The sequence below is a fragment of the Lactuca serriola genome, chromosome 4 (assembly GCF_051521515.1).
Source record: "Lactuca serriola cultivar US96UC23 chromosome 4, Lser_US96UC23_V15, whole genome shotgun sequence".
Lineage (NCBI taxonomy): Eukaryota > Viridiplantae > Streptophyta > Magnoliopsida > Asterales > Asteraceae > Lactuca > Lactuca serriola.
The window spans coordinates 190,360,963-190,433,051 of NC_136411.1; the positions used below are offsets into that span (position 1 = coordinate 190,360,963).

A 72,089-nucleotide genomic window follows, 5' to 3' on the forward strand; every position below is an offset into this window, starting at 1 on the left:
AAGGGCCAGCCTTGGTGCCTTAGACCCTGTCGATATAGTGAGGGTAACTCACCTCGCGAATGCCGATACTCTGAACTGAAGAAGCAGACTCTCGAATTACCAACTCACCGTAAATCCCGAACTAACCATCATAACAAAAATAAACATTAGGTCAATCATACTTCCACATATCGGACCAAGACCAAAGTCCAAATCTCATACAAAGTCCAACATTGGCCCAATTTACCAAATTGGGCCCATTTCACCAAATGGGCCTAGAACCAATGTCCATAACAATAATCGGGCCCAAAACACTCTATCCATAAATTCCCAGACTTGGCCCAATAACCAACTGTCCACCAACGGCCCAAACTCAAAGCCCAAAAATGAAAGTCCAACAGGAGGAGTACGCTGGGCATACCCTCCTTGGTACGCTGGGCGTACTGCAATGAAACGCGAATGAGGATCGGGGCTTTGGCCCGCTACGCGGGGAGTAATCAAGGGTTACGCGGGGCGTAACTGCGATACTCAATAAGTCCTTCTAACCTCTTAATGGCTTAAGCTCTTAAGCCCAAACTTCAGATCCCTAGGCCAAATATGATTAGAATTCATAAAGTCTCAGACTTTATCACTTGGGACGTCCATAAGCTCTTAATCCAAGGTCTTAATCCATTAAGACCTATATATCTCACACATGGAACAACTACAACCCTTGGGACCTCATTTTTCTCACTCAAGACCTCTCCAAAGGTCTAAAAGGACAGATAATCTTGACCAATTCGATACATGCAACAAGGTGAGGACTTTTGGGACAAGAATGGTGACAAAGCTTCAAGATGCATAGATCTACACAATATGAAGGTCAAGCAAGAAGCTTTATACCTCAAACAAGCTCTAAAGGATGGTATCTCTTCAGATCTACAAGCTCCACACGTTCTTCTTCTTCTTTGACAACTTCTCTTTTCTCCTTCAAGCCTTTCTTTTGCCAAAATAAGCTTTCCAAGGTCAAACACACCCAATAATGGAGAGAACACGAGATCTAGGGTTTCTCTGAGGTTGAGGATGAGCATAAGGAGGCTAAGGGGTGAACCAAAATGTTCTTTATATAGTGGCTGACCCTAAATTAGGGTTTGGAGTTTCTGAGAGTACGCTGGGCGTACTCACCCGACCACCCGCAAACTTCTCGCCCCTTTACGCTGGGCGTATGTCCAACTTACGCTGGGCGTACCCAGCCAGACTTCACCAATAATTGCATGCATGCCATGCATGCATGGGACCCTTTTTCCACTTATACCACAACGAGCTATAAACAATGATCAACTTCAAAACACCGCAACTCCTTTAATCTAAACCCGCTCCCAAATAACTTTACATTCATACGGGGTGACGAGAAGCCCAATGCTTCTAACACATACGCCAGCCCGAAACCTTCTCGGATGAAACTCATTTCTCGTAAAAGGACCAGAATTAACCTTCCTCTTAAATCTCAGGGACTCATAATTAAACACTTAAAGAACGGGGTGTTACAATTCTCCCCCACTTAAATTAGGCTTCGTCCTCGAAGCCTGTGACAACTCTACTCCGAAACTGTCCATGCAATGCACCGCCTGGCATTCACCGAACCAGGCTAACCAAGACTCAACCATCGAAATCCGAAACCCAACTTTATCTTTCTTGCTGACAGGATGACACAAGCTTCATCCCTAGAGCAACTCCCATGAGTTCTCCACCGCAATCTCATAACCGCACCGAATTGGTTCTAGGGTCCTCGGGTTAGGAAAACCCCGATACACTACTGACACTTCCAAACATCCTTCTGGATGCATTTTCACCACATAAACAAATCTATCTGGAATTCTGAAATTCCATCCATGCATTCCTGCCGAGCCTCAACAACCATCCAACCCGGATGTGCTCCCATACCACTGCCGCAATCTCGCTGCTCAATGACCATAATTGGACCACTCCCATCATAATCCCTGCGCTGCTACTTCCACTTCCGTGGATTTACATTCCCTTAGCATGACCGCTACCCATGCAACACACATGTCCTGAACCTGCTCGCAAGGACTCTCGAGTCCATGCACCATCTCCACTAATCATAATCAATACCCAGGGCTAGACCTTCTAATGCTAACACATCACCACATACCCAACCCATTTCCTCGAACCGATCCAATAATACCTGCAGAGTCTTCAGCATGACTGGTCCGCCTTACCAGGCCTTCAGCCAATCTGGGCCACTCTCAAACCTTCAGCCAATCTGGACCGCCCTTCAGGACCTTCAGTCTGGCTGGACCATCCCTCGAGCCTTTGGCCTGACTGGTACGCCTACCGGCCTTCAGTCTATCCGTACCGCTCGACTAGCATCCAACATTCCGAGTTATCTCTCCGGAAATCCTCCCATGCATACTATTCTAGCCCTCTAGGGGTTCCGAACCCTATATCCATCATACATACTCGATCCCAGCCTGATCCCCGACCTTCCACAATCAATGCCATAGGTCTGTATCCTGCCCCGCACGCCTGCTACTCAGCCACACCAACCTGCTCTCGGCTGACAGTAATACCACTGAATCCCAAGCAGGTAAACAATCTCTCAAGCCTATCGACCATCCGGAGAATTTCCAATTCTCCCCAACTTAGGGCACTAACTATCAATCACCAGTCGCTATCACCGACCTCCCAAAACAACCTTGCACAAAACCCAACACTTACACGCGGACTGATTCCCACTAGCTCTAGCAACCTTCGCAAAAATACATTCCCACACTAATTATCCCGCTCGAAAGAAACTCAATCTTCAACCATCCCCTCCTCAGACTGCAGATGCTATTCTACATTCAAACCAACGCCATTATTCCAATAATAAACCTCACAAATGATAGCCAACGAAAACCCAAAACACAAACCCATAACCATACCAAACCCTCAAGGAACAACGGATACCAAAACGAAAAACCCACACAACGAGACTAGCAGATAATAATACTTCCAAAATAATCACAAGATAACAAGATATCAAGAAAGGAACGTACCCGCAGCTGCATCCGGCACTGCTCTGACCTCCTCTGCTGAAAGCTGAAAATCACGACCCTGAGCCCTTGGGGGCTCCGCTCCACCCTGACCTCCACCTGTGATCCTCAAAGTGGCCGGTGCTGGAGCCTGCACCGGTCCTGCAACAAGCTGTGGGCAGTTGACCCTCAAGTGCCTAACTTGATGACAATGATAACAAATTCTCAAATCCCGAACCAACACTAACTGCCGACAATCCCTCGCATAGTGCCCCTCCCTTCCGCACTTGCGGCATGCACCACCGGACCGACAAACTCCAGTGTGACCCCTCCCACACTTTCCACAAACGTGGCTGCCCTAATCTCCCGTCCTGGAATCAACGGTCTTAGACCGTTTTGTCGCCGACTGCGACTGCACCGGAGCTTGCCTCAGCCCACGCAACTGCAACTCAATCTCTAACTCACGCCGCCTGGCGGCCTCCTGCAACTCCAACAAAGTCTCGCACCTCTGCGCGGACACAAACTGTCTGATATCTCTCTTCAGCATACTCAGATATCGGGACATCTGAGCCTACTCCGAAGCGAACTCAGGGCAAAACATCACCCTCTCAGTAAACATCCTGGTGATTTCCGTCACCGACTCCGAATCCTGCTTAAGCTCAAGGAACTCCTGAGCCAACCTCTCCCTCTCGACCTGCGGAACATAACGAGTGCTGAACATCTCTCTGAACTGATCCCATGAAACCGCAGCCCTCTGCGCATCCGAGTATGACCCCGTGGTCAATTTCCACCAATCCTTTGCCCCGGGCCTTAACAGGTTCAGAGCACACCTCATCCTCTGATCAGCAGGGCATGAACACGTGAAGAAACACCCCTCCACGTCTGATAACCATCTCATAGCAACGATCGGATCCTGAACTCCATCAAAGGTGGGAGGCTTCGTATTATCGAAGTTCCGATACTAAAAACCTCTACTAGCTCCTCCCTTTGCCGCTGCTACAACCGCTGTAGCCGCCGCGGCAGCCGTCTCAGTGAGAGCCGCATAGCGCTCATCAAAATACTCCACCATGGCGGTCTTGATAGACCCAAACAGTTCCGGCAGCTCGGCCCGGAACAATGCAGCAACCTCATCATGCAGGATCTCACGAATCCTCGCATCCAACTCGCGCGTACTCATCTGACCAATAACCTCGGGCGGCACAGACACGCCTTGAAATCCCTCTCCTGCTCCCGATCCTGACCCAGATCCACTCCCAGCATGCCTCGGAATCTCCATATTGAAAAACACCACAAAATCTCAGACACTTCCCACAACCCGGGAACCAACTCTCAACCCAACCCTAGAGGTCATGGTTTCCCTGATACGCATATGGGTCCTGTGCTTTCAATAGTACGGGCCCATACTACCTTCCACACCTACCCATATTTGTATGAAGTACTACCACAATGCCCTAGAGAAAACAAACAAACAAACGCTCAACCCTCACCACTAGAGGAACACTGGAAATCTCCCACAAGGAAACCCTAGGCTACAGGCATCACAAATCAGACAACATTATCATGAAATCCTGAAGATCCCTAGCCTAGCACTAGCATGTTGTTCTAACAAAGCTCAAAAACAAATATCATGTATGGTATTTTGGGGTTACTTACTGGCTTCGGCTGATCATACCTCCGCGTCCTCCTTTACTCATTTTGAAAACCATTTTAAATTCTCTTTAAAAAAAAAACTCTCCTCGATTTGAGACTAGAGTCACACGAGTGTTCCTCCAATTCACTCAAACCAAGGCTCTGATACCAACTTGCAACGACCAAAAATTTCAGCACAATTTAAACTTTTCAAAAACAAACCATTTTAATAATGTTATTACAAAAAGGTTTTCAATACATTTATTATCAGAGTATTCCCAGAACCATGTCATAAACATAAACACGAGGAGCGGTACGATCATGCCTTCGCCTTGCCACGGTCTCCTGAAGAACCTGAAAAACATTTAAACCGCAACTGTAAGCCCGAAAGCTTAGTGAGATACCCCCAAAATACCAACCATATATACGCCCTTCCAGGCTACGACCTTCCGGTCCAGAACATATTGCCTTCCGGCCCATAACATAAATAGCACACATAACATAACAGAACATAGAACAACCATGCATATCGGGTCTACTGTGTGACTGGCCTGCCGTATCGGCCTTCAGTCCACCCTTCGTGTCTAGTCATGTCCTTCGAGTCTGCAGTGTGGTTGGTCCGCCCGCACCGGGCCTTCAACCCACCTGGTCTACTCTCTGAGTCTACAGTATGACTGCGTGTAACCTCGGCGGATATCAACTCCCTCATTCGTTCCTCGAGCTGCTCGGCCCCTGAACCCGAGCCTGATCCCTCTCTGGCGCCTGATCCGCCCGCTGGTCTCTCTCGCAACGTCACCATGCTAAAAATATACCACAACCACTATCAGAATACTGATCACTGATGCAAGACCAAACACACCCTAACAGGTTCCCGGTCTTGTCTCGGCCTTTCCCGAATCGAGTACGGATCCTCTGCTTTCAGTAGTACGGGCCCATACTACCTTCCACATCTATCCGTACTTTCCTCAGGAATTGCTTCGACTCCACCAGGTCCCTTATCCACTACTAATGCTCCCATCACTATCTCATCCTAGGCTTACCCTAGGGAAACCTCTGACTCAAACCAAACCAGCCCTCAGCTGCTGAAGGTCTCCTTGTGATGCCAATTAGCCATCACGTGGATACCATCACATGTGACGAGGTTCAGATAATCCTTCAAGTTAAAGACTCGTCCCTACAACGGTTGGACTCAAACAAGAGCTGTGCAATAGGACCAAATCCAGCACTCTGAGATTATTCAACCCTGATCACATGTGACGTGTCGTATCCACCTAATGTCTAACTCCCATCACTCAGAATCCCACAATGCACAAAGCAAGCAACATTCAGACAAGGGAAAATCTAACCATAACATACTCAAGCAATCATATCCACATAGCAAGAATCTGAACTAGCATGCAACACAAACTCATAAACTCACACAAACTCATAAACTCAGGCATAACCTAACCAGGCTATCCTACTACTGTCTAATCAGCACTATCATGCAGCTCAAAAAACATATAGTAGGCACATAAGGCATCATCCCTAGATCCTTAGTCCTAATCTAGCATGTTGTTCTATTACCTGATAATCATAACATAAACTTGTATGGGTATTTTGGGGTACTTACTTGAGCTCGGCTGATTGCATGCACCACACCCTTGTCTCTTACCAAAATTCTTTTCTTTCTGAATTCTTTTCGCTTTTTGAAAAACTGTTTCATTTCTAAAACTCTTTTTACAAAACTTGTCTTTTCATTTTGAAAACTTTTATCCCAATCCCTTAGTTTGAGTTCAGACACACCCGAGGGTATGTGCGAATCCCTCAAACCAAGGCTCTGATACCAACTTGTAACGTCCCAAAATTCAAGACTAAAAATTTCTTTTAATAAAACATTACTTTAAGCAAATTCATCATTCCAAAACATAAACAGAGTATTAATTTCCAAAACACATGTTCGTTATCAGAGTAAACATTCCCAGACTGTCTAATCTCTGGTGTGTGCCATGCGATCACACCGAGCTCTTCCCTCCGCTACCGGAAGTACCTGAAACCAAAACTGAAAACTGTAAGCACGAAGCTTAGTGAGTTCCCCACCCTACCACATACCATGCATGACCACATACTGCACATACTGGGCTACGCCCGCTAACCTAGGCCTCGCCCCTACCTCGGGCCTTGCCCGCTACCTCGGGCCTCGCCCGATACAACGGCCCCACCGCTCCAGGCCCCGCCTAGCTTCGAGCCCCGCTCGGATACAAACCTGTTTCACTTAGGCCTCGCCTGTCACAGGGCCTGGCCCGCTAACGCATAAAAGCACATAAACATATCACATCACATAAGCTAAACACATACCAACGAATCTTGTCCTAAGGCCTTGCCTGTCTTTGGGCCTCGCTCTTGCCCTGCTACTGATGAGTCATGGAACCCCGTCCATACTCCTGCTGATAGTGAGGTACGGGCCCATCCCACTCTCACTCCTTCCCTAACTTGGGCCTCGCCCCTGATCTGCTGCTAATGAGATGTGGAACACCATCCACACTCTGCTATTGGTGAGTTACGGGTCCTTGCCCACACTCACCTCCCTACCAGGCACATACAAGTATCACACAGACAACAAGTATTAACGATCACATAAACCATTCCTTGGGCACCCGCCCGCTATCATTGGACCTCGTCCTGAATATCATACTAGCATACTATGCCTAGGGCTAACCCGCGGGTCTTCTACTCATAACTACATGGGCCGACATTGTGGCCTTAGACCCATTCACACAAAAGGGAAACTCACCTGCACTGGCTGAACTTGCTGATGATCCCACCAGCCGCTGCCCGGCAACCCTCTGAACTCCTGTTCCACTTGCTCCCCGAGCTACCAATATCAATGCAACACTGAGTCTAACTGACCCCCGAAAGACAACCAAGTTAACTCTGGTCAAAGTCAAAGTCCTGGTCAAAGTCAACCTTCCAGGTCAACCCTACTCATAACTCTCTATGCCCAAAATTAGAACAGCCCCCTTGTTTCATTCACACACGCTTAGTCATCAATCATCGGTCTCTCTCTATCGATCTATCAAAGATTCTCCCCTGGCGACTTCCACACCTCCCACTCCTGGCAAATCTTCTTCCTCTCTCTACAGATCCTCATGTTAGTTGCCGAAGACCACCGGCGATTAGCTTCAACACCAACGATTCTTACTACCGACTTCCTTTTCACCTCCGGCTAAGAATTTTAACGATTACAAGCCCCACTCCAACGACATAGGTTACTAATTCTTGGTTAGAAACTGGAATTGGTGTTTATGTTAGTAATTATGTGTTTGAAACTGGAATTGTGATTTTCTATGGTTTCATAGCTTCTCGTTTTGAAGATGGAATATTGATAAATTGTAGCTGCATCAATGATCTTTCTATGGAATTTCCTTCTAAAAACTGCACCTGGAATCGGAAAGAAGCTATTTTTATTTTTCTACTCTCATAAAAATCATCGACGGAGATGAATGTCGAACACCGTCGTGAATGGCCTTGCCGGAGCTGGCGGAGGTATCATTGCTCAAATCATCACTTATCCTCTCCAATCGGTACTTATTCCTTCCCTTTTACTCTCTCTCTCTCTCTCTCTCTCTCTCTCTCTCTCTCTCTACTTCCTATTCGATAGACACTAGTAACCAATAATCACAGCTTGTAATTTCGAGGTCAACATGCGCCAACAAACAGAGAGAGTCGCATCAGAAATCGTCAGGTGGTACACTTATTCAAATGCCTCATGTTTATCTTCTGCTTTTCATCATAAACCTGTTTTGCCTTCTATGATCACAATCCAATAATGAAGTAATTTTCATTTGTAATCTTCTTATCTCCTTATGCAGCTCCCCAATTACTATCAGAGTAGCCTAGAAATTCAATTTTTTTCTTTCCTTGAATACAAAATTTCATAAGATGTTCAAGTGATTTCTGAAAGGATCCTCTTTGTTGCTATGAAGTGTTGTTTACTTAAACAATTGCATGAACTTTAATACAAGACCAACTATATATGCCTCCTTTACATTCACACTTATCCATCACAACAACCTTGAATTCAGAGATAAGTTGTATTGATTATGTAGATCTGGATCATGTCCTCTACATTCAAACTTATTAACATAATAGTTTCAATCCCTTGTTTTTTCACATAAATGTTGGCTCATCAGGGCTTCTTTTAAACCCATTCAAATGAAAAAAAGTTGTTTTCTCTTTCTCCAAAGACTTCAAAAGATTCTAGTTTTTTTACATAAACCTCTGCCCCTAACTTTGAATTGTTGAATTGACTTATTCTTCAACAACAACGATGATTGTATGACAACTATTTTATAAGAAGTGAAGGTCTTGGAGGACTATAGAGTGCCCTTCAGCCTTCTCTTCTTGGAACTGCTACATCACAGGTTACACTTAATTCATTTGGCATGGATTCAAATACGATTCAATTCATTTTATTTAAAAAACCCATAAACTACTTAGCAAGTGTTTAATACTTGTGATTTCTCATGAATGCCACTTGTTATATGAACATAACAATCTTCTTTTGTTTCTTTGCAGGGGATGTATTATTATTAGCATGTTGTTCTTGCTTGTTGTGGTAGTATTAGCAGGTTAATTACACCAAATCATTTTACAAAATCATTTTATACAAATGCTATATCAGTGTTTGGTATTTTGTTTAACTTTAAAGTTGTTTATGTGCAGCTGATTTTAGTTTGTATGATAACAAATTCCTTTTATTTTAGGGCATTAAATGTATTGTTTACAAACCCAATATGGGTTCTTGTGACACGTACGCATGTACTTGTTCAAAACAACAACTTACTCAAATGTTATAGTTTAGAATTTATTGAGATTATACATTAATTCCTATTAAGAATCAATACACAGCTAACCTTTCAATGTAAAGAAATAAGCTTATCATTGCATGATAAGTTCCGCAAACTTGATTCTGTGAAGCCTAATCTTAACATATCCGTGTTTAATGTCTTTAACATCATGTCTTTTTAAGTCAAGGTTGGAATTTCTTCCATTTCTAGGCATATGAGGTTTATAACGAAGCTGAGATAAGAGGATTTTGGAAAGGCATCATCTCGACTTTAGTCATGGTTAGGTTAATTAATCATTAAATAAATCCTCAAAGTTTCTGCTCTCTAGGTAAAACAACAATCTTATTTAATTAATTGATTATACTAATTAATATTGTTTCAAATTATTCTATTTTGGTGTGTGAACATGTATTTTTAGTAGGTGCGCAATTGTGAAACTTGGAGCAACTGTGACAACATACCCCTTGGTAGCTGTCAAGGTAATACCATATTTTTTTTTATTTAACTTATGATTTAATATTTTAGAGGATGGAAAGGAGGATTTGGTGATTCCAACTATTATTCTTGAATATTTTCAGTCAAGGCTTCAAGCAAAATTGAAGATGAGTATAAGAAAACGTTGGAGGAGGTTGGTGGTAATGAATCAAACGTCAAACAGTTAGAATGCTTGGCTAGTGTAATTTTAAACATTTTCAGACAGCTAGAATGTTTTCGTTAACTTGTATAACACTTTAAATGTTATGTGATTGTAACATATTTTAATGTTTCGCAATTAAATTTACTGTTTTAGTTTTTTTTTTTGTAAATTTACTACTTTAGAAATTTTATGACGTTAAAACCGGGAAATTATACATAAAAAATAGCACTATGGGCATACCTATAGAGATGACATGTCATTACTATAGGTGCATCTATAGAGACGACATGTCATCTCTACATGTACATCCACCACGACGATACATTGTTGTTTTGGGATGAAATGTATTTACTATATATCTCTATCAACGGAGACGACATTTTGTCTTTATAACTGTATTTATGGAGACGACTTGTTGTGTCTATAGACACACCTATAGAGACGACATGTCATCTCTATAGCTTTATCTATGAAGACTAATATCGTATAGCGCCGAACCAAAAAAGGACGACATGTCGTCTCTAAAGACTACCTATTGCGATGGTATTTATAGCAACCACAAAAAGATCTATTGCGAAGGGGCTATGGTGACGAGAGCTATAAGAACGACATGTCGTTCCAGAAACCTATAGGGACGACTTTTGAACCTATAGAGACAACATTTGTCGTCCCTATAGGTCCCGTTTCTTGTAGTAAGCAATAAAGAATTAAATATCGTTCACTCATAGTCCTCTTTTACTTCTTTTAAATGCATCACATTATATGCTTCCGTTTAACGCGATATTATTAGCGAGTTTTGTAGACTAAGATGCTGAGCCATACAACTACCTTCTGAAACCCGATATCATTAAATGTCACATTTTCATGTATAGTCGTATGGAATCAAACAAAATTATTATAACAATTATTGAATTATATTACAATTAGAATTATTGAACTTGCAACAATTTCCATATTTTCGAAGTACATCTTGAAATGAAAGGTACTGTAAATGGAAACCACCTATGTTTAAAGGAGTTTTCATAGTAGAGAACATGTTTCCTGGGCAGAAAGAGGTACCTAGAACCATATGTCGACTGAAATACGTCTTTCAACAAAGGAAATTGCAATGTAGCAAATAAAAGAACCGGCATTGTAGCAAAGAGGGTGATAAGAATCGGTATCCATTTCAGATCTTTATGGTATAGCACAAAAAAGCTAACACTAAAAGCAACCATCATGGTTGTTATCGAGAGGAAAAGTGTTGCTAGACCTAACATTAGCTTTTTGGGTAATGACTCCAAGAAATCACGTTCCGCATAACGAGAAGTAAGGATAGATAAGAACATGAGTATTGATGTTGATGCTGAGAACAAAGATAGAGCATCTGCCAACACGAAAAGTATAAATGTTCTTTTTCGATAGAAGAAAGGGATACCTTCGTCTTGATTGTATCCACCTGGAACTGTAAAAGCTGCCGCGAATACAATGGTGGCAATAAGCGTCGCAACCACCATACACTGACTAGCCGTTCTTTTCATCCATTCCTCACCTTGTTTGACTAAATCTTTGTGTTCCTTAGTAAATAAATCGTGTGGTGTTAGACCATCTTTGTTCTTCATTTCCCAATAAGAAGGAGGGATCATCTCTTCTACTTCCTACAACATAAAACCGAGTAGATCGATTTAAGTCAACTATGCAATTCAATTATAAAGAACACGTATTTATTTAAGTTTTCACTGGTCTCAGTCCTAGCAAATGCACACCAGATGTTATCATGTCATGCATAACAAATTTGGGATTTACATACTATGAGAAGCTCAGTAAACTGTGGACACATGAAAGTTTCATTGATACAAAACAAAAAAAGTAAAATTATACATAAAAAAGAAGAAATTTCATAGGGGCATCCCCCCTCCGCTTAGTCTATAGATATAGATCCGCACATGGTTGCATAAACATAAGTGGGTTGCATTTTAAATAGTTAACAATGTATATTACACAAATATTAGATATTCAAGGATGAAAATGAGGCGTTAAAGAAAAAGGAAGATAGCGTAGGGAGAATTAGTACATACTTTGAACCACAATAGTTCGCGTTGCATCTGCAATGCAACTCCAGATACATCCTCAAGTTGCTTTTTCTTAGCTATCTTCCCAACTAAATGCAACATATTGTTGTCATTTTTATCCTTGAGAGGAGTTATCAGATCCTTCATTGAGCCTATCTCATATAATATATTGTAGATCCCCTCGTGATGATGTTTGACAGCAATGTGAAATATACTTTGGCCATCATCGTTTAGTTTCCATATCAGATCAGGATATTTACGGATGAGCTCAACCAGAAATCTAGTATTACCCATCTCTGCAGCAACAAATAATATTCGAGAAGAGTATTTTGTTTTTACATTATGCTCCGATACTGCATTCAGACCTTCTGAAGCTGTAGCAACAGGTTCTTTGTTTTTCTGCATTTTGACGACATTATCAGCAATGAGTTTTAGTAGTTGCAGAGTTTGATTGTCCTTGTCAGCAGCTGGCTTATCATCTTGATTGATGGGATTATCAGGCGGCCCTCTAAGTATGCCATCAATTTCCACCTTAGGCTTCTCCGCAATATTTTGCCAAACGATTTTTAGTAATTCTAATGCTTTCGCTTTATTTTCCTTCTCAGAAACTCCCATCTTTGGATGCATGACCCTAAAAACTAAAAGCAACAGCCAGAAAAGAAGCCACATTCATAATATATACTAGATATTTACAAGGATGACATTAATTTGAAAAATACTAGGTTTGGATCTTCAAAAATCAAGGAGTAGAGAAGCTTACGCCAATTGATGGTTCTCATGATGATATTAGATTCCGTTTCAGCAAATGCATCGGTCTTTCGAGCCAAAACTTGAAGCACACTTCCAGTACTACCAAGTTCCTGGCGATCTTTTACTATCTGTAGTGCGATATCTAAAGAAAAATATTCGACAATCTCTTTGTGAGGGGAAAATTAATCTATTTGACAAAAGCAACAAAAACCAACAATGAAGGAGCAGAGAAAAATACAACAATGAAGGAGTATGACCCAGGGTATTTCCTGTAATTATCTTTTATAAAAGGCAAATTCGTAATAACATATTGTAACTAGTTACAACATTTTATTACTAATTTACCCTTTGTAAAGGATAATTACAGAAATACCCTTGATAGATCAATAACTAAAAGCTAAATCGCTTACCGAACATATTACTCTCGGCACATTTGTGAAGAAGCCACTTACGATTTTGAGGTGTCCAACAAGTATGACCCAACTTGTGCGAACTTTCATACAAATACTTGGCCACATCATGATGTCCAAACAGGACAGCCATATACAGTGGTGTCATTCCGTTACCACAAATCATTCCCACCAAAGCCCTATTTTTTTTCACCATAATTTCAACTATTTTAAGGTTTCCAGCTGCAGCTGCTAAACAGAGAGCAGTGTTGGAACTGTTATTTCGAAGTTCGAGGTCTTTTCCATCCATGTATGTGAGTAGATGTTCCACAAACTCTTCCACCTGTTTGCTTCTTTTTGCGGATGCCGCAACATGAAGTGCAGTTTCATCATTTTCAGTGATACTATACCTTACCAACTCTCGCCTTTCATCAAGAATGGCTTTAGCAGCTTTCCAATCACCTTTAATCGATGCTTCATATAGAGGGACGGCAGTTTTGATGTAATCTTTTCTACTTCCTATGAAGTATAGTTACAATGCAAAATTAGTACCACATTCATCCGGGACGATTGAAATATATATTCTTTAAACTCTTTACCAACATTAAACATTAATACTAGTCCATACATCATATTGAATAATATGATCATAGAGGATGAAGGAAAAGCAATTTGTCACTGTAATGAAACTAAGAATTTAACAATATTTGAAAGAGTAGTTATTGGTACACCATAATATTGACTTGGCAACACAATTACTCTTCTCCTCTCATTCTTCGTGTCATACATGCATATGCAAAGCATGCCTCTAGCAGTTTATGTTTACTTTCCTTTGTTTGAATAAGTCTTTGCCTAGTTGACAGTGGTTTCCTATTTTTCCTAGCTTAGTGGTTAATTATTTTCCTTGCAGTTTATGCTCTCGCTTGTAAGCCTATATGGCAGATTATCTTCTCTATTTTTATGCATCAATATACACAAGTTAGGTTGTGTTTGTTTTTAAAAAAAAGCTCTTCTAACCTCTTAGTGCTGCGTGGCGCAGCACACGCGCAACACTTTTAAGTTCGCGGCAGTTTGTTTTTCCGTAGACTTCGGGCTCAAAAACCTCTTCCCGTCCTCTTCCCCACACAACATTAGGCTTGGCTCTTTTAACCACTTATAACCTCATCTAAAAAAACACGCTACACAAAAAAACGCCGCTCCAGCCCTCTTCTTCTTCTTCGTTCTCAGCTCCAAGATTGGTCGCCACTGCCCCTCCCTCGCCGGTCGCCAATGCTGCTGCCAAGTGCAATTTCTTAGCACCCTTTGCATCAGGTTAGGGTTTTTTTTTTTTTTTTTTTTTTTTTTTTTTTTGATTTCTTATAGGGTACCAATTCTATGGTAATTGATATTCTATAGGGTGAAAATGGTAATTGATATTCTATTTGGTGAAAATGGTGAAATTGGACGATTTGGTCTGCCTATTATCATCTTTCCACTTTGTTATGCAAGAATGGAATGAATCATCACAAGGCAATGAAAAAGCATATTCGTTTGTTTCAAAGCTAGCTTCTATGATGACGTAATGACTAATGATGGGCTGAATTGAATGAACCATCTTTGATTTAATGAAAACATGTCTGTTTACCATGTATAAATATGAAAGATTTTTTAAGAAATTATTATTTGCTATTTGATTGATTTAATTTCTTAATTCAATACAGTTTTCATTCTTTCATCAGAAAAAATTTGTTGATGAGATTAGAATAATCATTGGTAAAATCTTTGTTGAAATGGATTTTTTTTAACTTATTTGCTCAATTGTTATCACCTGTATTTGTTGAATGGAAATCAAGTTTATGCTTATATGAAAGTTTGTGCTTAAATATGTTGAATATGCTAAAGTTTTTGGGAATAAGACTTATTAAGGTAATATTTTTTGGTATGTTTGCATCTGGGAAACTATCTTTTTTTTTGTACACATCTAGGTAACAAATTTGTTGGAAGTGTTCACATATGACCATTATGACCTACTATAGCATGTTAAATCCTAGATGTGAACGCTTTCAACAAGTTCGTTACCTAGATGTGTACAAAAAAATAGTTACCCAAATATGAACAAAACAAAAAGTAAAAATTAAATTACACGAATGGTCCCTATGGTTTGGGGGAATTTGTGTTTTTAGTCCCTAACTTATTTTTTTAACTTGGATGGTCTCTACTGTTTATTTTTGTTGTGCGTTTGGTCCCTGTCTTACCTAAAAAGACTATTGTGCCCTTATTAATTTATTTTTTAATTAATTTTCTTATTTATGTATTTAATTTTTACATATTTAAAAAAATTAATAGACCACACAAATCTGTGTGGTCTATTAATTTTTTTTAAATATGTAAAAAATAAATACATAAATAAGAAAATTAATTAAAAAATAAATTAATAAGGGCACAATAGTATTTTTAGGTGACAAAGGACCAAACACGCAACAAAAATAAACAGTAGGGACCATCCAAGTTAAAAAAATAAGTTAGGGACCAAAAAAAAAAGAATTTCCCCAAACCACAGGGACCATTCGTGTAATTTAATTTTTACTTTTCGTTTTGTTCATATTTGGGTAACTATTTTTTTTGTACACATCTAGGTAATGAACTTGTTGAAAGGGTTCACATCTAGGATTTAACCTGCTATAGCAGGTCATAATGGTCATATGTGAACACTTCCAACAAGTTTGTTACCTAGATGTGTACAAAAAAAAGATAATTACCCAGATGTGAACATACCGAAAAGTTAATTACCTTAATAAGTCATATTTCCAAACTTTTTTGTTGATTGTGCTGTATAATCTTTGGTTATATGGTTTTTTTTATTCGTTCATGATGCATTGTTGTTGAATATGTTAAACTTATTTGTTGATTATGTTGAAATATGATTAATCTTTGTTGCTAAAGTATGTATTATATATATATATATATATGTTATTAGCAATGGAATATAAATTTACATGGACCAATGAGCAAACAAAATGCTTATTGCTCACTTGTATTGAAGAAGTACAAACCTTGGTTAGAAAAGGTTTGAGTTTTCACAAACAATCATGACACAAGTTAGGAACAACCATTAAGGAGAAGTATGGCATGGATTTGAATCAACGACAATTAAAAAACGCCTATGATAACGTTAAAGCCAAATACACAGGATGGTTATACTTAAAAAGCAAAACTGAAACCATTTACAATCCACAAACAAATACTTTTAACTTAACAAATGAGGAATGGGAGGACTTTAAAAAAGTATATATATATATATATATATATATATATATATATATATATATATATATAGACACACACACACACACACACATTTTTATATGTATATTGTTTATATAGTTTCCATTAATTCTTATATTACTTTTGTTATATTGATTTGATTTAGGCACATCCGAAAATCGCTTCTTTGAAAACCGTCCCATTGTTGTTTCCATAGCTTTGTGCAGAACTCTATGATGGAAACAGTGCATCTGGTAATCTCAGTTATGCCACATCCCAAACACCATCGGGACAGGGATCATCTTCTTTCCATGTCGCACCACTAAAGATTATGGACGCCCCTTCCATTAACATAGATGAAGGTGATTATTTTTCCAATCATACTACTGAGCATTTTACTCAGCAACCACCTTTTGTTGTTTCTCCTTCTGCTGATTCACCTTCTGGTAACCCTAACAAAAGAGCTAAACCCTCAACTCCTAGACCTCGAGCTCATAGTGCCTCACCTGATCCACCTTTGTGTGCCTCACCTAAAGCTTCTATTACTGTTGATGATTTAGAGAAGCTTGAGTTGCTCGAGTTAGGCCCAGTAGACCCTCTACGATTTGTTGTGTATCACATTTTTGGAGGGACCATGAATATAAAAGAGATATGGGTAATTTGCCCAATGATCCAAAAATACTAAGATGATGGATCGAGATCACAACTACAAGTTTAGGAGTTCTAAAGGATGGAAAGATTGTTCGTTAAGTTTATGTGTTTGAGTTGTTTAGGTTTTATTTGCTTTTTTTGGAACTATATGGTTATGTTTTTTGGTTATTTGCTACTTGGATGTTATTTGTAGTATTTGGTACTTGAATTTTATGTTTTTTGGTACTTGAATCATATGTTATTTGGTACTTGAATCTTATGTTATTTGATATTTGAGTTTTATGTTATGTTTTTGGTATTGGAGATTTATGTTTTTTTTTTGGTACTTGAATCTTATGTTATGTTATGTTTTGTTGATTAATAGGTTCGTAATGGATCACGATAAAAAGATGCTACTCATAATTCTAATGTACTTATACGTCCGCTACTTTTGGAAGTGGGGTGTCAAACGAGTGCGGGATAACGATTCGGAAATGACGGGACATGAATTTACGTTAGAGTTACTTCACCGTAATCCTCTATAATGTCTTGAAGTTCTACGCATGTCACGTGAATCATTTGTCCGGCTATGTGCTCATTTTAGAGTAAACTACGCGTTAAAGGATAGCAAACAGGTGTCGGTTGAGGAGAAGATGGCTATGTTTTATGACGATCGGTCATAACCAACATTATGTGATTATCAAGCGGAGATTTCACCACTCAAAGCAAATAATTCATAAGTTTTTTCATGATGCGTTGGACAAAATGTTGCTTTTCGCACATACATTATAGTACCAACTTCTTTTAATCCAAATCCAAACATTCCGGGACATAATAGAGGCTACGACGGGTGTTCAAGGGAACAGTTGGTGCACTTGAGGACACTTTGATACATGTTGTTGTCCCTGCAAACAAATGAGAGTTATATAGAAGTAGGGGAAAAGGCAATTATTACCAAAATGTATTGGCAATATGTGACTTCAACATGATGTTTACATTTGTTGTGGCCAGTTCGGAAGGGATAACACACGATTCTAGAATTTTATCATAAGCATTAGCAAATCCACATGCACCATTCCCGCTTCCACCATCAGGTACATTTATGGTTATTTAAATAGTTTTATCTTAGTTTGAAAAATAAATGACTTTTTTTTGTTTTTTTTTTTACAGAAAATATCATCTTTGTGATGCTGCCTATGCAAACATTCGAGGTTTTATGGAACCGTACCGTAATGTAAGGTATTGGATTGGAGATTTCCGTCGAAGACATGCATTAACAAATGAAGAAAAATTTAACCATGCACACGCAAAACTTCAGAATGTCATTGAACGTGCTTTTGGTGTCTTGAAAGCACGATTCCCTGTATTAAAGAGGATGACACCATTCTCGTTGGTTACACAACAAAACATTACCCTAGCATGGTTTGCGCTTCATAATTTTATAAGAAGAGAGGGACTACGTGATGAGTATTTTGCACGATATGATGAAGCAAATGTCTCGGTTCGGAATAACAATGCAGTCGTTGATAATGATGAAGATGAGATTCCAACAAATGGTACTGCAGTGGACCGTGAATATATGACCCAATTACGTACATAATGAAATTGCCGAACAATTGATGCAAAATATGGAATGAGAATTATTAAAGTTTGGTTGTATGATTTTTATTTAAAAATGTTATTGTAAGACTAACTTGGTTGTTTGAACTTTATTTCAATGTTTTAAGACTACAATTATTAAATTTTTGATATTAAAAAAAACTATTTTCGGTTTATTAAATTACTTTATTTTAAATTTTTTAATATCTGCAGCAGTCTGCAGACGTTAAAAAAACAAACATGTTTCTCATTACAGTCTACAGCACTTTGGTCCACCTTTTCTGCTGCAGATGGCTGCAGAGGTGGTCCGCAGATTTCAGATAGTTTCACTTCGGAAAAACAAACAATACCTTAGTGTTGTGTAATTATCTCTCTTCTACATATAATTTTGTGTCTCTTGTTGTGTACAAGATACATAGCTTATCTTTAAGTTAAAAAACTAGTATTAAAGCCAATCTATTGTTGAACTCTAAGTTGTTGGTGGTGTGAAGAGACTCAATAATCAAAATTACAATACGCAGTCTACTTGCATCCAAGGTTCTAAATGGCGTGAGGCGTGGCGTGGCGGCAAGGCCAAGCCTCAAGCTTAACGAGCCATGGCAAGCTACGACGTTTTTCAAGGCGTGATGTAAGGCGGCGATTTTGTATTAATTTAAAATTATATTACCACATAAATATAAATTTATATTAAATATAACTACTTTTTAGAAATGTTAAATCAATAACTAATAACAAAAAGTTAACAAAAACCACAATACTTGTATCTCCGGTTTGAAAAAACATAACAAAGAGAAAAAAACTGTGTCTCAAACGAAAAAACACGCGCCATAACACGCCATAACGCGCCATATCTCGCCTTGCCACGCGTTACGCCTAACAACAACGTTATGAAGCTTTTCGTAACGGCGAAGCCACGCCTCACGCCATGGCGCGCCTTTTAGAACACTGCTTGCATCACATCGTATTTGCAAGGTCAAGATCTGTGGGAGGTTGAAAAAGGTGCTGAGACAATTCAACATAAAGTGGAAGACAACAATGATGTTTTTACAGAAATGGAAGATCAAGGCGGGCAAAGTTATGTTCATTTTGAAGACAACGGTAGAAGAAGATTTGATCGAACATATCAGAGATGTGGTGAACCCAAAGGAAGCAAGGGATACATTGTTTGTATTATTCTCAAAGAAGAATGACACTAAACCCAAACTTCTAGAGAACGAACTTCTTTTGGTATCACAGCATGACATGACTATTCCATAAATTTTCCACAAAGTCAAAACTATATGCATAGAAATTATGAAACTTGATTAGAGGCACGAATTGGTGAAACAAGGATTAAACGTATCCTAATTCATGGCCTAAAACTAGAATTTAGAAGTTTTATTGTAACGATCTGTAACGCCCGTAGATCCGGGCTAATCAATTTAGAGATAATAGGGGTCGAAAACGACTTTTCGACAAAATATTATTTACAATAAATAATCTTAACAAAGATGTAGAATATTTCTCAAGGATTCTGTACATATAAAGAATGCCAAAATCCGAGTTATAATGAAGAAGTTATGGCTCGTCGAAGTTTAACGACAAAACCGACACGGCACCGGGAGACATAAATAGTGAATTTACGATAGAGGACTTTTTGGACTTAGTAATCTAAACAAAAGTAGTAGAATATGTTAACCTGAGAGTGTCTATAAAAAGAACGCCCAAATCTGACTTCGTATGAGGAAGTTATGAATTTTCTAAGATTTGGCTTAGCAGTGCACATCTCGAAACTCGAATTTTAGATCGAACGGTTTTTGGCCTACGCGACCTAAATGAGAATTGTAGATCTTGTTAATAGGAACTCAACGGTAAAAAGATGGACGAAAACAGAGTCCGTATGTAGAAGTTATGAATTTTACGCGGACATTTAACAGTATAATCTCCTCGTACTGTTAAATTTAAGATCGGTCGAGAATTAGCCGACAAAGTCAAAATGAAAGTTGTAGATATTATTTTTACCTACATGTAGATATAAAGAACGTCAAAAATGGAGGTCGTATGTGAAAGTTACGAATTTTAGAAGACGGAAGTGTGCTATGCGAAAATGTGTGATGTGGCACAATCTTGGCCATTGTTTTCTCCCCAAGTCTTGCCACTAGATGGTGACATGTGGCACCAAGTTCAGCCATTTTCACCCTATAAAATAGAACCTCTCCCACCCACATATTCTTCACACCTTTCCCATTCTTTCTTCTTTTTACTCTCTATCTAGAACCTCTCTCTAGCCCCGAAACCCCCCGAAAAGCCTAGGGAACCTCCCTAGCACGAGGTGGAAGCCCCGGAGTGCTCAACGGCTCCGAGAAGAAGAGCTTTTCCGCACGGGAATGCTGCTCCAAGCAAAGCTTGGTTTTCTATAAAACCCTGTAACACCCTAAAGTTTGGAAAGCCAAGAAAAGAAAGAAAACCTCAAGTTTAGGGGAGACTCGGCGAGTCCATGGAGGGACTCGGCGAGTCCGAGCGGGATCCGGGTTGTGGTGGAAGCGACCGACTCGGCGAGTCGGCCAAGGAGACTCGACGAGTTGGGTCTGATCGAGGAAAACCCTAAATCCGGGACTTGGAGCCTATTTAAGCGTCTCATTCTCTTTCCTAAGGTTCCTTTACTACCTCTCTACCCCAGAACACCAAACCCTAGCCGCCATATCCGTTTTTGAGCTAGATCTTGCCTTGAAGAATGCACTAAAGCTTGGAGGAGGGAGAAAGACATTGGAGGTGCAAGAAGGGACTGTAGATCTGGGATTGTGGAGTCATTTCAGACCAATTGGAGGTAATAAGCTGTTTCTTGGACTCCCTTTGCATCTAGATCTATTCTTATGTGTGAGTTTTGGTCATTGTTGGTATGATATGTAACCAATTGGAGTTGGAGGTTCAGATCTGAGGTTGCTACCTCAGATCCATGTTGGTTTTGGTCTTGAATTCCCCTAAAGTATCAGCCCTTGGTATGTAGAAGAAGCATGTTTGCCATAAACCCTAGTTTAGTGTGTTTTGAGCATAGATCTCTCAATCTACACGTAAAGTTTGCCACTTTACGTGGGGAATAGGCCCTAGAAGTATGGATCTATGAGTTGGAAGTTCTGTTTGGCTCGAAAAGCCACTGCATGGTTTGAGGACTGGATAGACTCGGCGAGTCCTTCGAGTGGACTCGGCGAGTAGCTTGAAGATGAGGAGGAACTCGACGAGTAGGATGAACAGCTCGTCGAGTCGGATGAAGTTAGGCATGGACTCGGCGAGTTGGATGAACAACTCAACGAGTTGGTTGAAGATTGTCTAGGACTCGGCGAGTCTCTTCTTGGACTCGGCGAGTCAGATCGCGAAACCCTAAACCCTTTGAGTTGAGACTCGAATCAGTGAGTTGGGTGGTGACTCAGCGAGTTGGACAGGACATGACTTGGAACTAGTTGGACTCGGCGAGTCATGGACTGACTCGGCGAGTCGGGTCGCGAATAAGAAAGACCCTGAGCTTATGAAATCGGCGAGTCTTTAGGAAGACTCGGCGAGTAGGGTTGACCTGGAAGGTTGACTTTGACCAGAGTTGACTTAGTTGACTGTCAGACTAAGTGTTATATGTATATTGATAGCTCGGAGAGCTAGAGGAGTAGCGGTTCAGGGGATTGTCGAGTAGCAGCCAGAGGTTTATCAGCAGGGCTCAGCAGTTCAGGTGAGTTTCCTTCCAGTAGGAACGGGTCTAAGGCCACAATGCCGGCCCGTTTAGCTAGCAGTAGTTTCGGATGTTGACCTGATACAGTAGTTAGTAGGTTTGATGCCTTCGTGGCTCAAACAGGATTTATGTGTTATGTGTTCCGGGCTACGGCCCGATGTAGTATGCAGTATATGTGAGTTTATGCCAGTTGATATGTTATGATATGCTGTGTTCAGTTAGCTTCGGACTTCGGTCCGATGGAGGGGACAAGGTCCCAGACAGTTAGCTTTGGACTGCGGTCCGATGTCAGCTTCGGACTTCGGTCCAATGGAGGGGACAAGGTCCCAGACAGTTAGCTTCGGACTTGGGTCCGTTGTCAGCTTCGGACTTCGGTCCGATGGAGGGGACAAGGTCCCAGACAGCCAACTTCGGACTTCGGTCTAATGGAGGGGGCAAGGCCCCAGTCAGTTAGCTTCGGACTTCGGTCCGATGTCAGCTTCGGACTTCGGTCCGATGTAGGGGGCAAGGCCCCGTTAGTCCGGACTTCGGTCCGATGCAGTGGGCAAGGCCCAATATGTGCTTTATATGTTTTTTTTTGTGCGATATGGGGTAGATTGGGGGAGCTTACTAAGCTTCGTGCTTACGGTTTTCAGTTTTGGTTTCAGGTACTCGGTTTTCAAAAGAGGAGCTCGGGAAGATTGCAGAGCACCCACCATAGTCAGTTAGCCTGGGAATGTTTGACTCTGATAATGCTATTATGTTTTGAATTTAATACTCAAAAGTTATGTTTGACTTATGACACGTTGTTTATAAATCCATTTTTAGTAATGTTTTAAAAGAAATTTTTAGTCGTGATTTTTGGGTCGTTTCAAGTTGGTATCAGAGCCTTGGTTTGAGGGATTCGGGCGCACTCCTGAGTGTGTCTGAACTCAAACTAAGGAAGTGGTATTTAGTTTTCAAAAGAAAAATCGTAGTTACAAAAGAATTTTGAGAAAAGGAAACAATTTTTAGAAAAAGCAAAAAGAATTTTGAAAAGAGAAAAGGGTGTGGTGCATGCAATCAGCCGAGCTCAAGTAAGTACTCCCAATTTACCCATACAAGTTATATTATGATTATCAGTATCAGTTTCAGTATCAGTTTCAGTTTCAGTTTTGGTTCAAGCTTCAGTAGAACAGCATGCTAGAATAGGACTAAGGATCTAGGATGATGCCTTATGTGCCTGCTTTATGTGTTCAGCTTTATGAGAATTGCATGCTAGTATTGAGTAGACAGCAGTAGGATAGCCTGTTTAGGTTATGCCTGGTAGCGCGAGCTTAGCATTGTATGCTAGTGTAGTTTCTCGTTATGAGAATAGTTTTGCCTGAGTATGTTTCCTTTATCCGAATGTTGCTTGCTTTGTGCTTTGTGGGACTCTGAGTGGTGGGAGTTAGCCATTAGGTGAATACGTCACATCACATGTGAGCAGGGTTGAATAATCTCAGAGTGCTGGATTTGGCCCTACTGCGCAGCTCTCGTTTGAGTCCAACCGTTGTAGGGATGAGACTTTTACTCAAAGGATTATCCGAGCCTCATTACATGTGATGGTATTCAGGTGGTGGCTAATTGGCATTACAATGAGGCCTTCAGCAGCTGAGGACTGGTTTGAGTAGAGTCAGAAGTTCCCTAGGGCAAGCCTAGGATGAGAGCAGCAGAGATTAGTAGTAGAGGAAAGGGGATTTGGTGGAGTTGAGGTAACTCTTGAGGAAAGTACGGATAGATGTGGAAGGTAGTAGGGGCCCATACTACTGAAAGCAGAGGATCCGTACTCGATTCAAGAGGGGCCGAGGCAAAACCAAGGAACTAGTAGAGTATGTGAGAGATCCCTCAGCAGTAGTGTGTAAATTGATCAGGAATTGTTATATTTTCAGCATGGTGACGTTGCGCGAGATACCAGTTAGCAGTTCAGGTGTCAAGGAGGGGTCTGGCTCGGGCTTCAGAGCCGGGCAGCTTGATGATCAGATGAGGGATTTCATTTCCGCAGAGATTATGCGCAACATCATTGATCAGACTCCAGTGATTTTCGGTTCAGTTAGAGAGGCCATTGTGGAGCTCATGGACAGTCATCTTGAGGCCTTTAAGGCCGGGTTAGTTTCAGGACAGATTGGGGCTCGTCTAGGTCCCGAATCTTATGGAGTTCAGGGATCCATCAGAGGGGGGGGGGGGGGAGATCCCATTTCTAGTTACTGCCATCAGGGGGCAGGGGTGATTGGGGCATTCTGTCTCCAAGAGAGACCATTGCATGATTGGATAGTTGAGGAAGTTTCGCGAGCCATTCGCGAGGATCTGCCCGACATGGTCGTGAGGATTACTGATAGATTGATAGCGAGGCTTCAGGATCAGACAGCTGTTGTTCAGTCGGCAGGCGTTGTCGTTGGGGTAATGCAGGAGCGAGAATCGGGCAGGGAGTCGGAAAGGAAGAGGAAAATGGATGAGACTCAGGTAGCCACAGGTTCGGATAAGAGGCTCAAGGGTTCGAATTTGAGGACGAGGAACTATCAGAGCCGCAGTCGATGCGGGAAGTGCGGAAGGACGCACATGGATGTGTGTAGGCGTAGAAGTGGTGGCGATGCTGGATGTTTCAGGTGCGGCCAGATTGGCCATTTTAGCAGGGATTGCATTATTACCATCGCCCAGGGACTTGATCCGATATGTTTCCATTGCAGTCAGAGGGGCCACAAGAAGGCCCACTGTCCGAGTTTATATTCAGCAGGGCAGGCGCCAACTCCTGCCCTTGGGACTTCAAGTACCGCCAGCAGTTGTCGAGGCCGGGCAAGGGTGCCTACGGCTCAGAGACGAGTTTTCCGGTAGATTTCAGCAGGGATTCGAGCAGCACTGAGTAATGAAGGTGCGTAACTTTTGTTTTCTGTCAGCTTATGTCATGATTATATTGTTATGGTTCTGCATCAATTTGTGGTATAGTGTTGTGTTATAGTGTGGCTTGCTTGTGAGTATGTTATATGCCATTTGCATACCTCGGATAATTGGTTGGTAGTTAGGGGATGTGCTCTTAGGGAGAAGGTTTCGGAGGATGCAGTAACTGTAGCATGGTTGGGAGAGATTTGGTTCATTTCGCTAGTTCGGAGTGGTTGGTGATTTGGATGGATTGGTCAAATTCCTACCGGGCGGGCTTGGGTTCCCCAGTAGATGTTTTGGAATGGTAGTGAAGATCAGGATCTCTTTTGAGTGTGAAGCAGCAAGGGGTAAGCAGGATCGAAGTGGGGGAGAACCCTCCGGGTATACATGGATAAGAGTCACGTAGACCCAGAATGAGTGCGCAGCCTCTGAGAAGAAATGGTAGTAGCACAGTGATGGATGGATTGAGAAGTTCAGAATTGGGAGTTTGAGAACTTTTCCCAGCAGTTAGTTTATGTAATTGAGATGGTTAGAAGCTGGTTGGGAATCCAGGATTGGAGGACCACCTGTCGGACGCATGAGAGTCGGAATGAAGATCCTGAGAACGGGTAACAAGAGATGTTTTCGTATTAGTAGCCAGTGTCTGAGGCAGCATGCAGGTTGCGTAGATTCAGGAGTTGGGAGGTTGGAAACTTCCCAACAATAGCTTCTTGTATCCGGATTAGTAGACGGTTGGTTTGGGAACCAAGCCGAAGAATTCCTCGACGAAGCGCTAAGTATATCAAGGATATAAGATGTCGAGGATGATGCAGAATTCAAAGACTGAGGGCTGGTTTGAGAAATCGGGATGAGGAATCACTAGCGGGACTAGGGATAGTCAGGATGTTCTCGAGATAGCAGTAGTAGTGTTGTAAGTCTGCGGGGGTAGCCGTAGCATTCACTAGCAGTCAGATAGCAGTAGTAGTGTTGTAAGTCTGCGGGGGTAGCCATAGCATTCACTAGCAGTCAGATAGCAGTAGTGGTGTTGTAAGTCTGCGGGGGTAGCCGTAGCATTCACTAGCAGTCAGATAGCAGTAGTGGTGTTGTAAGTCTGCGGGGGTAGCCGTAGCATTCACTAGCAGCCAGATAGCGTTAGAAGGTTGTAAGTCCGCGAGTGTAGTCGCAGCCTTTTATCAGATTGGGAGGTAGCATGAGCGCGTGTTAGACGCGGGAAAGCAGTTGTACCCACCAGTTCGGGTGCAGCAGTGAGGATATGGGAATCCACGGGTTAGATTTCGGATTTCCCAAATGGATCAGTTATGGCTAAGTCAGCAATTTGGGTTATAGATCGTCACATCAGTTATGAGATCAGAGTAGCAGTGGACCGTTGGGGTTCGGGTATGTTGCGGGCTACCGTCAGTCTGGGAGCCATCATGTTGTTAGTCGTGGAATTGACGATGTCAGGATGTGACGTATGGACCCGATCGGTTGGATCGGAAGGTTGCTAGAGCCACAGTGACAGGATAACTAGTGGAAACTAGTCCTAGAGGAAGATTTCGTTCAGAAGTCGTGGAAGCGACTAAGTGAGGAGTCCCTTGACTCCATAGTTGGGTTGGAGTTCAGTGTTTCAGCCAGTTCAGTGCTTCAGGCAGCTCTGTGTTTCAGCCAGTTCAGTGTTTCAGGCAGCTCAGTGTTTCAGCCAGTTCAGTGTTTCAGGCAGCTCAGTGTTTCAGCCAGTTCAGTGTGTCAGGCAGTTCAGTGTTTCAAGCAGCTCAGTGTTTCAGCCAGTTCAGTGTGTCAGGCAGCTCAGTGTTTCAGGCAGCTCAATGTTTCAGTCAGTTCAGTGTTCCAGGCAGCTCAGTGTTTCAGCCAGTTCAGTGTTTCAGGCCGTTCAGCGTTTCAGTCGGTTCAGCGTTTCAGGCAGTTTAGTGTTTCAGGCATGTTCAGTATTGCAGGCAGTTCAGTGTTTGGAAGGTTTCAGGGTTTTGGGTCGGTATTGTATTTACGTTGGAATGCAAGTGCTGACGATATAGTTGGTTGATTTGGAAATGGCAAGTCCCTCTCAGCAGGATCAGTTGAGCCTTTTGCCGAGTATAAGTGATCTGTAAGGATAGCTAGGTAGGTAGCTTTTCGTTCAGGAGGGAAGACTCGAGTTAGTAGAAGACGAGTAATCAGGTGGGATAAAAGCAAGATGGTTCCAGCAGCATCGTTTCAGTATGAGCGGCAGAATGGATAGAACAGTTATAGATAGTCGAAGTATCTTCAGGAGTCGCTGGAAGAGACTAGGAGTTTGCGATGGAGTGTAATGACCGGTGGGAGTCCGGTAACTCCGATATCGGGAGATAGGTTAGACCAGAGTAGTCTCAGTGCATCCGGTAGGCGGACGGGAGGCAGCAGGATTTTCAGTCGGAGGAAGTAACGTTGAGGAAATTATGGAAAAGAGAAGGATTCAGTATGTTCCAACGGTAACGATCGGCGTGGTGAGTGGCTGGAGTGACGGACAAAAGGGTGTTAGATTTTCCAGACAGAGAATTGGAGGCAGTTCGCAGGCAATTGATCATAGCAAACTTCGAGGACGAAGTTTAGTTTAAGTGGGGGAGAGTTGTAACACCCCAAAGTTTGGAAAGCCAAGAAAAGAAAGAAAACCTCAAGTTTAGGGGAGACTCGGCGAGTCCATGGAGGGACTCGGCGAGTCCGAGCGGGATCCGGGTTGTGGTGGAAGCGACCGACTCGGCGAGTCGGCCAAGGAGACTCGACGAGTTGGGTCTGATCGAGGAAAACCCTAAATCCGGGACTTGGAGCCTATTTAAGCATCTCATTCTCTTTCCTAAGGTTCCTTTACTGCCTCTCTACCCCAGAACACCAAACCCTAGCCGCCATATCCGTTTTTGAGCTAGATCTTGCCTTGAAGAATGCACTAAAGCTTGGAGGAGGGAGAAAGACATTGGAGGTGCAAGAAGGGACTGTAGATCTGGGATTGTGGAGTCATTTCAGACCAATTGGAGGTAATAAGCTGTTGCTTGGACTCCCTTTGCATCTAGATCTATTCTTATGTGTGAGTTTTGGTCATTGTTGGTATGATATGTAACCAATTCGAGTTGGAGGTTCAGATCTGAGGTTGCTACCTCAGATCCATGTTGGTTTTGGTCTTGAATCCCCCTAAAGTATCAGCCCTTGGTATGTAGAAGAAGCATGTTTGCCATAAACCCTAGTTTAGTGTGTTTTGAGCATAGATCTCTCAATCTACACGTAAAGTTTGCCACTTTACGTGGGGAATAGGCCCTAGAAGTATGGATCTATGAGTTGGAAGTTCTGTTTGGCTCGAAAAGCCACTGCATGGTTTGAGGACTGGATAGACTCGGCGAGTCCTTCGAGTGGACTCGGCGAGTAGCTTGAAGATGAGGAGGAACTCGACGAGTAGGATGAACAGCTCGTCGAGTCGGATGAAGTTAGGCATGGACTCGGCGAGTTGGATGAACAACTCAACGAGTTGGTTGAAGATTGTCTAGGACTCGGCGAGTCTCTTCTTGGACTCGGCGAGTCAGATCGCGAAACCCTAAACCCTTTGAGTTGAGACTCGAATCAGTGAGTTGGGTGGTGACTCAGCGAGTTGGACAGGACAGGACTTGGAACAAGTTGGACTCGGCGAGTCATGGACTGACTCGGCGAGTCGGGTCGCGAATAAGAAAGACCCTGAGCTTATGAACTCGGCGAGTCTTTAGGAAGATTCGGCGAGTAGGGTTGACCTAGAAGGTTGACTTTGACCAGAGTTGACTTAGTTGACTGTCAGACTAAGTGTTATATGTATATTGATAGCTCGGAGAGCTAGAGGAGTAGCGGTTCAGGGGATTGTCGAGTAGCAGCCAGAGGTTTATCAGCAGGGCTCAGCAGTTCAGGTGAGTTTCCTTCCAGTAGGAACGGGTCTAAGGCCACAATGCCGGCCCGTTTAGCTAGCAGTAGTTTCGGATGTTGACCTGATACAGTAGTTAGTAGGTTTGATGCCTTCGTGGCTCAAACAGGATATGAAGTATTTTATATAAATTATGTGTTACTTTCAGCTTACACATAGATATGAAGTATTTTATATAAATTATGTGTTGTGTGTGCATATTATCTGTGTACTTGCTATCTATGCTGAATGAACGATTTTATAAATTTTTTTTAAAATGATATAAACTGTATATGTATTTTATATCTACAAAATGTGTTGGGTAAAACATGGGTAGATGTAATACTTGCTGTGTGACAAAATAAAATAATGAGAGACCTCGTTATAGATGTTATTGATGATCCAATCATCTAGTGGAGTATAGATGACAACCACAAACTATTCTAGACAGTCCAGTGGAACGCTAGCAGGCTCGCAACCTGTAGGTGTTTATTTGAACTGTGTGCTCACCAGGTGTACTCCATCCCCCACATGGTTGCCTTAAGGACATTTATTGCTGAGGAATCCCCTTAGCAGTAGTGTCCATCCCGATGAAAGTCCTTAGACTAGGTCCCTTGTGTTAGATGTTTTAGGGACGTAAAGAGAGGATAACGGGAACGGGTAATCGGGTTTGTTTGGTTTGATAAATTTAATAAACTTATTTATTGTGGGTTGAAAACCCTATATACTCACCAGGTTTCTCAACCTGACCCACTCAGTTTATTTATATCACAGGTGTTGATATGAAGTCACATTACACTGAGAGATTAAGAAAATATAAATCACTAGTGATAATGAATGTAAGTTCTGTTTATGCTTATGTTTCTGTATTGACGATGACATCCCAAATGTTTTAAAATGAATAAAAATACTTTTCTTCGGATATGTTTTGAAAACGTATTTATCATGTTTTACTGGGAAGAAATTCCGCAACATTTTTATTAAAAGAGGTACTTTGATTTTTATAAAGCATAAACAAAACCGGTCTTTTTCTAGCCGTGAAAATGGGGATGTCACACGATCCAAGGATGGCCAACACAACCATCTCTTACTGAGTTCGAGAATCTGTTAGCAGGACAAGAAGCTTTAGCGAAAGAAATGCACGTTGTATAATTGTATTTGTAAAAATAGAAGAAAAAGCCTTGTATGTGGAAAGAGGGAAGAGGAAAGGTGTTGGATTAGTGTCTAAGTCCATAACCATTTTGGTATGTACTTGACCCGATTATGAGCATGGTCCTTTTGGGTTGCCTTCACCATAGAAATATGTAGGATGAATTAAGGAGAGAAATGTTTATTTATGATTTATTAATATATTATGAGAATAATATATTAAAGGAGAAATCATATTGTTTAATTAATATTAGCCAAGAATTAATTGATAATTAATTTTGTGGCTAAAAGAGATTAATTAAACTTAGGGGACTGGATTTATAATTATAAGATAATTGCAATTGGGCTATGGATTACCTAAATAATATAGGTTGGACAAATTCTATGGGAAGCCCATTAAGAATTCGTCCAAGGGATATGTTAAAGGAGTCCATGGGCTGCTTAGGGCTTAAGCAGGCAGATTAGGATTTCTTAGTTGTAAACCCTAATAGCCTACATGTATATAAAGGACCCTGTGCACCAAAAACGTGGTGAACTGAATCCTTAGGGTTTCTAGACGTTTTTGGGCAGCCTCCTCTCTTCTCCTTCTTCATCTAGTTGCTTAGTGGTGTTTGTGACTCCATTAGAGGTGCAACACTTGAGGCACTAAGCTTTCTGAAGCCAATCAAAGCAAGGAATTGATTGTTATTACAATATAACAATCAAAGGTGATTGTTAAACCCTTATTTCAATTCTTATATGATAGATCTAGGGTTTATAGCTTTGGATATTCAATTGCATATTCATTAGACAAACTAGATCGAAAAGCTATTAGGGTTTGCATGTACACCATAAGATTGATGTATTGCTCAAAACCAATCAAAAGGAAAATTCAGGTCAAACTAAAGCTATGTCCAAAAACGTTACTCGGAAAGACATAAAAGTCAAGATTCGGAAAAGAAGTCTCGTGAATTTGTCAAGGAAGGGTCATCGGGAGAGAAGAATCATAAATCTGGTATGAAGAATAATTCGATTTCTGTATCACAATTAACTTTAGCCTAACACTTTGTATTGCTTGGTCCTAATGATGTCAAGATTTACAAGCAATTTCAGACTCCATCAACAACAATCCTACAGGGACATCAGTGCGAGTCCATCTATATTCTCTCTGCCGAGTCAGCATATGTAGACAAGACTAAAAGAACCAGAATATAGACTTTGGCATATACATTTGAGCCATGTCAACTATGAAAAGCTTGATTTAATGATGAAGAAGAAAATGGTTAATGGTTTACCACAACTAAAAGTGAGAAAAGATATTGTATGTGCTGGTTGTCAATATTAGAAGGCTCATCAACAACTATATGAAAGATCACGCTATCAACCTAAAGCTCCTTTGGAATTGGTGCACTCTGATGTGTTCGGACCAGTCAAACAACCATCAATTAAAAGTATGAAGTATATGGTGACCTTTATAGATGATTTTTCACATTATGTATGGGTCTAATTTGTGAAAGAGAAGTCTGAGACTTTTTCCAAGTTCAAAGACTTTAAAGGTGAAACTGAAAGAATGGCCAAAAAGATTATACGCTGCCTTCATTTAGATAATGGTGGGGAATATCTTGCAATTGAGTTTGTTGACTACCTAAAGGCACATAAGATTGGAAAATAGTTAACCTGTCCCAGCACCACACAACAGAAAGAGGTCTCTGAAAGAAAAAATCATCATTTTGTTGATATATATGGAAGTATGATACATGACAAAAACATCCCCGGGTGTTTATGGGCTGAAGTTATGAGAAAAACTGCTTATGTTATCAACATAATTCCTCAGCAAGGTATGCAATATGTGTATCCATTCGAAAGAGTGATGAATGTCAAGCCAAATGTAAGCCATCTCCAAGTTTTTGGACGTGTATGCTATGTGTTTATACCAGGGCATCTTTGTCACAAGATGGAAAAAAAGATATTAAATGCATATTTGTAGGGTACCATCAGGAAAGAAAAGAGTGGTGGTGTTGTGATCCATTCGCTGTGAAATGTTATGTGTCAAGAAATGTTGTCTTTAATGAAACATCATCATGGTGGTCAACAAACCATGAAATCCCACCAGATTCTGAACAACTTAAGGAGGAGTTAGAGTCTTCTAAAGTTAGCTTCAATTTTGATGAAAAAGAGATTGTAGTTGAAGATAATGAAATTAAAGTACAAAACCAGCAACCATGGCAAACCAGTGTGTTTAATCAAACCAATGTCATCAATGAGAACGTTGAAGCGACAACCCCTAGAAGATCTACAAGACTCAGAAGGCCAAACCCTAGATATGCTAATACTGTAATAGTTGAAAGCAATGTTATTGAACCAGATTCGTCTGATCAAGAACACACAAAATAGGAGTGGATCAAACCGATGGAAGAAGTGGTAGCCCTAATGAGAAACGAAACTTGGGAATTGGTTCCAAGGACCAGTGATGTGAAATCCGTTTCATGTAAAAAGGTATACAAAGTAAAATATCGAGCAGATGGTACTAGGGAGAGATTCAAATCCCGCCTAGTAGCCTGTGGATTCTCTCAACAATATGGCTTGGATTATGAGGACACTTTCAGTCTAGTAGCCAAACTCACTAGTATACTTGTTCTCTTAGCCCTATCAGCAAATAAGCATTGGAATCTGTGGTAGATGGATGTGATCAGTGCATTTTTATATGGCAATCTTGACCATGTAAAACACATGGAGCAACCAGAGGTTTTGAAAGTAAGAAGTTTCTCAATCACGCGTGTAAGCTCAAGAAATCTCTCTATAGACTTAAACAGTCATCAAGGGCATGGTTTGGCAAGATAGGTTAGTTTCTCTAGCATAACGTGTGTAAGCTCAAGAAATCGCTCCATGACCATGGCTGATGCGAATCTCTTTGTGAAGAAAATTGGAAACAAAGTGGCAGTGGTACTGGTGTACGCTGATGACTAGATTATTACATGCGATCTTGATGAACATATTGTACAATTGAAAGAACTTGAGCACTCGTTTTCATATGAAGGACCTTAGCAAGCTGAAACACTTTCTAGGGTTGGATGTAAACTATGAAGATGATGATATAGTGTTGCATTAACGGAAATATGCTACTGATCTGTTAGAGAGATTTAGCATGCTAGAGTGTAAAGATGTTGTGACACCTATGGACTCTAATGTGAAACTATGTGCCAGTATGGGAAGAGAACTAGAAGATACCACAATGTATAGAAAGATTATAGGAAGTCTCATCTATCTCAGTCTAACAAGACCCGATATAGCGTTTGTGGTTAGTGTTTTAAGTAGGTATATGCAAAATCCTAGGAAGCCTCTCCTTGATGCCATTTATATAGTAATGAGGTACATCAAAACAACCTTTAACTATGGAGTTAGGTTCAAGAGGGAGAAAGACTGCACAATATTAGGTTATTGTGATGCTGATTACGCATGAGATGTAAACACCCGTCGCTCAACTATGGGTTATGTTTTCATGCTGGGTTCAAGTGTAATTTCATGGTGTAGAAAATGTCAACCCTCAGTCTCCATTTCCACTATATAGGCAGAGTAGTGGGTTGCAGCCATAGCAGCCCTAGAGAGTATTTGTCTTGTGCTGCTCCTGCAAGATTTGAACTAGGTGGTTGATTATAGCATTCATATTTTTTGTGATAATGCGTCTTCCATACATTTTGATGACAATACAACTTTTCACACCCGAACCAAGAACATTGAAGTTCATTATCATTTTGTTCTTGAAAAAGTTCTAAAAGGTGAAATTGATTTGAAGTATGACATATTTATTACTAAAAGCTTGACAAACAAGAAGCTAATTGAATTCTGTGACAAAATGGATATGGTGGAAGCTTGTGTTGAGAGGGAGTATTGAATTGGAAACACAATTACTCTTCTCCTCTCATTCTTCGTGTCATGCATGCATGTGCAAAGCATGCCTCTAGTAGTTTATGTTTACTTTCCTTTGTTTAAATAAGTCTTTGCCTAGTTAACATTTTTCTATTTTCCTATCTTAGTGGTTACATCTTTTCCTTGCAGTTTATGCTCTCGTTTTTAAGCCTATATGGCATATTTTCTTCTCTAGTTTTTATCAGTGTTCTAAAAGGCACGCCATGGTGTGAGGCGTGGCTTCACCGTTACGAAAATCCTCATAACGTTGCTGTTAGGCGTGGCGCGTGGCAAGGCGTGAAATGACGCGCCATGGCGCATTGTGACATGTTATCGCGTGTGTTTTTTCGTTTGAGACACAATTTTTTGCTCTTTGTTATGTCTTTTCTAATCGGAGATACAAGTATTGTGGTTTTTGTTAACTTTTTGTTATTAGTTATTGATCTAACACTTATAAAAACTAGTTATATACTTATATTTAATATAAATTTATATTTATGTAGTAATATAATTTTAAATTAATACAAAATCGCCGCATTACATCACGCCTTGAAAAACGCCATGGCTCACCATGACTCGTTAAGCTTGAGGCTTGACCTTACCACCACGCCACACCTCACGTCATTTAGAACATTGGTTTTTATGCATCAATGTACACAAGTTAGTGTTATGTAATTGTCTCTCTTCTACATATAATTTTGTGTCTCTTGTTGTGTACAAGATACATAGCTCATCTTCAAGTTAACACATAATACATAATGAACATATGCGAAATATACGATAGCATTAAACACCATAACCTTCATGTTGATTTGGTGGAACATGTCTTCAATGCTTATATAAATCGAGTCGTTGACAATTGGTACAACGATTAGTTCAACGATTAGTTCGACGATAGAGATGAAGAGTCGGGAATGTTTGAAGGAGATCCTGATGATGATTTTGACGATGTTTTGAGTGAAGATGAGCAACAATGGACTATTTTAATATTTTTAGTTTCGTTTGAATTTTAATGGAATAATTTTTATTTTGATTAAGTATTTTTTAAAATTAATGAAATAATTTTTTTTATTAATCATATATAATTATTATATTATATTTTAATATATTTAACAAAAAAAAGGGAAAAAAATGAGAGTTAGTGAGAAGTGACAATTTCCTATCTATTAAGGGGTGAGTGAAAAATAACACGGAGCTAATGTGATAGACAAAAAGTTAGAGGAAGTCACAAGCCTTAGTGAACTAAAGTGAGAGGTTGGAAATTGGGTTGTTTAAAATTTTTAGAGTAAGATTAGGAAGAGGTAGACCTGGCAATGGGGCGGTTTTGGAGCGAATTGACCTTGATCCAAATCCTTTTAACAAATTTGAAAATCCAATTCAAACCCGCTCCGTAACCCGCAAGGTTTTAAATTAACAAATCCATTCCCTTATCCACTGAATCAACGGATATCCAAACCCGCCCCGTAACCCATAAGCTTTTTGAATTATCAAACACATTTTACTTAATTCATAAAATAATATTTCTTAAATAAAATAAATGTTGATTTAGAAAACACATTAAGTACTCGAGGACTTCCGATTGGAATTAAAAATCAGTAGTGTAGTAACTTCTGATTTATTTTTTACTGTCAATTGTAGTGATAGAGAATAACAATGACAAACTATCTTTCACTTTGTGAATGAATTTATTGATTTATGAATGAAATATGATGATTTCTTGATGAAATATAAATGAAATGACATCATAATTCTTAGTAGAAGACTGGAAGTCTAGAAGTTGACTCCTTGATTCTTATGTATAAACATTTTGGACTTTGGCATTTTTCCTTTGGACTTTCAATTGAAATTAAAATTAAACTTTAAGTAATATAAAATACAAACCAATAATTCAAAAATTATACGGGGCGGGTTATAATCAGAGCGGATCAGTAATGGTTCATACCCGACCCTTTTAATAAAAGGGTTAGCGGGTATGGGTCGTTAACGGGTAAACGAATCAAAAACTATGCTCCAAACCCATATAATTCTTAAGGGTTTGGATCGGATCAAGGTCAAAAACCGCTTCATTGCTAGGCCTAGAAAGAGGGTAGATTTAGGTTTATGGATTGTGTTTTAATTCTCTATTTGTATCAAAGAAGTAGTAAGTGTATTTTTGTTTTTTGTTCAGTTGTCCCGTTACCATGAAAAATGAGGTTCGATGAGACTCACCTCGTTCCTGAGTCTCATTTGAGGAGGGAAGGCGAGGCAAGCAAAAGGAATAGAGGGAAAGGATGATAAGATCTTCTTCCCAAGTTTTTTTTGGGACGATTTGGAAAGAAAAGAAGAAAAGATAAGGGAATATCTTCCTTTCTAATCTTCCTCCTAAATTGGAGAGACTTGGAGAGAAGTCGATCGTATCCTCATCCTTTTTTTTGAAGTTTACACAATTACCCTTTCATATCACTATATAGAAAGATGATGTAAACCAGAAAACATATTACGTACAAGATTTTGCACCATTCAACGTCTTTAAGCTTTGTCCCGGCAACCTCAAAGGTAAAAAAAAATGTTTCTATGTTCTTATTTTAGTTCACTGTTATTATTTGCTTTGTCCTCAACCATGAACTGATCCTAAAGTTTTGGCTTTTGTTGATTTTTCCCCTACTTTATTTTCATACTTCTGTTGCTAGTGTATTTCTTGGCTTGTAATTTATTTTGAGATTAGTACCTTAAATATTTCTTGGATTATTAAACTTCAACCCATCTCATAGTTTCATGGAAGTTATTGGTTATTTGATTTACTGTATATTCATTTTGTTTACATGGGTTTATATACAAAATAACATGGAGCTACAACTAAACTCTATATCCATATAATCACAAACTATTGACACATGAATAACATAGCCTAAAGACTAGGACTCTTTGAATAAGTTAAAAAGACTAATTCATATGAAATTAATGAGTTGTGTATTAGCCATTATTAATTAAAAACTAGTTTTTTTTTTCATAAAACATGTCACATTGTCAATGGATATTTTTGACCTATCTTCACCAACTCATTCTGAAATTAAGACAAATGCAAGTAGTTCATCTAATTTGCCTTTTGATGGTTCTTTTTAGTTTGGTTCATTTTCGGCCCATTGATATTTTACTTGTGTATTATATATTGGTGGTATATTTAGCACGAGGGGCATAATTGTACATTTGTAATTTTCGTTTGACCTCAAACTTATCATATTTATTCTTGAATTCCGTTATTCCCCCAACAAAAACTTGATTTTTGTTTGTTTTCTAAAACAGTTAAGAAACATTGGTATTCTTTTCTAATTCTGGTAGGAATGTAAAAAACTTTTTATATACATATTTTTTTAGCGAACAAACAAAATGAATCATTAGATGATTCAAAAGTAAGATGATCCACAAGAAAAAATTTAAAAAAAAATTTTGATGATTCATTTTTAAGTAAATCTAAAAAAATCACTTATATGACAATTTTAGTGAATAACAACAAAATCATCATAAAATGAATCATCGATATGATTTTTTTCAGTAATTTTCTTTTGTGAATCATATTATTTTTTATTATTTTAGTAATTCTTTTGTTTAGTTCAACAAAAAATATATAGAAAAAAAACTTATTATCTTCCTATCAAGCTATATCCATATTAAACTTTGATATGGATATATTAATAGTTAATGGGTTTTAAATTAATGGTATGTTAAGTAGATAGTTCGTAACTTTATTTCATTATTTCATTTTTAAATTAACAAAAGTATATAGGTTCTCTCAATCACTCATAATTACCATAGCTATGCCATTTACGTAAACAGTATCACCACTTCGTTGTTCAGTTGTATACCTGCTAGACTAGTATTTTTTTTTTTCATAACAATAAATGCATTGTGTAATAATAATAATAATAATAATAATAATAATAATAATAATAATAATAATAATAATAATAATAATAATAAAATTCTGCAAAAAGAAACATAAAGTTGTTGATAACCTGGGCATGAATACGGCACAGTAAGCAAAAGGGAAAATGACTTATCAAGGTGATTAACTTTTCGGTATGTTCACATCTGGGTAACTATCTTTTTTTTGTATATATTTAGGTAACAAACTTGTTGGAAGTGTTCACATATGATCATTATGACCTGCTGTAGCCAGGGCCGGCCTTACCTTTAAGTTAACTAAGCCCTTGCTTAGGGCCCCCAATTCTAAGGGGCCCCGGTTAACCTAATTCAGCAAATCCCGATTTATCAATTCTTCCTTCTTTATTAGCGCACGCCACAAAAAATGAGCGAGTATTCTTCCTTCTCATGATTCTCGATTCACGGCAGAAACTAATCTCATTTGAATATTGATCGATTCTTGATGAGTCGATTTTGGAAGCTGCTCTTCTTCCTCTGATTCTACATTGTTGATTGGTTGTTCAAAAATCAAATTAAAGTAGGCTGTCAAGAAGACAAGAACTGAAAGTTTGAAACTGTATGTTTTTCTTCTTTTTCTCTATTGTTGATGCTTCTGGTGCAACTGCTTCTCTTGGAGGTGAGTGCGACTTTTACTCATTTTGTTGTTCTTCTTTCTCATTCTCTATTGTTAAACTAGCTTTGCCTTTGATTTGTGTTAGCCAAACCACTAAATGGCACTAATAAGTTTCAAGTTCAGCATGAGAACTTTGATTTTTAAGTAAATAGCACAGACTTAATTATTAACAGCTATGTAGCGGAAGATCAGATTCTGATGATTAACCTCCATGTTATATTGTTATCTTTTTTATTGATCCAATCACACCTAATATGCATATCTTACTGTGTTGCTACAAGTTTGTAGTTGATGTTTCATCATTATTGAAAAATAGAAGCTGAAAACGATGCCTTAAAAGCCTTCTTCTCATATTATTGATCTAGACTTTGGAACTGACGTTACCTCATCTGGATTTGTAAAGGACTTACATGTTGATGATGCTTCATAAGAGGTGTTTTATTTCGGTTGGAGCTCACAACACCAGCATGTCCAGTCAAGAATATGGTAATTGAATCACAAATATCATTCTTTTGTGAAAACATAATGTACTTTAAAATGTGAAATATTATGTTTTTGTTGACATGTAATGGAGTGAGATTTAAAACATTCTTAAGAACAAAGTTTGAATCTTTTATTACATAGGTACGTTAATTGTATCCAATATTCTAATTAAAAGTTAACTAACTCGAAATACATATTTAAAAAATGAACATAAGTTAGTGTACATAATTGTTTATTAGGTGTTATAAATTGGAAGATGCTAAATTTTCGTTTAAGGTAATAATGTGTACACTAAATATATTGATTTTGTTTAGGTCATTGATAAAGAGTCAAAAAGATTACAAAGTTAGGAGTGGTACAACTTTTACTGTAGTATAAGGTGAGTACAAAGGGCCCCAAAATTTTGGTTTGCTTAAAGCCCCCAAACTGGTTGAGACGGCCCTAGCTGTAGCAGGTTACATCCTAGATGTGAACACTTTTGACAAGTTCGTTACCTAGATGTGTAAAAAAAATAGTTACCAAAATATGAACAAAACGAAAAGTAAGAGTAAATTACACGAATGGTCCCTGTGGTTTGGAGGAATTTGTGTTTTTGGTCCCTAACTTATTTTTTTTATCTCGGATGGTCCCTACTATTTATTTTTATTGCGCGTTTGGTCCCTGTCTTACCTAAAAAGACTATTGTGCCCTTATTAATTTATTTTTAATTAGTTTTCTTATTTATGTATTTATTTTTTATATTTAAAAAAAAATAATAGACCCTACATATCTGTATCTCCTCGGATGATCTCTATTGTTTATTTTCTAATTAATTTATTTTTTAACTCGGATGATCTATACTGTTTATTTTTGTTATGTGTTGGTCTCCGTTTTACCTAAAAAGACTATTATGCCCTTATTAATTAATTTTTTTAATTAATTTTCTTATTTATGTATTTATTCTTTATATATTTAAAAAAATTAATAGACCCTACGAGTTAAAAAAATAAGTTACGTAAGACAGGGACCAAACGTGCAACAAAAATAAACATTAGAGACCATCCAAGTTAAAAAAATAAGTTAGGAACCAAAAACACAAATTCCCCCAAACCATAGGGACCATTCGTGTAATTTACTCTTACTTTTTTTTTGTTCATATTTGGGTAACTACTTTTTTTTTGTACATCTCTAGGTAACGAACTTGTTGAAAGTGTTCACATCTAGGATTTAACCTGCTACAGCAGGTCATAATGGTCATATGTGAACACTTCCAACAAGTTTGTTACCTAGATGTGTACAAAAAAAAGATAGTTACCAGATGTGAACATACCGAAAAGTTAATTACCTTGATAAGTCATTTTCCCTAGGCAAAACAACATGAATAGTTCCGAACAAGGGTATAATTGTAAAGCTGCATGTTTTCTTTTTCTTTTCTCTTCAAATTTGGAACACATTTTTTTTATTACCATTTCTTCTCTTTGGAATTCGAACTTAGGAACACGAAAATACAATTCCTTTCTTTTCCCTCTGTATACTCATTCCTTTTCTTTTTCTTTCCTCGTGGGAACAAGGTGTGATAGTGGAAATAGCAAATGGAAGGTTGTGAGCACATTCAAGAGTGTTGAGAGGTTCTTTGTTTCTCCAAATGCGGATATTATTAGTCAGTTTTTGTAGAAGTTCTGATCTCAACAAATGGAGCAATGCATCTAACGAAATAAAGAATGGAAAATGGCTAACAGAAGTTACCTAGAAGTAGATTCTGACACGGTTTTGAGTGTGATCCTGAAGCAACCGGAAATTGAGTTTCGTGCCACGAACGATTATGTTCATCAATTGCGGCCAAGCCTGAGCGCACACCTGCTGATGGATGTGAATGATGGGACATCTGCACAAAGACACCATTCTTGATTAGAACCCTAATTGATCGACACCATGACTAGAAAATCAGATTTTTTTTTGTTCAACTGAGTTGACAATGTGGATTTGGTGTAACTGAACTGACAATACCTCTACGTCAGTGAGCTAGTATTGCTTATGAACGAATGAATAAAAATTTAAAAGGCCTCAAGATATTTAAACCATGTTTGGTACGTGGGAATCAGGTAACGAATGTAATTGCTTGTTATGAGAGAATGAAAAAGCAAGCATTGGAATCGCGTTCCTTCAAAAAGCATGTTTCTATTCCACATAGACACCATGTGTTATTTTTTATTCCTTTCCTCAGCGGAATGATATCTACCGATTTTACTCTCTATCATTTTGGTTTTGAATCTTCAAAATCACATCTCCGTTTCAAAAAAAAAAAAAAAAATCTATTCAAATTTATCTATTTGAAATCAGTTAAAAACCAAATGAATATGCAGGGCCGGCCCGAGCCTAGGGCAAGCTGGGCCACGCCCAAGGCACCAACAGTAATGGGGGCATCAATTTTATGGAAGTTGTTATGGGTATCTTAAATTTGGGCCAACAATTTGATCCATAAGTCCGACAACCAAGTCTAGTCCTTTGAAAAAGGGAGGCATCCTAGACGTGTGCAAAAAAACCGGTTCACGATCCAAACCGGTGTCCGAACTGAAAACCGGTTCACCCCTGAACCGGTCCAAGCTAGAACCGATCTGATGTAGAACCGAACCACTAGTTCGCATATATTGTCACTATAACCGGTTTGAGACTGGTTTAGAGTGAACCGGTGTGAAACCGGTTTGTAAACTGAGCCGAAAACCACCATCTTTAGCAAGGTTGTACCACCGAGAACCATCACAGCAGCAGGAACCATTGTTATCAGCCACAAACCGGAGACCATCACAACCCACTTCCTCTATTACCGAAATCACTACCCACTACTAAAACACAAATGTAAATCACAAATGGGTTTGTAAGTGTTTTGTAGTTAGATTGTGAAAGCAAGGAAGAAATTGTAGGTTGCTTCAAATATATGTTTATGGTGGTATGCAGGAAAGGAAGAAATTGTAGGTTGCTTCAAATATATGTTTATGGTGGCATGCAGGAAAAGAAAGAAAGAAATCGACAAAATATCATGTGATGCGTGCTTGTGTTCGAGACACTACAAAGCTACATCAAAGGGACAAAAGTGATCAGTGGGTTCTTAGACTGCAGGGAGTGGCCACAGTTTGAAATTGTGGTTTGCCACGTGTACCGCGAACACCGCCTTTTGGGTGCGGTCTCCTACGGTTTAGGTTTAGGCTGTAGTGTGGCGCTTTGTAGCTGCGTGTTTTGATTCGATGGGGAATATTTTGACTGTTGAACGGTCCATTGTGCATAAATTATATTATTATTTTTATTTATTATTATTATTATTATTTTTAAATTTATCCAATATATACTTATCATTTCTTACAAAATTCTCACTTTAATTCCTTATCTTTTTACTATCTTTACTTCCATTTTTTTTTCAAAATGTCCTCTTCCAAAAGGCTCACCAAAGAAAAAACACCCGCTAGAAACACCACAACCCCAATACTTTCATTCAAACCGATTTTTTCGCATCCGTATCACCACTATGGTAGTATGTTTCCGTATTTTCCACAACGACCAACACAACCACTACCACAACCCGACACAAATTTTAATCCATTTGATTTTTTGTCTCAACCCGAGTTTGTTCAACAAATACAAGCACAACCGCATACAGTCGTTTCTGATTTCGAACCGGAATTTGTTGAAGAAACTCAGCCCACTCGAGCAGCAACTAAAAGAAAAGAGAAGACACATGCTAAAGGTTGGGAACCCCTAGAAGCGTTAGTGTTGGCACAATCTTGAATCGATATTTCAGAAGATGCGACGATTGGAAAAGACCACAAGCATGACCGTTTTTGGATTCAGGTTTTACATAGATTGCATAAAGGAATGAACCGTCGATAATACCGTTCAAACATCAAGTGTACTCGAAATAGGGGAAGATGAACAAGGAAATCATGTTGTTTAATGATTTGTATACCAACATGAAATGTCAATGGAAAAGTGGAGAAAGTGATGATGTGATTTAGCAGAAAGCACTGAAAGTGTATCAAAAAGAAAACATGAAGACTTTCAAGTTTCTTGATGTTTGGAATTTTGTGAAAGATAACAAGAAATGACAAAAAAACAAAACATCATACTAGCAAATCGTGGCTAATTTCTAGTTTTTTTTTTCAAGTTTTTAATTGTTTGATTTGTATATGTGTGTGTGTGTGTTTTTAAGTTGTAGGTTTTATGTTTCTAATTTGTTTTTCTAAATTTTTAGGTTTTTTTTAAGTTATGCAATGTATGACATTTTTATTTTTAATTAATGAAATATTATCTTTTTAATTAATTTATTTAAAAAAAAGGGAAGAGTGTGGCACCACTCATTGTGTGGCAAGAAACCACACTTGTGTGGTAAAAAATAATGTGGCACACATGTGACAGTAAAAAGAGTGCGGTTTCGGTGACACCATTCCTTTCAGCCTTATAGTACAGATCTTCTACTGTTTGGAAAGGGACGTATCTTTTCTAAAAAGGTAAGTACGATGGATCAGAAAGCAGAAAGATATTGACTTTACCTCCAGATTTAAAGATCTTACACTGGACCGGTTTGCTGAACCATTTTACTGATAAACCGGTTTCCAAAGAACATAATCGGTTTATAGAATTCACATATTTTTATTGAAGAACCAGTTTAGAACCAAACCGGTTTAGTCTTGAACCGGTGTTGACTTGAACCGAACCGGTTTGGAAAAAAAACCGGTTTGTGCACCACTAAGGCATCCACCTAAATTTGAAAGCGGGAAGTGCCTCAAAAAATTAAATGGCACGCCTAGTTAAAGAAGAGGAAGGAATTCCAGGAAGACGAGTGTCACGATACTAACCATTCAGAGGGTAACCCCTTCATTTCTTTCAACACAAACAAATTTCATTATTGATTTTATCTACACATTCTTACACTTAAACGACTAATCAATAAGATAATCCTCCCACTTTTTTCAGCTAGAACAACTCTCTTTTTACCACAATCTTTTCATACAACCCTCTAGTCCGAAAGAACAACCACATAGCAACCATAGACCCCATAAACGTCACAAACGCCATAATAACAAAAGACAACCGAAAACAGTGAGTTCCACTGCAATACTCTGTCACCCCTCGACCCACTTCTCTGTCATAAAGATACCCAATCACCCTCACAGAAATAAAATACGACCCAATCGGACCCGAAATTGTAATAGTATTAAAAATCGTCCCAAAATGTGAAACCCCAAAAACTTCAGAAGCAATTGTAGGCATTAACGACCACTGTGACCCATAAAAAACACCCACCAAAACAAAACCCACATAAAGAGCCCCAGGAAACCCAGAAGCAATCACACAATGGCCTATACTCATGAACCCTAAAGTGATTGCTATGAAAACCGGTCTAGCCCATTTTTTAGTATAAAGAACATGGTCCGAAACATATCCAGCACCAAACCGGCCCACAAAGTTCCAAATACTCCATAATGAGGCTAGAGTCGTAGTCTCATGGCTACTGTAGCCTAAAGACTCACCCACTTGGGCTAAGTTGTTCACAGTTGCTAACCCTGTACCCATTCCTGTTGCTGTTGTAAGAAATAAACACCAGAAGTTTACTGTGCATATAGCTTGTAAAAGATTCTTGTCGTGTTTGATGGATTCAGATTCATGTTCGTTTTCAAGTTCATGTTCTTCTAAGATTTCTTGATTGGTATTTAGTGATTGGTAGTTTTGAGTTGAATGTGATTTGAGTGTAACGTAGAGAGGTGATGCTAGAAGAATGAGAAGAACAAGGGAGATGATGATGCGTGTTGGTAAGTTTAGGGGAAGTGTTTGTTGTATGATTATGATGGAGAAAAGATAGGCTGCAATGATTAGGGAAATGAGTGATAAAGTGTTGAGATTTTTCTTTTCGTTGATTTCGTTTCTTTGGAAGGATTTTACATTGCACATGAAGATCAAAGTGTTTAGCAATGGAAGCAGGGATAACATGAGAATGTATGGTGTTGGTTCGTCTTTGAATATTGTTTGATATAGTTGAAGTAGTATTGCTCCACTCAACCCAAGAAACCCCTGTTCAGATAACGAAAAGGTAGATACTTTATGTTAGACAAATTATCAAACACCTGTTGTGCGTGAAATAGTTACCACCATTCATTCGAAATCTAATGTAAGAATTAAAAAGCAAAGATATGAAGTAATTGAAGATGGATGGAGAGAGGGAGAGAGGACCTTCATGATGCCGACAATGGTGCCACTCTGATTAGGGAAGTTGAGAACAGCAGTGACAACATTGGCCGTGTTGAGGAAGGTGACTCCATGAGCAGCTAACAGCATGAATAAACACATGAAGGGTAGTGGTGGCCGAGGAATCGTTCCGGTGACGGAAAGCCACATCAGAAAGTAACCGACAAAGCACTGAATCGCACCAGTCAAGAGTACAATCCACGGCCCACCGCAGCTTCTTCCTCGGAAAGTGAAGGTGGAAGACGGAGAGGCGATGGCGGAGTAGAGTAAGCCAGAGAGGACACCGGAGTTGGCGCCGAAGTCTTTGAAGACGGAGACGATATCTAGGGTTGACTGATCATATCCTTGACTGGCTTTGATTGCGGGGGAATAGAAGGAGAAAGTGTAGAGTGAGCCACTTGTGCACTGAATCCATATGCTGGCAACCGTAGCGATCCATTTGTTGTTATTCACCGCCATTTTTTCCGGCGAGAGAATTCTAATATCCCCGGTCAATTCCGCCTCTGTGATATCTGTTTCTGATTATATTTATTTTTCTTTTCTTCTTCAATAATTATTATATTATATGTTTATAAATTTTAAGTTTTATTTATACCGAGTAAAACTGAATCGATCAAGTAGAAGCAATGTCAAAAATCACAATAGAAGTTGCTTCGATCGTCTTTGCAAAATCAACGCATAAAACCCTCTGATGCGAAGATAAACAATGATCTCCCAATCTGTATGGGTGTAAAAACACATCAGACACAAAACCACCGCAGCTAGAGCGATCAACGAAAACACATCTTACAATTTTTTTGAAGAGGTGAACACAAGAACAATAGTTGTAAGGATGTGAGCCCCTGATTGGAATGCAAACATGTTTTGAAAGACAATTATGATCATCAGATATGCAACAACGGCTAGAGCGATCAACTAAAAGCCATTTAAATGGTGTTTGGTAGAAGAGACACATCCGTTGGAAACACATCGAACATAGCAAGAAGGTGCTTGGCTTGCCATCAAATAGCGTCTGATAGATTTAGATCAGTATCGCTCCGCTTAGACCAAGAAATCCCTTACAAATTTGAAGAAAAATTTTACTTGAGTAAAAGTCTTCCTTTTTCAAATGTATGATCAAACAAGAAAATCATATTACATTTGAGGTGTTGAAGAAAGTCTGTGTGTGAGCAAGCCATGAATTTCACGATTCCCACCGCTTGCATCAGATTCATTTCACCGACTCCGTCTTCGTCGGAACCTACAATAAGCAGCAGGTTGGCTCAACCAATTTGATTCTAGAACCAAAAATTTGGAGCTTTTGACATTATTATACTTACACCTCTGGAGTTTCATTTAAAGAAAGAAAAGAAAAGAAAAGAAAAGAAGAGAAATGTGGAGAGAAAAGAAGAGAATGGAAAGGAAAGTAAAATCTATTTTTTTGTTCCCGAGTTCGATAGATAGGAAAGGAAAATTATTGTTTTTTGTGTTCCCGAGTTTGAAGGAAAAGAAATGAAAACTAAAAGTGGACAACTATACTCTTATCATTTTTTTTCCATAATATCAAATATATATCACACGAATCTTTTGAAAACAAAATTATACCTAAACTATTTTTTTTGCCAACTCTTGCCTACATCTTGATTTCTTTAATTAATTTTTTCACATGATTATTTATACAAAAATCATTAGTGCAAAATTCATTGTTATTCACAATTCCACCGAAAATGTTACCTATTTTATGAAAATCATGGAACTACCATCGTTGTTATACATATTTCTCAAATTTTATTTGCTAAAATATATATATTTTAATCTAATTGTCTTATTTTATTATATACTGTTTTAATAATAAAATACCTCCAAAGTTGTTAGAATGATTTCAAATCAATAACCATGCACTAAAATTTATGAACATATTCGGTAATATTATGTCAAAAGTTATTTTCAAGAAAGAGACCGTAAATATATTTTCATAGGTATGTGATGGTGTTCAATAGCGGATTCTATAACTTAAAATATGTCAGGCTTTTCTGCTCCTTTGTTGGCGATGTGATATTTATTAACTTTTAGTTGAATTGATTTTCTGTAAAACAATAACACACAAAATAAACATAAACATCGAAAGTACATTGCTATTAATTAATATACACAACATAGTATAGGGTAATGCTTGTATAAAAATAATATATTCAAAAAGTAAATATTATGCCTAAAATGTCCCTGTTAAATACCAAAGGAAAATCAATTTAATAAAAGTAAATATTATGCTTAAAATGCCCCTGTTAAAACAATATTTTTTGATGAATTGGAATTTCAATTATTGTTTACAGTAAAGATGTGTATTAAATTAATGCCCACCACAAATTTGTGGCCCCTAAAATTGCAAATTGCATTAGAAGTTTCAACAAAAAGATGATAGATTGAAAATTGTTTACCAAACATTGCAAACTGAAACTTACTTGATGATGTAAAAATCCCATGGACCCATAATTCTTTTTAATTTTATCAAATAAAAATGATGACCGACTGAACCCCACTCCGCAGTCAGCTCATGAGGATAAAAACATTCACAGGAGTATGTAAACATAACAACAAAAAATTAAGGAATAAGCAAATAGATAAACTGGTTCACAGATAAACTTGTTGAAGCAGAAAAATTGTTTGAAGCAGAAAAAGAAAAAACGTGAACATAATATACTCCACTAATGGCAACAATGAAGCTGAAAAAAATGGTGAAAATTGTGGTGATAAGGAGAAGAAGGTGAAACCTGATAGCAGTAGAGACTTGCAGGCAGACGTTACTTGTGTATACAGAGGTGGAAGAGACTTCCCCTTATGCGTGTTGTATGTTTGAAGAAATCGCTATATAAGGTGTAAGGGTATATTGGGAGTACATTCGATTTATCTTCATCAGTGATTCTCTTCTCTCCAAATCACTCCAATTTGGGAGGAAGATCAGGAGAGAAGTTAATTCTCCGAAATCCTTTCCATTCTTTCCGAATCATTCCAAAAAATAACTCGGGAACACAATCCACATAAACTTTCTCTCCGGTTCCCTCCCTTTCTCTCCAATTTGCTCCTTAAATTCCACTCGGGAACACAAGGTTAGGGCGTGTTTGGCATAAAGCTTTTGAAAGCGTTTGAGAGCTTCTAGCTTTTTTGCTTTTGATACAACGCTCTAGTTTAAACAAAAAGCTTTGTTTGACAGTACGAGCGTTTAGCTTTTAGTTTTAACAAAAGGTTCCGATTCTAAAAGCTATTTCATGTAGCGTTTAACAAAAAACGCTCCTGTGCTTTTGAAATAAATTTCCATAATTACCTTTAAAAACATATTTATATATTTATTTTTTTTAATCAATTATCCTTTTATGTAATTTTATATATTTCAAAAGCTTCAAGTTACTTTTGCCAAACATGTATATAACAAATAATCACAACTTCACGCTACCAGCTACCTGCTACACGCTACCAGCTACCCACTACCAGCTAACCGATACCCGCTTCCAGCTAACAGCTACTTTTGCCGAACACGCCCTTAATGTTATAAACCCTCCTTCATTATCCAGACTTGGGACCCGCAATAATAAACTAAAAAGTTTACAAATTGCGGAGTTAAATTTTTTTTTATGTATATGTTTTTTGTGAATATATTTTATGACATAAAGTTAATTTTTCTAGCATTTTTAGATGCAAATTCTTTAATTAAATTTCCATAATCAATTTCTTTTACTAAATGTTTTTCAATTGACCAAATAGCTAACCATTTAATTTTTCTTGTGATATTGTAGATCTTGAATAACTTTTTAACAGTTTTAATTTAGAAAAACTTTTTCTGGAGAGGCAACGGTTACAGGAATAGTTAACATAATCCTAAAGGCAATATATGCATTTGGAAAAGAACTAAACTTTTTAATGTAATTAAGTATATTAATAATTATATCACGTTATAAATGTACAATATGTCTTAAAAGTTTTAGTTTATGAAATAAATCTAAACTATCAATATCTAAGTTATCATCATGCTTTAAATATTTTTCAAGATTTAAACAATGTTCTTTTAAAGTATTTTCATCAAATGATTTTAATTTTTCTTTACTAAATAGAAAACCAAAAATATTATTGAACTCGTTACATTGCTCAAATCTACTTTTAACTGAAGTAATGATTTTATCTACTATATATAAAAAGTAATCAGTTTTAAATAACTGAATAGAAGTTTTAATAGTTTTGTGTAATCCCCATTTTCACGTCCAAAAAAGACTAATTTTGTTTATACTTTGTTTAACAATCAGAGTAACATTTTAAATAAAATTGTTGCAGAATTTGTTCCCAGTAAAACATGATAAATATGTTATCAGAGCATTTCCGAAGAAATGTATTTTTATTCATTTTAAAACATTTGAGATGTCATCGTCAATACAGAAACACAAACATAAACAGAACTTACATTCATTTACACTAGTGATGTACATCTCTTTAATCTGTCAGTGTAATGTAACTTCGTATCGACATCTGTGACATAAATAAGCTTGAGTGGGTCAGGTTGGGAAACCTGGTGAGTACATAGGGATTTCAATCCCACAATGTTATATCATATATATAATTTAGAACTCACAAAATATACAATTTCACCATATATATAAGCAACTATTACCACACCCCGTTAATCCTTACAATGAAACTATCCATACTCTCGGACCTTAAATTTTACCTCTTACTTAACCCATACTCTCGGATGTAATTCATGCTCTCGGATCAATAATTGGGTATACTCTCAGATTAGGGACAATGGTATATGTGTAAATCCATTCTCCCGGATTAACGATGAATGACTATGTCCTATCCATACTCCCGGACTGAGGATGACTGACTATGTCTTAATCCGTACTCCCGGACTAAGGACAACTGACTATGTCTTAATCTATACTCTCGAATTAATGACAGTTGACTATGTCCAATCCATACTCTCGGACTAGGGACAATGACTATGTCTAATCCATGCTACCGGATCAATGACATATACTAAAGTTCTATTCTCTGAGTATAACTCACCCGTACTCGTAAGAAAATACTACCCAATATTCCTTATAAATAATTTAGGTTTACTATTTGTCCTAAATCATCATATACAATCAGGTATGTTCTTTAACATGTATTTCAGGCAACATCAATTAACTCCCACATAAACATATAATTAATACTTCAATCAATACTTGTATTCAAATCATGTTCATGAAAGGGACTATGCACTCACATATAAACTCCTCAACATATACTTAATACATTAATTAATACTTATATTAAAATCATTTTTATGAAAGGGACTATGCACTCACACATAAACTCTTTAACAAATATTTAACTCTTTAATAGATATTTAATACTATAATTAATAGACAAAATTGCAAAAATGGTCCTTGTGGTATGCATTTATTTGGGGTTTTGTGTGACATCCCCTAATTTCTCGGCCAGAAAAGACCGATTTAATTTATGCTTTTTAAAATAAAATCAGAGAAATCTTTTTAAAAGATGTTGCGGAATTGGTCCCCAAACAAAATATGATAAAAGTTTATCAAAACATTCTTTAAGAAATGTATAGTTTCATTTCATATCAAAACCTCAGGATGTCATGTTCCGATACAGATCAAAAGCATAAACAAGACATTATAAGCCTTTCAACAGTTATTTACAACTACTGGCCTATAATCCAAAAATCTCTCGTCGTCCTCCGACTATGCTCGGGGTCCACTACCTGTAATCATAAAACCGAGTGGGTCAGGCTTGGGAGCCTGGTGAGCATATAGGGTTTTCAACCCACAATAATAATATACTTATTAAGTTCATCAATCAACAATAACCCTGATTACCCATTCCTGTTGTCCTCACTTTACGTCCCTAAACACCTATCACAAGGGACCTAGCCTAAGGATTATCATCGGGATGGACACTACTGCTAAGGGGATTCCTCAGCAATAAATGTCCTAAAGACAACCATGTGGGGGATGGAGTACATCTGGTGAGCACACAGTTCAAATAAACACACAGTTCCAATAAACACCTACAGGTTGCTAGCCTGCTAGTGTTCCACTGGACTGTCTAGAATAGTCCGTGGTCGTCATTTATACTCCGCTAGATGACTAGATCATCAATAACATCTATAACGAGGCCTCTCATTATTTCATTTTATCACACAACAACTATTATATCTACCCATGTTCTACCCAACACATTTTATAGATAAAAAGCATATACAATTTAAAACTTGTATAAAACATCAATTCAACAGTCACCTCGAATAAACAATTAACATATTTACACATAACACGTATTTCAAGGTAAATACTTCATATCTATGTGTAAATTGAAAGTAACTACACACTCACTTTATTTTGGTGAAAATCGGGCATCAATTCGTTTCCTAAAACGATCGTTTCTAGTAAAACCGGGAGTTTTATTGAGAAACCGGGCTCTGTAAAAGTCGGGCTTCGAAACCAAAAAGATAAATTTTCCGGACTTCTCGGGCACTTCGTAGGGTATTCCGGGCTTTACAATCGATACCGGGGCTTTGGGGGATTCTAAGATGAAGAAAATATGAAGAGAGGGGCTAAAAATGGCAAAATTCCAAAAGTACCCGGGAGCCTTCGCAGGTACCCTTCTATTTATAGGGTCCGAAGTTCTGATCCAAGGGCTGAGAAGTCTCCTGATCCGACGGCTAAGAGGCTTCGCAGGGGGGGTGGCTCGCACATGCGAGGCCTCGCTGGCGGCTTCTAAGTGGACCGCGACTTACTGGCGCACATGCGAGGCTCGGAGCTAGGCTATGCGAGGCTCGGAGCTGGGTGCGAGGCTCGGACAGAAGGCTGGCAACTTCGGATTGGGCCTCCTCCTCGGTCGAATCAGAAGATGACACGTGGCTTTGCATGACTCAGCAGCCTGGTGACTCAGCAGGACACGTGTCACATTCTAAGCGAGGGTGATGTGGCAAAGTGTGACTATGCGAAATTTCTCGGTTTTCACGCCAAATCTTCTAAAATCCATAACTTTCGCATACGAGCTCCGTTTTTGACGTTCTTTATATGCACGCGTAGCTAAAATTACGATCTACAACTTTCGTTTAGACTTCGTCAGCTAATTTTGAATTTAAATTTTATATTATTATTTTTAACAGACCGGGACAGGAAATCCGTTAAAAATTCATAACTTCTTCATCCGACGTCCGTTTTCGTCAGACTTTTTACCGTTGTGCTCCTAATGACGAGACCTTCAATTCTCGTTTAGGTTGTGTGGCTAAAAATCGCTCGATCTAAAATTCGAGTTTTTAGCTGTCTACTACTATGCTGAAACTTCGAAAAATCATAACTTCTTCATACGAAGTCAGATTTGGGCGTTCTTTTTATCGAATTTCTCGGTTTAACGAATACTACGACTTTCGTTTAGATTACTAAGGCTAAAAAGTAGTTTATCAAAAACTCACTTTTTACGACATTCAGCACCGTGCCGGTTTTGTCGCGAAACTTCGACAAGTCATAACTTCTTCGTTATAACTCAGATTTTGGTATTCTTTATATCCCCGAAATCCTTGTTTCGACCACTACAACTTTATGTAAAGATATCGGGCTTATCTCACACTTTAATTTTGACGCTTATTTTTATTCTAATTAATTAAGCCCTAATAATTAAGCATAAAACACATAATTCACATAATATTCACATAATTCCTTTTCATTTCTTCAAAATGAGTTACAAAGGTTAACCTAGACTATCAACTCAATATAAATGCCTAGGCTAGAAACATGAGTGTTACAATTCTCTCCCCCTTAGGATGATTTCATCCCCGGAATCACATATCACCAAACAACTGCGGGTAGCGACTCATCATGTCACTCTCCGTTTCCCAAGTGAGATTTGGTCCATTCGTATGTTTCCAACGCACAAGCACTAAATCGACCATCTTGCGTCGCAACTTCATAGTCTTACGGTCAACGATTGCCTCAGGTTCTTCGATCAACCTTTTGTTTTCATCCAGCCTTAACTCAGAAATCGGAATTATGTCGGGCACATCTCCCATGAACTTTCTCAAGTAACACACATGAAAGGTGTTATGAATACCCTCCAGTTCTTCTGGTAACTCTAGCTTGTAAGCTTGATTCCCGATCTTCTGAAGAACTTTGAACGGTCCAATAAACCTTGGACTCAACTTTCCTCGTTTCCCAAATCTTATAAGTCCCTTCCACGGCGAGACTTTAAGTAAAACCGAATCTCCAACTTCAAAGGTTATCGGTTGTATTTTCTTGTCAGCATAACTCTTTTGTCGATCTTGAGCAGCTAATATCCTTTCCCTTATCACTTTCAACTTTTCGGCAGTCTGATGGACTATTTCAGGTCCCATAAACTGCTTTTCCCCAGCTTCCAGCCAACATGATGGCGTTCAACACTTTTCCCCTTACAAAGCGTGATAAGGTGCCATCTTAATACTTGAGTGGAAACTATTATTATAGGAGAATTCTACTAGAGGTAAGTGTTCATCACAGTTACCTTGGAATTCTAGGGTACATGCTCTCAGCATATCCTCCAATGTTTGAATCGTTCACTCGCTCTGACCATCGGTTTGCGGATGGTAAGCTGTACTCAAACACAACTTGGTACCCAATTCCTCTTGTAGACTCCTCCAAAACCTTGAGAGGTAAAATGGCTATCACGATCGGACACAATCGTTAACGGAACACCGTGAAGCCTCACAATTTCCTTCACGTAAGAATTCACAAGTTTATCCATAGACCATTTCTCTTTGGCCGCTATGAAATGCGCACTCTTAGTGAAGAGATCAACGACCACCCAAATCATGTCGTGACCGTTCCTTGTTCTGGGTAGTTTAGTCACAAAATCCATGGTGATGTCTTCCCATTTACCCATGGGTATGGGTAAAGGTTCTAAACTCCCATACGGTTTCTGATGTTGTGCCTTAACCCTAGCACAAGTTACACACTTGGCCACATACTTAGCAACATCAAGCTTCATCGTCGGCCACCAATAATAGGGTTTTAGATCCCTATACATTTTCGTACTGCCGGGATGAATTGAGTACATGGTCTTGTGAGCTTCTTCCATCAGAAGATCTCTTATTCCGCCCGTCTTAGGTACCCAAATTCTATCTTAAAATACCTTCAACCCTTGGTTGTTTGTACCGAACACTAACGTTTTGCCCAAATGTTCTTCCTTTCGGTCATTTTTCTCTAAAGCTTCCTCTTGAGCTTTCTTTATACTTTCCACAATTGTCGAGACAACTTCAATTCTCAACGCTCTTGGCCTTTTCTTTTCAAGGTTTACCTTCCGACTGAGAGCATCAGCAACCACATTTGCTTTAACAGGGTGGTAAAGTATTTCACAGTCGTAGTCCTTGAGTAACTCTAGCCAGCGTCGTTGCCTCATATTCAATTCCTTTTGATTAAAGAGATATTGGAGACTCTTATGATCAGTGAAAAGTTTACACTTTGTGCCATAAAGATAATGCCTCCATATCTTCAAGGCAAATACTACCGCTGCCAACTCCAAATCATGAGTGGGGTAGTTCTTTTCATGCTCCTTCAATTGCCTCGATGCATACGCGATCACTTTATCCCTTTGGGTCAGAACACAACCTAACCCAACTCCAGATGCATCGCTATAAACTGCGAAGTCATCAACTCCTTCAGGCAACGAAAGAATCGGTGCTTCACACAATCTCTTCTTCAACTTCTCAAAGGCTTCCTTATGCTTCTCATTCCAAGCATAAGTAGCTCCTTTGTGGGTCAAAGCTGTTAATGGAGTAGCAATCGAAGAAAAGCCTTGGATAAACCTTCGGTAATATCCAACTAATCCTAAAAAGCTTCAAATCTCCGTAGGACTTTTTGGTTGTTCCCACTTCATGACAACTTCAATCTTTGCTGGGTCAACCATTATTCCTTCTTGGTTAACCACATGACCTAAAAATTGGACTTCTTGAATCCAAAATTCACACTTGGAGAGCTTTGCATACAACTTCTCCTTTTTCAGGACTTTTAGCACTTCACGCAGATACTTTTCATGCTCCTGCTTGCTTTTCGAATAAATCAAGATATCGTCTATGAACACTATCACGGATTTATCTAGGAATGGTTTACAAACCCATGAAAGCTGCTGGGGCATTGGTTAGTCTGAACGACATAACCAAAAATTCATAGTGTCCATATCTCGTTCTAAAAGCAGTCTTTTCGATATCCTGCTCTCTCACCTTTAGTTGATGGTATCCCGACCTAAGATCGATCTTCGAGAAATAGCTCGAACCTTGCAACTGGTCGAACAAGTCATCGATCCTTGGCAACGGGTACTTGTTCTTTATCGTCACTTTGTTCATAATCATTACTGAAACGATGGTAACGACAGACATGAACAAAACAGAATCAATTACTAGTTCCTTGGTAACCTTGCGACTTTCCCTTATCCAAGCGTGAGTCCTGTGCTTCCGGTAGTATAGGCCTCTACTACCTTTCACACCTACTCATACTTGTCCCAAGTATTGTCTCGTAGGTCTCCAAGTTATAAAAACAATTTTAACACATAGAAATGTGTCCAAAAATCATATAAGTTTCCCTAGACTTTATCAGGACTTCTTCCATGCGTATCTTTAGTCATCAATTCTGATTCAACTCGGTTGTTGATGGAATTATCAGACGATGGGATAACTTCATGGATTATACCAAAAATCTTTCTTTCTGCTAATCGAAAGTGTACTTCTCCTATACTAGACGTATTATTTATTAGATACATTCTAAAGGCAAGATATCACTCTTACGATATCTTCCAACAGGTGTCATTCACTATCGTAATCCTTCTTATTTCCTCCATTTGCTTACTCTGCTATGAGTCCTTATCATGACATTCTATACACCCAAGCAAACGTTTGGTGTATCGAAACGATAATATAGAAAAAGAAGGTTTAGATGTGTAATCCTCCTAATTACTTCGAAAGATTACATGCCAGTTCAAATATCATAATTAAACGTTTAGAAATCTGAACACATAAAGTTTCTAGATTCGGCCGGCAACAGACCATATATCGGATCAAACGATAGCATCATAAAGCATCGCAAATCATTTAGCACATAAAAGCAATTTAGGCATCTTCCCTAAATGAGCTAGTGCTCATGGCTATTCAGGTGTACTTCCTAAAATATATTAGACACACTCCTTACGATCTTCGCTTAACATTCTAAGTTTAAGTCTAGAAATAAATACTTATTCCTAGTTCGCTTAAACTAATGCTCTGATACCAACCGTGACATCCCCATTTTCACGGCCAGAAAAGACCAATTTTGTTTATGCTTTGTTTAAAAATCAGAGTAACATTTTAAGTAAAAGTGTTGCGGAATTTGTTCCTAGTAAAACATGATAAATACGTTATCAAAGCATTTTCGAAGAAATGTATTTTTATTCATTTTAAAACAATTGGGATGTCATCGTCAATACAGAAACATAAGTATAAACATAACTTAAATTCATTTACACTAGTGATCTACATCTCTTTAATCTCTCAGTGTAATGTAACTCCGTATCGACACCTGTGATACAAATAAGCTTGAGTGGATCAGGTTGGGAAACCTGGTGAGTACATAGGGATTTCAATCCCACAATGTTATATCATATATATAATTTAGAACTCACAAAATATACAATTTCACCACACACACACATATACATATATATATATATATATATATATATATATATATATATATATATATATATATATATATATATATATATATATAAGCAAATCTTACCCCAACACGTTAATCCTTACAACGAGACTATCCATACACTTGGACCTTAAATTTTACCTCTTACTTAACCCATACTCTCGGATCTAATTCATGCTCTCAGATCAATAATTGTGCCCATTCCATACTCTTGGATTAGGGACAAGTGTCTATGTGTAAATCCATTCTCCCGGATTAACGACGAATGACTATGTCCTATCCATACTCTCGGACTGAGGATTATTGACTATGTCTTAATCCATACTCTCGAACTAAGGACGACTGACTATATCTTAATCCATACTCCCAGATTAATGACAATTGACTATGTCCAATCCATACTCTCGGACTAGGGACAATGACTATGTCTAATCCATGCTCCCGGTTCAATGACATATACTAAAGTTCTATTATCTGAGTATAACTCACCGTTACTCGTAAGAAAATACTACCCAATATTCCTCATAATTAATTTAGGTTTACTCTTTATCCTAAATAATCATATATAATCAGGTATGTTCTTTAACACGTATTTCAGGCCACATCAATTAACTCGCACATAAATATATAATTAATACTTCAATCAATACTTGTATTAAAATCATGTTCATGAAAGCGACTATGCACTCACATATAAACTCCTTAACAAATACTTAATACATTAATTAATACTTGTATTAAAATCATGTTAATGAAAGGGATTATGCATTGACACATAAACTCTTTAAGAAATATTTAACTCTTTAACATATATTTAATACTATAATTAATACTTATATTAAAATCATGTTCATGATAGGGACTATGCACTCACCTGATAAGGTGGTGACTCGGTACTCGGACGACACTTCGTTTACTTTAAACAACTACTTTGACAAAACCTAGTAGCATTACCACTAGAGTTTAGTCTAATGCTCGACGAGACTAATTAATAGTCTAACTATTATTACTATTATATAAGCGTTAACACAATACTTTTCACCCACTATGTACAGACAGGGGCCAAACATGGAAAACCTGAGGGCATGATCATTTTGGCATATAGCACTTCTGAAATCAAGGAATCCAAGCGGCCCTCCAAACTAGATTCTCCGTACTGCGAGTGGTTAAAAAGATATTATAACGACACTTATATAACTCATAATAATAGCCCAAATATTAATTATAAGGTCCTAATAACATTACTATATTTAAATAAAAAACTATATTTAAAATAACGTAGGCATATCTTACCTACGAGGAGGTTTGGCTAGAAGTCGGGCTCTGTAGGGGCAGAACTTCCGAGCCGAAAGCTTTTCTTCTCGGAGCCGTCAAGCGCTCCGGGGCTTTCTTCTAGGGCTAGGGGAGTTTTGGGAGGTTTAGAGAGAAGAAAGAATGGGAAATGTGTGAAGAAATGAGGGTGGAAGGGTTTGTATTTATAGGGTGAAATATGGCTCATTTTGGTGCCACATGTCACCATCTGGTGGCAAGCCTTGGGGAGATAGCAATGGCCAGGATTGTGCCATGTCACCCATTTTCACACAACACACTTTCGACTTCTAAAATCCGTAACTTTCGCATACGAGCTCCGTTTTGACGTTCTTTATATCTACGCATAGGTAAAAATAAAATCTACAACTTTCATTTTGACTCCATTGACTAATTCTCGACCGATCTTAAATTTAACAGTAGGAGGAGATTATACTGTTAAATGACCGCGTAAAATTCATAACTTCTTCATACGTGTAACAACCCGAAATTTCATGTCACTTCTTGTAACTCAAAATGTAATCCAATTCGATCAACCAAACGTCATTTCCAAATTCGTTTCCGATTTTGCCATTTATTTAAGTCATTAACTTATATCGATATAAAATGACTTAGTGGGTGTCTTAATGCCATTAGGAATCATTCTAACACCCCATTATAGCTATCGGAAAAATTCTAGAATCGACCATATCGGGTCACGACAATTTGGTCGGGTATGACCAAAAGCCCCACTTAACGCCGGTATCGGGTAGAATTCCGTCGTATCCAATTCCCGAGCACTATATAAGTGATTCAAAGCTTTCATTTGAAGCTTTTGGACATTTCTTCCACAATCATTTCCAACCTCTCTCCTCAAACTAGAATTAAAGGTCCAAATCTCAAGTTTAAGGCTTTAAATCTTTGAGGTAACTTCCCTAGCATGCTATACAATCTCTTTAGCCTTCAAATTCGAGTATAATCTATGGATTAGGACCATTATTATGTGTTTACGGCCCTAGAACTATCCTAGGCCGTAAACTCATATAAATGAGGTTTTTGGAGCAACAAAATCCTTCCAAACCACAATTAGACCTTAGATATGACTAGATGACTTTATGGAATGAGCTTAGAATGCCTTGAACCATGGATTAGAGTCTTGTTTAAGAGTTTACGGCCCTGGAAGGTGCCTAGGCCGTAAACACTAAATTAAATGGGTTTTAAGCCCTTAAACCCTTCCTAGACTCAAACAAGGCTTAGATATGGATTATAGAATAATGGTAATTGTCCTAGAACATCATAAACATAATTTTTGGGAAGTAAATAGGAGTTTACGGTCAAGGTTCATGCTTGGGCCGTAAACCCCTCAAAAATGGAGAGTAAACTCATTTTTACATGTCCAAATGCCTTTAAACTTAACCAATAGCCTTGTGGTAAATCCTAGAACAATCTAAAAATAGTTTGGAAGTCTTAACCACATCAAAATGTAACATATGAGAGTTTACGGCCATAGAACATGCCTTTAGGCCATAAACTCCCAAACATGTGTTAAATGATGCCATTAAATCATAACAAGGCTTGGAAAATTTATTAGAATCACATGTGATTGTCCTAAGTGCCTTAAATCAATTTCTTATGACCATAAGAGAGTTTATGGCCGTAAACTCTAAGTTTACAGTCGTGAACTCCCTTTTAAATGGTATATGTCCCAACAAATTAAACCAAGGCATTCTAGAAGTCCATTCCAACAATCCCCATGTCCATTCAAGGCATTAAACCCTCAAAATCACACCAACATGAGTTTACGGCCGTAAACTCATGTGTGTGTGTGTGTTTTGTGGATGTAAACTTCCTAATATATTTAATCTTGGGGAGTAAACACAAGTCCTAAGTCCCTAGTGCCATATTACGTCCGAAGATGTCACCCGGGTCACTCCAAACGCTCGTTTTGAGGTGTTTAACCTCGTTGGAGTTTAATATTCCATATGATTAGTGATTGTAAATCTAATTAGTATTATATGGACATTATTACATTTTACATAGGGACATCGCGAGTAAACAATCCCCGAACCAACGTCTAGTATCCAAAACCGACGCATTTCCGAGTCCGGTGAGTTCATACCCATACCCTTTTTCATTGTTTTTCACTGTTTCCAGGGGGGGGGGGGGGAACACAAGCAAAGTACAAGGGTTTTTCTTGTACTCAAAACTTATTTTCATGTGTGTGTGCCACATTTCATATGCTTTTAATACTGATATACACAACTGATAACCAGTAGAACATGCAGATCACGTAACATTTATTTGTGAAATAGGTTTTATAAACTGTTATGTTTTATATATTTCACAAATAGTTTTCCACAGTTTATCAGTTAAAAGCATGACATTAGAACACATGAACAATATAATTTGTACATTGTCTTGTCCTCGGTAACATTCCACATAGATACGCGAATGGAGGATTATCATATTATTACTAGTAAATTTGTTATTCCTGTATGATTGGAGACACGTCCTCGGCGAACACTCCACAGAGATACACGAGTGGAGGACTACACCCGTAACCAGAATCTCTGGGATTTAGAGAGCGTGACTTGAGTGTATAGATCTATACAGGGCTGACTACCCCACACCTGGCTGCTAGCTACAGCCGAACCGAAATGGTTCAAGGGTGACGAAAGTCATAAGGTTGTGGACTACTTATTGCCACAGGTTCAGTCTTTAGTATGGTTATGGAACTCGCAATTAGGATAACATAAATTTACTCATAGTAATAATAAATAACTTATACATCTTTTACATTGAAAACCAACATTTAGGAAAGCATGGGGCCTTCCTGGGGATCATATACTTAACTAGAAAAGTGTAACAAAACAGATAACATTACATCTTTTACAAATGATAACTCACAATCAGGAAAGCATGGGATTTTCCTGGGGATACATTGGAACTCAAACAGAATAGTTTAACAAACCGGATAATCAAACTATACGTTTTTTACATGAGTAATGTGTTTTCAGTGTACAAACCTACTATACTTTGTAATTGTGACACAACAGTCAACTATTAAGAAAATGTGGGATTTTCTTGGCGTGTGTTACATTTTTCAGAAACAGAAAGGAAGTATGAACATTTTCACCAAAGCAAAACTACTTATGAACTCACCAACATTATGCTGATTTTCAAAACCACTTGTGTTCTCAGGTCAACATTAGAACAGGTACCGAAGATCCTTTTGCTTGGAGTTGGAGTGCTCAAAAGATCCTGTTTTATTTTGTTTATATATACTATGTATGACAACTGTACAACTTTACTTTTGAAAACAATTGTAAAACTCTTATATGTAATGTAATGGTTGTTCTACTTTACTTACTATGTACATTGGATTTGATACTCAACGTGGAGTCAACCCCGAAAATGTTTCCGCCTTCGGTTTTCGGGGTGTGACAGATTGGTATCAGAGCCTTTGTTTATAGTGAATAAAGTATACCAAACCTTACATGGTATAAAACTATAAACACTAAAGGGCCTAAGTGCTCTGAAATAAAAGTATCTTCAAACTATAAGTATTTTCAAAAGTATATAAGTATACCGAGCCGTCGAGATCCGTAACTATAAGTAGAACAAAACATAAGTAAATGCGTGTTATGTACTGCGGTTAAACCTGGACAGTTATGTAGTCGTGTCTAGGATCAATATAGCCTGGCCAACTATATTCATTCGAGACACGACCAACATGTGGTTGGGAGTGACTGTGGTATGCGGCATGCCTAAAACTTACCCTAATACCACAAACATCGAGCCAGTGTCGTAACGAATCATGAAATACTATGGGAGTATTTCTCGAATCAATCCTTTATAGAAATCCTCGTTCACGTATAGATCCTCGATCATTCCATTAGCGATAGTTTACCTGCTTCAATAACTCTTTCCTGCTTTATCGCTTATTTGGAATAAATATCTGTCATATCTCTCGATTCAATTCAGAGGACTTATCATCCTCTTTTTCTTGATATTATTAGATCAAGATGCCTCCCAGAAAGAGACCCAACTCAAAGACCAACAACCCTCCACCACCACCTCCTCCTGAAATTGATCCCGTGTTATTCCAGATAGCTGTTACCGCCGCGGTGGCAGCTGCCATGTCCCAATTGAACACCGGTAGTTCTGGTGGTTCAGGAGGTGGTACTCAAGATCATGAAGGCAATCAGGGACATCGAAGTTCCTATAAGGACTTCATCAATGCAAAACCAACATCCTTTGATGGCACTGGAGGTGTCATTTCCCTATCCCGATGGTTCGAGAAAATCGAATCCATTTTCGAAATCTGTGCCTGTGCTGAGTCCGATAAGGTCAAATTTGCAGCCTGTACCTTCAGTAATAAAGCCTTGACTTGGTGGAATAGCCGAGTCAAATCCTTAACCCTACCCGTAGCCAATGCCATGGGCTGGAACGCCATGAAAGAACTCCTCCTTGCCGAATACTGTCCCCTTGGTGAAATGCAGAAGCTAGAGCACGAGCTCTGGAACCTGAAGATGAAAGGTTCCGACATTGCTGCATACACTTCCCGATTTGATGATCTTGCCCTTCTCTGCCCTGGTTTGGTCACTCCTGAAAGTAAAAAGATCGAGAGGTTTATTTGGGGGCTAACCAATCCAACAAAAGGTCATGTCTTAGCTGCTCGCCCGGACACAGATGATAGTGCTAAGACTTTAGCCCAAGCCATAATTGATCACAATGATGATGTCGAGGAAGCCACCACTGCCCCTGAGTCGGCTAAAAGCAGTGGTGAGAAAAGAAAATTCTGGAAGAAGAAGAAGGGTCAATCTTCTCAAGGATCCTCCAAAAGACAGCAAACAGTAGCAGTCCATGCTGCTACTACCCCCGTTGCTGCTGCTTCTGTTGTGGGATCCACAGCTCCAACTCCTACCAGCCGGTATGCTGGTAATCTCCCTCTCTGTGAAAAGTGCAAGTATCACCACAATCCTGGCCCCTGTCGAGAACTTTCCTGTACCAATTGTGGTAAGAAGGGGCACACAGTCCGATTCTGCAAAGCTCCGGCCCATTCGGCCAATCAATCTTCGGGAGTAGGCGTTGGTCAAGCCTGCTACAACTGTGGTGAGGCTGGGCACTTCAAAAGAAACTGGCCCAAAAAGTCTACTGCTGATAACATCGGAAGAGTCCTCGCCATGGGACGGGAGGAAGCGGTCGCCGATCCCACTGTTGTCTCGGGTACGTTCCTTCTCGACAACTCATATGCTAATATTCTTTTCGATTCGGGTGCTGAGAGGAGCTTTATTAGTCATGCATTCAAACATAACCTAAAACATAATTCCCAACCTTTAACCAAAATATTTACCATCGAGATGGCGAACGGAGAGAAGGAAAGTGCTAGTGAGGTGTTCGTAGGTTGTACCCTTACCCTGAACGACCATTCATTTCCTATCGATCTTATGCCAGTATCCATAAAGAGCTTTGATGTCATCATTGGCATGGATTGGTTGAGTCCCAATCATGCGGATATCCTTTGTTTTGAAAAAGCCATCCGTCTCAACCTTCCTTCGGGTCAAACTCTAGTAATCTATGGCGATAAACTCGGTTCCAACCTTCGTATCATTTCCTGCATCAAAGCTCAGAAACTCCTGCGAAAGGAGTGTATTGCATTCTTGGCCCATGTAATCAACGAGAAATAGGAAGTTAAAGACCTTGCGAGCATCCCCGAAGTCTATAACTTTCCTGATGTGTTTCCCGAAGAGCTTCCAGGAATCCCTCCCGAGCGTCAGGTCGATTTCCGTATAGACCTAATTCCTGGAGCTACTCCCGTAGCGAAGTCTCCGTATCGCTTAGCTCCAGCAGAGATGCAGGAATTATCCAGTCAACTCAATGAATTGCTCAGTAAAGGATTCATTAGACCGAGTTCCTTGCCCTGGGGAGCTCCGATTCTGTTTGTCAAGAAGAAAGATGGATCCTTTCGGATGTGTATCGATTATCGTGAGCTGAACAAGTTGACTGTCAAAAATCGATATCCTCTTCCGCGAATAGATGACCTCTTCGATCAACTTCAGGGAGCCAGTTACTTCTCCAAGATAGACCTTCGATCAGGGTACCATCAGCTACGAGTTCATGAAAGTGATGTGTCCAAAACAGCTTTCAGGACTCGATATGGACACTACGAGTTCGTAGTGATGCCCTTTGGTCTAACCAACGCACCGGCGGTGTTCATGGACCTGATGAACCGGGTGTGTCGTCCTTATCTGGATAAGTTTTTCATTGTGTTCATTGATGACATACTCGTCTATTCCCGAAGCGAAGAAGACCACAAACAACACTTGAGACTAGTGTTGGAGACCCTACGATCCGAGAAGTTGTACACAAAATTTTCCAAATGTGAGTTCTGGATTCGGAAGGTAACTTTCCTCGGTCATGTGGTAAGCGAGGAGGGTATTCATGTAGATCCTTCCAAGATAAAGGCGATAGAGAATTGGTCAGCACCGAAGACACCCACAGAAATCCGGCAATTTTTGGGTCTCGCTGGCTATTATCGAAGTTTCATCCAGAACTTTTCCAGAATCGCCAAACCTCTAACCACTCTAACACAGAAAGGTGTACCCTTTTGTTGGAATGATAAGCAAGAAACCGCATTCCAGACGCTGAAAAGAGCCTTGTCCAGCGCGCCTGTTCTATCCCTACCCGAAGGGACAGAAGATTTCGTTGTCTACTGCGATGCGTCTAATCAAGGCTTAGGCTGTGTGCTTATGCAAAGGGGAAAAGTAATTGCCTATGCTTCTAGATAGTTGAAAACACACGAGGTCAACTATACCACACACGACTTGGAGCTAGGAGCCGTGGTTTTTGCGTTGAAGATTTGGAGACATTATCTCTACGGAACCAAGTGCACGATCTTCACTGATCACAAGAGCCTGCAACACATCTTTGATCAGAAAGACTTGAACATGAGACAAAGGCGATGGGTAGAACTACTCAGTGAATCCGTTACCATCCCGGCAAGGCCAATGTGGTAGCAGATGCCCTTAGCAGAAAGGAGAATGCAGGCCGCAAGGTGAAGAACCCGACGATGACTATCCATTCCAACCTACCTATACAAATCCGAGAAGCTCAATTAGAAGCCCTCAAACCCGAGAATGTGTTGACCGAAACCTTAAGAGGAATGGAAAAGAAACTTGAGATCCGAGGTGGCGGAGTCCATTGCTTCATGGATCGAATCTGGATTCCCAAGTCCGGAGGATTCAGAGAGTTAGTCATGGAGGAAGCACACAGAACCAAATACTCTATTCACCTGGGCTCTGACAAGATGTACTTAGATCTCAAGAAACAATACTGGTGGCCAAGCATGAAGGCTGAGATAGCTACGTTCGTGGGTAAGTGTCTGACTTGCGCCAAAGTAAAAGTTGAGCACCAGAAACCCTCGGGTCTACTTCAGCAACCCGAGATACCTGAATGGAAATGGGAGATGATCACCATGGATTTCATCACCAAACTACCCAAGTGCTCGAGTGGGTACGATACCATTTGGGTGATTGTCGATCGTTTGACAAAGTCAGCTCACTTCGTTCCAATCAAAGAATCATACAAGATGGAAAGACTCGCGCGAATTTATATCCAGGAGGTAGTCCGACTGCACGGAGTACCTGCGTACATTATTTCTGATCGAGATAGCAGGTTTACCTCCCGATTTTGGCAGTCTCTCCAGAAAGCTCTTGGAACCAAACTAGATATGAGCACGGCGTATCATCCTCAGACCGATGGACAGAGTGAGAGAACGATCCAAACTCTGGAAGACATGCTTAGGGCATGTGTCATTGACTTTGGAAAGTCATGGGACGCACATCTACCTTTGATCGAATTCTCGTACAACAACAGTTATCACACCAGCATTAGGGCTGCCCCGTTCGAAGCCCTATACGCTCGTAAGTGCAGATCCCCTTTGTGCTGGGCTGAGGTGGGAGATACACAGCTAGCCAAGAGTCGAGTCCCCGACAGTGCTCTCACTGGTCCTGAGATCATCCGTGAAACCACCGAGAAGATCATCCAAATACGAGAACGACTGAAAGCTTCACGTGATCGCCAGAAGAGTTACGCTGATAACCGTCGGAAACCACTGGAATTCCAGGTTGGAGACCATGTCCTGTTGAAGGTCTCGCCCTGGAAAGGCACTGTATGATTTGGTAAGCGTGGGAAACTTAATCCGAGGTACATTGGACCTTTTGAGATCCTCACCAGGATTGGTCCGGTACCCTATAAACTTCGTTTACCTCACGAGCTCAGTAACATCCATCCTGTCTTCCATGTTTCAAATCTCAAGAAGTGCCTATCTGATCAAACCCTAGTGATTCCGTTAGACGAGATCGAGATCGATGAAAACCTCAACTTCGTGGAGGAACCGATCGAAATCATGGATCGAGAAGTCAAATGTACGAAACAAAGTCGCATCCCGTTAGTGAAGGTTCGCTGGAATGCCAAGCGGGGACCGGAGTTCACTTGGGAGCGGGAAGACTCGATGAAACAGAAGTATCCACAACTTTTTCTAGATCCATGATTTGTATTTTATCTTGTATCTTGTCTTGAATTTTGGGACGAAATTCCCTCTAACGGGGGGATAATGTAACAACCCGAAATTTCATGTCACTTCTTGTAACTCAAATTGTAATCCAATTCGATCAACCAAACGTCATTTCCAAATTCGTTTCCGATTTTGCCATTTATTTAAGTCATTAACTTATATCGATATAAAATGACTTAGTGGGTGTCTTAATGCCATTAGGAATCATTCTAACACCCCATTATAGCTATCGGAAAAATTCTAGAATCGACCATATCGGGTCACGACAATTTGGTCGGGTATGACCAAAAGCCCCACTTAACGCCGGTATCGGGTAGAATTCCGTCGTATCCAATTCCCGAGCACTATATAAGTGATTCAAAGCTTTCATTTGAAGCTTTTGGACATTTCTTCCACAATCATTTCCAACCTCTCTCCTCAAACTAGAATTAAAGGTCCAAATCTCAAGTTTAAGGCTTCAAATCTTTGAGGTAACTTCCCTAGCATGCTATACAACCTCTTTAGCCTTCAAATTCGAGTATAATCTATGGATTAGGACCATTATTATGTGTTTAAGGCCCTAGAACTATCCTAGGCCGTAAACTCATATAAATGAGGTTTTTGGAGCAACAAAATCCTTCCAAACCACAATTAGACCTTAGATATGACTAGATGACTTTATGGAATGAGCTTAGAATGCCTTGAACCATGGATTAGAGTCTTGTTTAAGAGTTTACGGCCCTGGAAGGTGCCTAGGCCGTAAACACTAAATTAAATGGGTTTTAAGCCCTTAAACCCTTCCTAGACTCAAACAAGGCTTAGATATGGATTATAGAATAATGGTAATTGTCCTAGAACATCATAAACATAATTTTTGGGAAGTAAATAGGAGTTTATGGCCAAGGTTCATGCTTGGGCCGTAAACCCCTCAAAAATGGAGAGTAAACTCATTTTTACATGTCCAAATGCCTTTAAACTTAACCAATAGTCTTGTGGTAAATCCTAGAACCATCTAAAAATAGTTTGGAAGTCTTAAACACATCAAAATGTAACATATGAGAGTTTATGGCCATAGAACATGCCTTTAGGCCGTAAAATCCCAAACATGTGTTAAATGATGCCATTAAATCATAACAAGGCTTGGAAAATTTATTAGAATCACATGTGATTGTCCTAAGTGCCTTAAATCAATTTCTTATGACCATAAGAGAGTTTACGGCCGTAAACTCTAAGTTTACAGTTGTGAACTCCCTTTTAAATGGTATATGTCCCAACAAATTAAACCAAGGCATTCTAGAAGTCCATTCCAACAATCCCCATGTCCATTCAAGCCATTAAACCCTAAAAATCACACCAACATGAGTTTACGGCCGTAAACTCATGTGTGTGTGTGTTTTGTGGCTGTAAACTTCCTAATATGTTTACTCTTGGGGAGTAAACACAAGTCCTAAGTCCCTAGTGCCATATTACGTCCGAAGATGTCACCCGGGTCACTCCAAACGCTCGTTTTGAGGTGTTTAACCTCGTTGGAGTGTAATATTCCATATGATTAGTGATTGTAAATCTAATTAGTATTATATGGACATTATTACATTTTACATAGGGACATCGTGAGTAAACAATCCCCGAACCAACGTCTAGTATCCAAAACCGACGCATTTCCGAGTCCGGTGAGTTCATACCCCTACCCTTTTTCACTGTTTTTCACTATTTCCAGGGGGGAACACAAGCAAAGTACAAGGGTTTTTCTTGTACTCAAAACTTATTTTCGTGTGTGTGTGTGCCACTTTTCATATGCTTTTAATACTGATATACACAACTAATAACCAGTAGAACATGTAGATCACGTAACATTTATTTGTGAAATAGGTTTTATAAACTGTTATGTTTTATATATTTCACAAATAGTTTTCCACATTTTATCAGTTAAAAGCATGACATTAGAACACATGAACAATATAATTTGTACATTGTATTGTCCTCGGTAACATTCCACATAGATATGCGAATGGAGGATTATCATATTATTATTAGTAAATTTGTTATTCCTGTATGATTGGAGACACGTCCTCGGCGAACACTCCACATAGATACGCGAGTGGAGGATTACACCCGTAACCAGAATCTCTGGGATTTAGAGAGCGTGACTTGAGTGAATAGATCTATACGGGGCTGACTACCCCACACCTGGCTGCTAGCTACAGCCGAACCGAAATGGTTCAAGGGTGATGAAAGTCATAAGTTTGTGGACTACTTATTGCCACAGGTTCAGTCTTTAGTATGGTTATGGAACTCGCAATTTGGATAACAGAAATTTACTCATAGTAATAATAAATAACTTATACATCTTTTACATTGAAAACCAACATTTAGGAAAGCATGGGGCCTTCCTGGGGATCATATACTTAACTAGAAAAGTGTAACAAAACAGATAACATTACATCTTTTACAAATGATAACTCACAATCAGGAATGCATGGGATTTTCCTGGGGATACATTGGAACTCAAACATAATAGTTTAACAAACCGGATAATCAAACTATACGTTTTTCACATGAGTAATGTGTTTTTAGTGTACAAACCTACTATACTTTGTAATTGTGAAACAACAATCAACTATTAAGAAAATGTGGGATTTTCTTGGCGTGTGTTACATTTTTCAGAAACAGAAAGGAAGTATGAACATTTTCACCAAAACAAAACTACTTATGAACTCACCAGCGTTATGCTGATTTTCAAAACCGCTTGTGTTCTCAGGTCAACGTTAGAACAGGTACCGAAGATCCTTTTGCTCGGAGTTGGAGTGCTCAGAAGATCCTGTTTTATTTTGTTTTTATATACTATGTATCACAACTGTACAATTTTACTTTTGAAAACAATTGTAAAACTCTTATATGTAATGTAATGGTTTTTCTACTTTACTTACTATGTACATTGGATTTGATACTCAACGTGGAGTCAACCCCGGAAATATTTCTGCCTTCGGTTTTCGAGGTGTGACAATACGGACTCCGTTTTCATCTGTCTTTTTATCATTGAGTTCCTATTAATGAGATCTTCAACTCTCATTTAGGTCACGTTGGCCAAAAACCGATTGATCTAAAATTCGAGTTTCGGGTCGTGCATTGCTATGCCAAATCTTAGAAAATTCATAACTTCCTCATACGAAGTCAGATTTGGGCATTCTTTTTATGCATGCTCTTGGTGTAACGTCTACTACAACTTTTTTTATATAACTAAGGCAAAAAATTCTTCTATCGTAAATTTACTATTTACGTCTCCCGGTGCCGTGCCGGTTTTGCCGTAAAACTTCGACGAGCCATAACGTCTTTGTTATAACTCGGATTTCGGTGTTCTTTATATGTACGGAACCCTTGTAACACAGACTACCATTTGGTTAAGATTACTCCTTCTAAATAATATTCCATCAATAACTCATTTTTGATGCTTATTGTCTCTAAATTGACTAGCCCGAATCTGCGGGCGTTACAAGTTTCATTAGCAACATTTTCATCATATCATCTATTTCTTTGAATGATACGTTTTTCACGAAATTTAGGTTTTATGTTCATTTCTAAAGCCAATTCTTTTGCATAATCTAAAGCATTTTCAAATCTGTTTTCTCTATATTCTTCAAAGAAACAAGTCCATTTAGTTTATCTATAGCATCATCGATACACATATCATTTGATTGCAAACTTTTACTAAAAATGTTAATAGCAAACAAAACATCATTCCAAATAATCATTACTAATAAAAATTCGTAGTTTTCAAGTTCATATGTTGCTAAACATTTAGCCTCACTTTTAATTTTTGGATCTCCACAATTTTTGGATAATTGTAAAAGTGTGTTTCTTAATTGTGGTGCTTGGAATCTAATTGATTTTACACTTTCTCCCCTACTTTCCCAATGAGTTTGCGATAATGATTTAAGTGTTAGGTTTGATATATTATCTTGTAATATATTTCACCTTTGAGTTGATGAAGCAAATATCGAATATATACGTTGTATAACTCCAAAAAATTCACTAGCTTTATCACATGAATTAGCCACATCAGAAATTACTAAATTTAAACTATGACAACTAGAAGGAGTGTAGAATGCTCTAGGGTTAATATCTAACAATCGTTTTTGTACACCTTGATGTTTTCCTTTCATATTTGATCCATTGTCATAACCTTGACCCCTAACATCATTTATATCTAGTCCTATATTTTTAATTTCATCAACTATAGCATCATATAAGCCTTTACCGGTTGTATTATCTATAATTAAAAATCCTAGAAAGTACTCCTTAACTTCAATTGGAGTTGTTGAAAGATCTAAACATCGTAAGATAATTGACATTTGTTCTTTATGACTTGTATCGGGAGTACAATCAAGTATTATTGAAAAGTATTTAGCCTCTTTTACTTTTTTAATAATTTTATTTTTAACTTCTTCTCCTAATAAACTAATAAGTTCATTTTGCATATTGTGTCCAATATAATAATTATGAATTTCTTTGTTATTAATTCTCCTAATATGTTCTTGCATAATATCATCAAATTCTGTAATCATTTCAATTATAGTTAAAAAATTACCATTATTTTCTTCATAAATCTTTTCATTAGTTCCACGAAATGCTAAATTATTTTTTCCTAAAGTTTTTACTACAACAATGATTCTTATTAAAACATTTTTCCAATGTACTTTTTCTTTATTTATTTGTTCTTGGATTTATTTGTCAATTGTTTTATTATTTGTTAATCTAGTTTCTATGTCAATCTATGACCTCTCATAAAGAATGTGTCCGTTACTTGATTCGTGTCTTTTTAGTATACTAGAAATACTGTTCCAATCATTATTACCTTTATGTGTTAATGAACATGTAGATGTATTCACATTAAATAATTTACAACAAAAACAAAAAACTCTATCTACATCTATGGAAAAAACCAACAATGTATGTTCGTATTTTTCTCCATTTGGTATTTCTTCATATAAAGAGATGTACTAAAGCTTCTTAAATGTTGATCTTTTGGAAATTTAAAATCATAAATCTTAATAGGACATTTTTCTACGATTAAATCACTTAAATTTGTACTAATATTATTC

General features: G+C 38.7%; 2 protein-coding genes across 3 annotated transcripts; both read right to left on the reverse strand.

The window, feature by feature from the left end:
• Positions 1 to 10,952: 10,952 nt before the first annotated feature.
• On the reverse strand, positions 10,953 to 41,372 carry LOC145103083 (uncharacterized). 2 transcript variants are annotated; one of them, XM_079040623.1, is made up of 6 exons: positions 41,227 to 41,372; positions 40,966 to 41,104; positions 13,300 to 13,797; positions 12,900 to 13,031; positions 12,146 to 12,777; positions 10,953 to 11,725 (listed from the first exon to the last, which is right to left on the reverse strand). In XM_079040623.1, the coding sequence occupies exons 2-6, from the start codon at positions 41,102 to 41,104 to the stop codon at positions 11,018 to 11,020; spliced, it is 2,109 nt and encodes a 702-aa protein (XP_078896749.1). In that variant the 5' UTR covers positions 41,227 to 41,372; the 3' UTR covers positions 10,953 to 11,017. The 2 variants fall into 2 exon arrangements, 1 of the variants encoding a protein (XP_078896749.1); XR_013706355.1 differs by lacking the exons at positions 10,953 to 11,725; positions 12,146 to 12,777; positions 12,900 to 13,031; positions 13,300 to 13,797; positions 41,227 to 41,372 and adding an exon at positions 38,183 to 40,858 and having other exon boundaries at positions 40,966 to 41,057.
• A 2,716-nt stretch (positions 41,373 to 44,088) lies between these two features.
• LOC145103084 (protein NUCLEAR FUSION DEFECTIVE 4-like) lies at positions 44,089 to 46,780 on the reverse strand. Its single transcript, XM_079040625.1, has 4 exons — positions 46,244 to 46,780; positions 46,049 to 46,172; positions 45,439 to 45,965; positions 44,089 to 45,279 (listed from the first exon to the last, which is right to left on the reverse strand). The coding sequence occupies exons 3-4, from the start codon at positions 45,910 to 45,912 to the stop codon at positions 44,185 to 44,187; spliced, it is 1,569 nt and encodes a 522-aa protein (XP_078896751.1). The 5' UTR covers positions 45,913 to 45,965; positions 46,049 to 46,172; positions 46,244 to 46,780; the 3' UTR covers positions 44,089 to 44,184.
• Between the last annotated feature and the right edge of the window lie 25,309 nt (positions 46,781 to 72,089).

Coding starts and splice junctions, on each gene's coding strand:
- LOC145103083 (XM_079040623.1), bottom strand. CDS start 41,104: ATGTCCCATCATTCACATCCATCAGCAGGTGTGCGCTCAGGCTTGGCC. Junction 13,032..13,299: donor TGCCGAGAGTAATATGTTCG/GTAAGCGATTTA, acceptor ATTTTTCTTTAG/ATATCGCACTACAGATAGTA. Junction 11,726..12,145: donor GCGAACTATTGTGGTTCAAA/GTATGTACTAAT, acceptor TTTATGTTGTAG/GAAGTAGAAGAGATGATCCC.
- LOC145103084 (XM_079040625.1), bottom strand. CDS start 45,912: ATGGCGGTGAATAACAACAAATGGATCGCTACGGTTGCCAGCATATGG. Junction 45,280..45,438: donor CCATTGTCGGCATCATGAAG/GTCCTCTCTCCC, acceptor TTATCTGAACAG/GGGTTTCTTGGGTTGAGTGG.